General features: G+C 27.4%; 3 protein-coding genes across 3 annotated transcripts; 1 reads left to right on the top strand and 2 right to left on the bottom strand.

Annotated features, from left to right (window-relative positions):
* Window positions 1-536: 536 nt before the first annotated feature.
* sbr (small bristles) lies at window positions 537-38753 on the bottom strand. Its single transcript, XM_065510278.1, has 11 exons — window positions 38501-38753; window positions 38199-38377; window positions 38029-38136; window positions 5995-6516; window positions 5817-5926; window positions 2671-2707; window positions 2349-2578; window positions 2109-2283; window positions 1751-2041; window positions 1569-1696; window positions 537-1290 (listed from the first exon to the last, which is right to left on the bottom strand). Exons 1-11 carry the CDS (start codon window positions 38595-38597, stop codon window positions 1191-1193), a joined length of 1977 nt encoding a protein of 658 aa, XP_065366350.1. The 5' UTR covers window positions 38598-38753; the 3' UTR covers window positions 537-1190.
* On the top strand, window positions 9521-11217 carry LOC135959194 (uncharacterized). Its single transcript, XM_065510280.1, has 2 exons — window positions 9521-9683; window positions 10908-11217. The coding sequence occupies exons 1-2, from the start codon at window positions 9615-9617 to the stop codon at window positions 11046-11048; spliced, it is 210 nt and encodes a 69-aa protein (XP_065366352.1). The 5' UTR covers window positions 9521-9614; the 3' UTR covers window positions 11049-11217.
* Window positions 22128-33893, bottom strand: LOC135959193 (putative sodium-dependent multivitamin transporter). Its single transcript, XM_065510279.1, has 2 exons — window positions 33770-33893; window positions 22128-24395 (listed from the first exon to the last, which is right to left on the bottom strand). The coding sequence occupies exon 2, from the start codon at window positions 24225-24227 to the stop codon at window positions 22251-22253; it is 1977 nt and encodes a 658-aa protein (XP_065366351.1). The 5' UTR covers window positions 24228-24395; window positions 33770-33893; the 3' UTR covers window positions 22128-22250.
* Window positions 38754-60948: the final 22195 nt, after the last annotated feature.

Genomic DNA, 60948 nt, shown 5'->3' with positions numbered 1-60948 from the left:
ATGACATCCCTGTTCCTACAGGCATGTCAGGATGTTGTGTTCCTTTACAGGAAGAATCTTATTTTCCTCTTGTAGATGGTGTTCTGAGGTAATTTGCATGCAGTCTGTGATATTCCATAAGGCAGCTTTGAATATTTCTCCACTGGATATTACTCAGGGAAGGTGACAATCGTCTTGTAGGTAGCCGCTGCCGACTAGCGCTTTGAGAATCTTATTTCTATTTTGCAATTTGTGCGTGATTGCAGTGGCAAGAGCTAAGGAGGTAAATAGGTTGTCAAAGGTGACCCCTCAAACAGTAGTTTTTAAGGCTAAACTGTTAAACTAATTTTTGTATGAAAACTGTCAGTATAACTTTAAGTTAAAAAATAATTACACATTGTGAAAACGGGGGTTAGCTAGGAAAGTAGATTTTTCGATGTCAGTCAAACGGTAATTTTTTCGAATCCCCGTTTAAATTACAGATCTACATTTCAAAAATCTCTAAATTTAGGTTTTTTCTTTCAATTTCTATACAATTTAAATAAAACACAATTACGTTTCTTCTTGTTACAGTTACATATAGATATTAATTAAATTTATTTATTATTTAGGCTTAAAATTATTTATTCTTTCTTTTGTTTCAATATCATTCTCTATTTTCTTTTTTAATTTAGATAGCTGCTTATTTGTTTATTAGAAAAACAAAGTGAAAATATATAAAAAAAAACTATTTACAAAATGTATTTAATAATATTTAATAACTAAATTTAAAAAAACGCACATTCAAAATTTTACAAAATAGCAGTGTAATTTATATTATTTTTTTCAATTTATATAACAAATAATAATAAAAAAAGTGTTAGTAGGATAAGGGAAAGTTACAATAAAGTGAAAGCCATATGGCGGGGGGTGTTCAATTTATAAACTAAATAAGATTTAAATGAAAGTTTTGAGGTTAAAGAAATTTGTAAAAAAAATATATTTATAATAATAATAAAATAATTGCTATTTCTTCAAGCGATATGTTATTAAAATATTTCATAACAGAATTTTTCTTGTTTAGCTATTATTAATTTTAATTTTTTCCATTAAACAAAATATGTATGTAATATTATTTCATATGCAATAAATTCTTAGGTTATAGAATATAAATAATGTTAAGAGAGATAGATAGAGAAAGAAATCAATGAAAAACAGTAAAAATAAAGGATTTATTTAATAAAAGCCTCTGGGGGTATTTTACACTCCTTGTGTAATTTTTCAAACACAAAGGCAGCATGATTGTAATCCCAGTTTGTTTCCTCCAAACATCTAAAAAAAAAACAAAAGGAAACATGTTAAAAGGGAACAAGTAAGAGTTTATATTTGGCGGTGCCGAATCTTATATACCCTTCACCAAATATTGATATTAAAAAAAATCTAAAATTGAGTTACTCAAGATTGTTGGCTTATATCTCGGCCATTTGTGATCAGATTTATATTGATATATCAATCATGTTTCTAAGTTATTTAAGGGCCATGGATAGATAATTTCAACAGACAGACGGACATGGTGAAGATTATAATAAAGATAAAAAAGTGAAACCTACTTTCTGCTCCATTCAGCATTCATATTACTTTGAACGCACATGGCCTGTACCATTTGTATTTTCATAGATTCATCCGGTTGAGGTTGTGCAACGGCAGCTGGTGGTGGCATTAAAGCGGCAGCAGAGGTCTAAATTAAGCAATTTAATTTAAGAAAAGAACTAAATAAAATTTAAACACTTACCGTTGGTTGATTCATTTGTAAACTATTTTGTAAGCCAGCGGCAGCACTTGTTGTGGGGGCAGTACCGGCTGCTTGTGGATTTGTAATGGTGGCTGGTGGTTTAAGGAATGTGCGGGCCTGCGCTCCAGTAGCACTTGTCACTAAAATCATTTCATTGCGTATACAAAAGCCACCGCCCGCGGGTACTATAACAAATTGTCGTTGGAAATAGCGTATATCACCGTTGGTTGAATTGGATGAAGAGTCCAATTCTTTGAAGAGACCGGCCACGGTAAACGATATTAATTTGGGCTGCAAAAGAAATCAGTTAAAATTGTAATTTTAATCAAATTTTTAAACTTTTTCTATTTGTATTTACCGTAAATAAAGTCAAATCCACTGAAAACGATTGGGGATCATGTTGTGTCTTGGGCCACTCAGCCAATGTAGAAACCACCGCCAAACGTCCCACTTTCAGTTGGCGTATTCTGGATACGTCTTCATTGTTGACAATGCGACGGAAATTACGATTGAATTTCCAAAATGAATGTAACCTAAACACAATACAAATTTAAATAAAAAAAAGTTTTTTTTTTAAAATTTACAATTAAAAACTAACCTGCCCGCTTGGCTGGCCGGTGGCACCGACATAGACATCATGGCCTGTTCATGATAAGCATCCAATAAGGGCTGGCGATTTTCACTATCAAATATCATAAAATATTGCTCTAGAAATTGTCTAATTATATCAGCACCCGAGGCATCACACAAGAAGGAAGCCTGAGACTTGGGCAAGGCTGAAGATTCATGGACATCGAACAAAATTTGAGGCTCCAATTCAGCACCATCCTTTACAAAACAAATTTTATATTAAAGGGGTTTTTTAAAAAAAACAATGAAGAGTTTTGTTTATATAATTTATTATTAATTTATCTACTTACCAATTTCACAAGTTTGGGAAATTTACGTCGTACTTCACTGTGAATTAAATATGGTATAAAATATTTTCGATATCATATTAGGGTTAAGTGAAAGTGAAATGGGTTATAAAACATTTAACATGAAATTATATAAAAAGGAAATATATTAGCATAAATATTAAAGAAGTTCCCAAACTAATTTTATAGAGTTTTAATGAAAATGAAGGAAATTTTAAAATAATAACTTAATATTAACAAGTTTATTGAAAATTTAAAGAAATTTTGAAATCTAACGCTTTAAATTTGAAATAAAATTATTCAAATGTCTAAACTATTCTTTATAAAAACTAAATTTCTTCGCATCTATTTATTTTATGAAAATCAGCCATCGATTCGCGCAACTTATAGACGACTGTTTCAGCACAACATTGTGTTCAGCGATGAGGTTTATTTTTGACTTAAAAGGTTTGTTAATAAAGATCGTTACCTCTCCATGATCAATGATTTTAAACATTTTTTAATTGCTTCGATGTTATTTTCATTTATTATAAAAATATTAAAATTTCATAACCTCACTTAAGGCCTGTTATTGGAATTATAGTTTCAATAATTTATTTTTGATTCTGCCTTTAATTTTAATTATTAATCTTGAATAACTGCTCTCTTTCTATTCTTTTAATGTTTCAAACATTAGTTTTAGTGTTTTTTTTCTAATTTTTAGATCTCTTCTTAAAATGGTTTTATGAAACTTTTCATATTTTAAGTATTCTTTAAAATCGGTTACCAAAATGACCGGTTAATTAATTACTTTATATTTGATAAATTCGTTTCCAATTCTGTTTAAAACCATTTTTTTTTTGTTTCAAAATCCTTTGTTAAAAATTTACTATTGAAAAAGCAAATAAATTTTGTTTATAGCTTAGTTTTTTCATAAGCTTTTAAATGTTATAAAATTTTAGCAAATAAAGCTAAAAAGGTTTATATTTTTCATAAAAAAAACAAACAACAAAAAGTGACAATTTATAAAAAAAAAATATAAATTTGTCAATTTTATTATCTAAAATATCTTTATATTTATAAACATTTTTATGTTTATAAACATTTTATAAACAAAAAATAAGGTTATGTTTCTTTTATTTAGCTATTTTTTTTTTAAGACACAGCTTCTGGCAACATTAACTATGTAGAGTTGTTTATTGGGCAACTCCTTGTGTATGACACTTTTTGTGGTTGTTTCTTTTAAGGTTAGTTTGAATGTTTTGATTTATTTTTTCTTCTTCTTCTTTTTTGTTTTGTTTTATATTTGTTTTATTTTTTGTTTTTCCTTGTTCTAAGAAAACAGCATTAAACTTTTTTTCATAGTTTTCAATTAAAAAACTTTATTTAGTTTTTATTATTAAGCCTGATTGTTATAAATCCCTTTTGTGGAAATTATTTATATTTTCTAGTAATTTATTAAGCAATTATTTTGTTTAAAGTTATTTTATTTATTTTTTTTATATTTTATTATTAAGTTATATAGTTTGCTTTTTCTATTTACCTTAAGATTTTGGTGTTTTATTTCAAATGCTAGAACTACAACCAGCTATCGAGTTTAACACCAAATTATGTCTTTAAAGGAAAAAAAAGCTAAACTTTTTAGTTGTTTATTTATAAATTTTAAACTATTTATTTATATAGGATTCCTTTTTTCAAGCCTTAAAACGCTTTTATATTAAGCTTTTGTTCTAAAATAAAATTGACAAATATTTTAAGTTCACAATTACAGCATATACACAACAAAAATGTGTTAAGGATCCCCTTAAAAAAAGAGGAAATTCTTACACAAGATATGCTTCCTTAATCATGATGATGATGATATTGTCTTATAGTAGTTGAAAGCTTTAAGCGTTTAACGTAAATAAGGCTTAAGTTGGGGTTTAAATTTGTGGGGCATAAAATATTGAGTTATATAAGGATTTATTTTTTCAATAAAACCTTTAATTTTAGTTTATAGTAATTTAAATAATAAACACAAAAGGTTTTTATGGTTCCTGTAAAAGCAGAATATTTAAAAATTTCAAAAAATTCAAATTTTAAAGTTTAGTGCTATTTTTGTGTAATTTTTTATATATTTTTTTATTTTTTCTTCATATTTTTGTTCTTTTATTTATTTTTATCTGTTTTTTATTATTTTTTTCTTTTTTTAACATTTTTATTAAACCCCTTTAACTTTTGTTAATTTAAAGCAGCTTTTAAATAAGCTCCATTTTTATTTAGAAATTTCTCTCAAAATGTATTTGCTTTCTAAATAGCTTATGTTTATGTAAAATAAAACCATTTTATAGAAATCTATCTAAACTTAATGAACATTTTTCAAAATCTATTTAGAGTTTTAAGTTAGTAAACCAAAATTTAGTGTATGATGGATGTAATTTCAAGATTTGTGAGGAATTTCATCAAAATTCCTTTCTTTATTTTGTAAAAAAACTCGAATAAAATTTTAAGCACGGAAAAATCTAAATTTTGGTTTATTAACTTTACTCTGTCATCTTTATTATTTAAATATTCTATACATTTAATGAAAATATAAAATATTTTAGTTCTCAACTGTTTTGTTAATGTTTTCTTATTCAAAATTAGAATTATCTAGCTAAACTAAATCAAATTCCTTTAAAAAACCTGGTATTTTGCTAAAGTTATTACCCTGTGTCTATACATGATACATTTCTGTCATGATAAACTTCAAAATGGTTTATTTGTGTTGTTATGACAAAATTGTTAGTCAACAAACGTCATTAATTTTGCCAGACAACAGTGATGACAATTTAGAGCTTTTCAATGTTACAAAAAAACCGCTGACAAAAGTCGAGGAACAGTGGAACCAACATAGCGAGGAAAAAACCTATTAAATCTTGTTTTTTTTTCTATAAAATTCCTTTTACCAGCTTATTTAGCAAGTAATCTCACCAAATAAACCTTCATTATTTCACCAGTTCTTTTTATAATTTTTTCCTCATATCCACAGTTTTGGTGTCAAAATCCAAACTGCAAACAGAAGAAAACTGATGATGTCTTGCAGGGAAATTATTATTGTAATTTTCCTTAAACCAGAGATTTATGGAAAAGAAGTATTATTCAAATAGGATAAAGAATTAAGTAATTAAGTTTTAAACACATTTTGATACCTGACATAGAGATCATGTTCTTTATAGCGACGGCGCAAGGGATTGTTTTTCAGCATCAAATCCACAATGGGAACATTGCGCAAAACTAGTAAATGGGCCAATGAAAGTATCTAAAAAGAAAAAAATATTTTTGTTTAAAAATATATTTTTTTTATATTATTTATTGTATAAAACTTACACTATTTCTATCCAAATACAATATCTTCAAATGCGGCAAACGCTGCTCCAAATTTTTGAAACTTTCCATGGAGCTCAGATTATTATCATTTAAATTCAAAGCCTCCAAATCGGGTATATTTTTCTGTATGATCTCCAAAACAGCCGTCATAACAGCTGAGCGGGACAGACCCACAAATATATGACGAAAGTCGGGATCAGCATGGAATTTTGTTAAATCCAAGGCCTTAGTATGGGGATTATAACGTTTGGCCATGACCAATTTAATTTTCTCCTTTAACTCCTCATCCACCGTAACTGTGGGACAACTGGCGCGTACTCTTATAAATAAACGATAGCCATCGGACATTTGTACATTACGTTCATTCTGTTGCAGACGTTGGGCAATAGCATAATCGTCCACATAAAAGACAACGCAATTTTTTTCAGTGCGCCAGTATTGTGGTATAAAAATATCGGGTGATATGGCGCTGAGTATAGCGCGTATAACATCATCTTTGGAGTAACGTTGGCCAGATTGTATCTAGAAATAACATGAAAAGAAAACATACACACAAAATTAACCACAATTGTTTTATAATATGCTGGCTGGAGAGATGTTCTGTTTAGGTTTGTAATACAATTCTAATAACAGAAACCAGCTTTATTTAGATTTTTTGATGAATAATAAGTTTCTATATATTTTTTTTTTATCTTGGCAAATAATAAAATTCTTGAATGCAAGGGGTTTGTTTCAATTTGTTTGTTAATTGATAATGTGTTAACAAATCAATATCAAACACTCGCCATTTAGTGATTAAATAGTAAAGACACAAGTAAAGCAAAAAGTTTGTAAAATAAATTAATAAAAGATAAAATATTTAAAAAAAAAATAAAACAAAATAATGTTTTTTAAAAAGGATTGTTGTTGTTGTTTAAAATCTGCAGATAATACCGAAACTACATCTACCTCTAACGATATGCCTAGTGCCGGTATTCATAATAAAAGTTTTGAAACGTGGGAGCCTTTTGAACAAGTAATTTACAGTGATAGGTTGATTGCAGCAATTAATTTATTTAATGTAATATTTTTTTTATAGAGAAAAAGTTCTGCCGTTGCTGTAGAACATCAACCCAAATTATCTAAAGCTTCACGCACCTCATTCGAAAGTATAAAATTATCAAAAATTGATTTTAAATTAGATATTTTTGAAAATAATCGTTTTAACGATATGTCGGAAACGATACATAAAAGTATTGCAGGGGATTTGGATAAAATTTAAGGTAATTATTTACAAAAGAACAATTTTTAAGTTAATAAATTGTTTACATAAAATATTTACCAATAAAGTAGTCATTTTATTTGATCCACTATATTTTTAGACATCAAAAATAATTTAACGGTAAATCTGTCTCAATACTCTCTGAGAGTGTTTGTGTTTTTCTAATTTTTAAGTGGTACCAAATTTGCTTAATATAAAATAATAGGCAACACTGTAGAGTACACAAAATTTAACTGTAAATTTAATTTGTAAACATTGACTCCATGTTTGTTTATTTCTGTTTCTCCAATAATGTATCAAAATTGTTAGTGTGTAGGTGTCGTCTGTTTTTATTTTGGTGGTTTTACATGAGTTGCCACTATGTTCGATGCACGAAACCAACAATTCCTGTATAAAAACTAGACAAACACAAAGTTTATAATTTTAAATAATACATTTTAACCTTATTTTTAAATAAATTATAAGAAAGATAAAATTACATCTTTCTTTATAATTTATTTAAGAAAAAAAATAAGAATTTTTATTTGTTTAAATTTTTCTATAGTCATAAAGTTTAGAATATTAATTTCTTTCTTTTGCTATTTTTATTTTCTCGCCTGTTATGAGTGCGAAAACCTCCAATCTCTTGCATTGTTAAATTTTGCAATTGTTTTTACGTATAGTACATACACTCGTAATGTATTGATAACAATTCATTTATATAGAAAAAACAAATAAAACTGACCATGAAATTACTTGTAAAGGGTATATGTGTGTATACAATAATATATTGTTAATAAATAAGATATTTAAAAAGAAAATCGCCAAAATATACAATTAACAAATATCAATGTGATTTAGTACAAAAAACAAAAATTAAGTGAAGCATAAAAAATTGTTTTTCTATTAACGATGATTAATATAAACAAATATTTCAATAACAACTTTTATTTAATAAGACTTTATTCTATATAAACTTGAGCTGATAATAAAGAAAATTAAATGATATATTAACAGGGTAACAAAAATAATGGCATACTTAATGTTTAACAATAAAAAAAAACAAAATTCATTTATATTCCACTAAAATTTATTGTTTTCAACAAAATAAAACAAATGATTTTATTATAAATAAAATTTATTAGTTTGTATATTATTTTGTTTTTAAATCAAGTTAAAATATGTTTAATTTTCACACTTAATGTTTAACAAAGCATGAAAATATCATCTTTTTGTTGTAATAGAAGGATTTACTTAAACACATGATCTGGCAATACTCTACTAATATAAACAAATATAACGGTACAACAACATAAACACACAAACACCAATCTAAACATACTAAACAAGAAAAGGGAATATGCAAACAATAACATAAACAAACCTCCTACTATGAAAAATAACGGTATAACACCAATCAAAACATTATGAAAAACAAAGGAGAGACAAAATACAATAACAAAAAACCTTTGTTCATTAAGTAAACAAAATGGCGGCTTAAAATAAACAACAAAATAAGGATATTCCTAACAATTAAGAAAAACACTTAAAAAAAAATGGATTTATAAGTAAAAATTAATGTAAATTGTTAAAAAAAAAATCAAAATCTGCCAAATCAAAAAGTTTTCAGAAAAATATTTCAGAGAAATATAAATAAGATTTATAAATGTTAAGGGAACATTATTTTTTTTGTAATAAAATATAATTATCCCCCTGTATTTTAACAACACGGGTCTCAAAACATACATAACTCTAATATTGAAACAATTTGTGTATTTATTTTGCCAAATAATAAAACAAATAAAATATTTGTTCTCAACAGTTATCCAAAAATGTAGACTTTGACAACATAGGAAATTAGCAGAGTTCTGTGTTGAGCGATTACAAATTGTTAAAACTAAAGCCAATAGTACAAAAATTTAAACAATTGTATGAGCTGTTAATTTCTTAAAAGTTTTTTATATAAAAATAAATACATGACTTATATTTATTGTTATTCTTACTCATATTTTGCTGTTTTTTAAAATGTCTGTATAGGAAAAAAATGGTGTTTTACTCTGATAAAAATATGACTACATTCTATATACAGATATTTTTTTAATTTTTTTTGCCAATTGTATGTACTATACATATGTACATACAAATATATAAATATTTTACTGTTTAACACATGAAAAAGTCATACAACTCTGGTTTTCAAGCAGAAATTTTTATATATTGTATGAAAGAATATTTATTTATATGAATAGAGTTTTCTTTAAAACAAAAAATAACTTATATCAGTTGTTTCAAAGAGCTTTAAAAAGTGAAAAGTGTTTAAGGGAGCACACAACTAGAAGTTAATTAAAAATTTGAAATATTTATAAAAAATAAAAATAAAATGGGTTGCTGTGGCTCTAAGGATTTGGATAAGAAAAAATCATGGAGTCCTTCGGAAACAAATAATGGAGTAGGTGTTTGAAAGATTAAACAATATGATTTAAAACGAATTTAAAACAAATTGTAATTAATGATTAAATAAATTAACAATAAAGCGTAAAAATAAATTAACAAATAACTGAAAACGAAAGTGATAAGAATTCATATGATTAAATTATCAAATAATTATTAGTGTAACTAATCCACTTGGAATTATTAACATGATTAAATTCTATTATAAAAAATTAAAAAATATTTTTTTGGAAAATTAAAAAATTTTACTTTAAAAACGCTAAAAATTATTGAAATATTAAAAAATTAAGTAATAAAGTCATGTTAATATTACAAAAAAGATGAAAATCACTAAATTGGCAAAATTGTGCTGAAATCTTTTTGAAATCAACTGTTTTTCATGCTAAAATTTTGTAAAAATTTAAAAAAAAGTGAAAATCGCTAAATTGACAACATTGTTTCATAAAAAAATCGTCAAAATAATAATAATATATAACATTTGAAGAATGATCTATATTCAAAGTAATTATTATTTCGCAGTTAAAAATATACTGAAACTCAATTCCTCCCTTAATCTTTGAAATCCTTAATATCTTAATATCCTTTGTTGCTTAATTTGTCGCTTATTATAACATATTTGCTGTGTTAAAAGTTGAAATCCCATTAAAAGTTGAAATAATTTATTAAAAACTTAAAATTTCAATAGTTTTTTGTTCAGTGTACAAATTGCTTGATATGGCAACTCTTTCTACACAAGGAAACAAAATAGTAGGGGTAACGGAAGAGAGAGAAATATCAATAAAGAAAATCAACCAAAAATACTCTCTTTCACGCATACGTGTGATACAATAACAAAATATAAACATGGCAATACATTCTGATGAATTAGGTTGTTGACAGACATAGATTTTTGGCTCCAGTTGTCCTTTATGGCAGGGGTATTCACAGATTTCGGCAATTTGTCTCAATTAAAGAATTTAATTTTAAAATAAACAAAATAAAGCAAACTACATAATTAATTAAAAATTAAATAAATTTTTTTAAATAGAAAATTTTTGAAGATTTAAATTAAAAAAAAAAAATAATTAAAATATTTGAAATTTACTGGAATATTTCAAATTTTTAAAATTTATATTTTTAAAAAATAATAACTTTTAATCATCAACTTTACCCTTAAATATTACATTCTTAGAACTATTTACTAATCTAATTGTTATCTCTCTTCTCTTAAATTCCTTTCTAGAGTACCTCATCCACGATTATAGCACAACCCAGTGATGATTCGGGTACTGGTACTTTTCGCAAGAAAAACTACACAACAACGCTGAATCATACCATAATGACAACAACCACAAACTCTACAGAAAATACCACAGAGAATTAGATTTTAGTATAGTTTAACGAAAAACCTTTTTTAGTATTAAGTTTAAAATCTTTTTTTTTTATATAATTCTAATTAGCAATTAATAACGAAATAATGTTTGCTTTTTTTAAGCCAAAGCGAAATTTTATAAAATTTTTTGTAAAAATAAATGAATAATTAAAAAAAAAAATTGAGTTCAAAATCATTAATTTTGAAATTAGTATATTCAGAATCTGTTCATATCCATTCAAAACTTTTTGAGATGTTATTAAATTCGACATGTGGTTATTTTAGATGAATTGTTAAAATTAGTAGAGAAGTTTTAAAAAAAAAAACTGAATTTTTATTTAGAAAATTTTATGTAAAATCAATTTATTATGAAAACAGCGAATAACTTTAGCATATTTCAAATCATTAAAATAGTGCAACATTTTTTTTTTGCAAATTTTCTTGAATTTTTTAAATAAATTACTTTTAGTTTACATTTTTCATTTATTTTGTTCTTTAAAATTATCTTTTAAACATTGTTTATATGGTTGTCATATTTTCTTTATAAACTGTCTATTAAAAACAATTTATCAATTGAACTTACTCTCTGCTTTTCTTGAAACCAGAGACAGAAAATAAGGGGTCCACTTTAATTTTAAACATTTATTTTGTTTCTATTAAGTCACTGAGAGAAAGAAAATCGCTAATATTAACAAAAAAAATACGAATTTTACAAAAAAAAAAAATAAAAAATAGATTTAGAAAAAGCATAAAAGCTTTTTTTTTATTCATTAGAAAGTAAAAAGAGATTAAAATTTCTGAAAACTTTTTTTAACAGACGGAAATTGTTTTTTTTTTCAAAATAGGGAAATTTTTAAAATCTATCAAAATATTTTATTTTTATTCCTTGTAAATCACAAAAATCTTAAAATTGAGAAAAAAATCATATTTAATTAAAATTTCCCTTAAAGGGAAATTTTTTCAAAAAAGGGAAATTTTCAAAATGTATCCAAATTTTCCATTTTTATTCGTTATAAACCACAAAAATCATAACATTGGGGAAAAATTCCTTTTCATTAAAATTTCCCTTAAAGGGAAATTTTTTCAAAAAAGGGAAATTTTCAAAATTTATCCAAAATTTTAATTTTTATTCCTTGTAAACCACAAAAATATTAAAATTAGTTACAAATAACTTTTCACTAAAATTTCCCTTAAAGGGAAATTTTTTCAAAAAAGGGAAATTTTAAAAATCTATCATAATGTTTCATTTTTATTCGTTATAAAACACAAAAATCATAAAATTGGGGAAAAATAACTTTTAATTAAAATTTCCCTTAAAGGGAAATTTTTTCAAAATAGGGAAATTTAAAATTTTTATCAAAATTATTTATTTTTATTCCTTGTAGACCACAAATATCTTAAAATTGGGTACAAATAACATTTCACTAAAATTTCCCTTAAAGGGAAATTTTTTGAAAAAAGGGAAATTTTAAAAATCTATCAAAATGTTTCATTTTTATTCGTTATAAAACACAAAAATCATAAAATTGGGGAAAAATAACTTTTAATTAAAATTTCCCTTGAAGGGATTTTTTTTTCAAAAAAGGGAAATTTTCAAAATTTATCCGAAATTTTAATTTTTATTCCTTGTAAACCACAAATATCTTAAAATTATGAAAAAATCTCTTTTAACAAAAATTTCCCTTGAAGGAAAATTTTTTCAAAAAAGGGAAATTTTCAAAATGTATCCAAATTTTCCATTTTTATTCGTTATAACCACAAAAATCATAAAATTGGGGAAAAACTAGTTTTAATTAAAATTTCCCTTATTGGGAAATTTTTTCAAAAAAGGGAAATTTTCAAAATGTATCCAAATTTTTCATTTTTATTCGTTATAAACCACAAAAAATCATAAAATTGGGGGAAAATAACTTTTAATTAAAATTTCCCTTGAAGGGAAATTTTTTCAAAAAAGGGAAATTTTCAAAATTTATCCGAAATTGTAATTTTTATTATTTGTAAACCATAAAAATCTTAAAATTAGGAAAACATCTCTTTTAACAAAAATTTCCCTTGAAGGGAAATTTTTTCAAAATAGGGAAATTTTCATTATTTTTCCAAAAAAATAATTTTTATTTATTATAAACTATAAAAATCCCAAAATTACAAAAAAAATCACTTTAAATTAAAATTTCCCTTTAAGGGAAATTTTCAATATTTTTCCAAATTTGTAATTTCGAGTTGTTTAAAGTTCAAAAATTAAACAAATTAATTTAAAATTATCTAAAATCCTCATTTTCCATTAAAATGATCCAAAATGATAAACCATTTTTGATTGTTTAAATTTTTAAAAATATTTAATCAACAAAAAATATGAAAAACTGTAAAACTAAAAACAAAAATATGAAACGATTACTCATTTTAAGAGACTTATTTTTTAAAACCAAAAAATAAGAGGTAATTTGAATAAGTGCACGAGTTATTTTCCGTTGTCTGCTTTAAACCACCCCACAACAAAACAAGATAATTTTCCCTTAAGCTCTTCTTTATAAATAAAAACAATCAAATATACTATAATTTAATTTAGTTTTTATACAGAAAAACCACTTTCAACTAGACAGCAAAAACAATATAAATAAATTAAATTGAAATTCAAAACAAAACAAATAATACTGGGGATCATCTCATGATCTTTCAATTATTTTTTTTTTAGTTGACACAAAGCCGTTGTATACTAAAGACCCATTTAAATTGTAATCAATTTAAAAAGAAAACAAAAAAATTAAGTGAATTAAAAAAAGTAAAAACCAAAACGAAATAAAACAGAAAATGTATTTCATATTAAAATTGATAATTTTACTCGAAATCTACGCCAGCATTCATAAATGTAAGGCGTATGTCTTACAAACTACCCAGCAGCATAACAACAATAATGAATTAACCGAGTTGGGTGCTACAGATCCCTCAATTTATATTGATAACAGGGTTAAACCGGCAGAGATACGTGAACCGGCCACACTGCATGAAATTGTGAATTATATTGGAGCGGATAAATTGAGCAATACGGCTGTAAGGCCAGAGTTAGGTGGAAATCAACAGACTTTGACCTACACGGAGCTGACAAAACTGCTGGCCTTTTGGCAGTGGGCTAAAGAGCAAAATTTCTATGAAATGCAAACCGATCTACCCAATACAAATGATAATTTTGTAACATTAGATTAAGAGAGTAAACATTTTAAATAAAATAATGTAATAAAAACGTTTTAGTAATTAATAAAAATAAATTTTATTTCATTTTTATAAAAAAAAAATTGAAAATAGATTTAGGCATTCTTGAAACAAATCATAAAAAATCCTAACTCTCAATGTATTTTGTTGCTGTATCAGACATATGAATTGTGTTATTTTTCTTAGACAAAACGGAGTCTCGTCTCTATCTACAATTCTCTATGTAAAAAAAAATCTTTACCATTTGTTGCTTTTCTTTAATGAGTTCATTATTATTTGTATTGTTTAACTATAAAAAATGTCGGCGAATATTTAGAGATAATGCAATAAAATTATTAACAAAAAATAATAATAATAAAAAAATACATTTTTAACTGATAACAGCAGAAAGAAAAAAAGAAACACATGCGTTTCAAAAAAAGCTGCACACAACAAAAAATTATTTGTATACAAACAATTTATTTGAATTTGACACACATTTATATTTAAGTGTTTTTATTTGTTTGGCGGTACTTGAAATTATTAAATATAAATGATTATTTTAAAATTGAAATACTAAAACAGTTTTAGTCATACGATGGTGAGGTGTTTTTTATATAGAAATTAAGAAATTAAGATGGATTTTAATTTAGCATGGAAATTAACAAAATGGAGACAGTTAATCAAAGGTTAATGAAATAGGGAAATTTCCAAAATTTTTAATTTTTATTCCTTAGAAACCACAAAAATCCAAAAATTTTGGAAAAATTCTTTTTTACAAAAATTTCCCATTTAGGGAAATTTTTTCAAAAAAGGGAAATTTTCAAAATTTTAGTAAATTTTTAATCTGTATTCATCATAATGTACAAAAATAATAAAATTTCATAAAAATCCATTTTAACTAAAATTTCCCTTAAGGGGAAATTTTTTCAAAATAGGGAAATTTTCAAAATTTATGCAAATTCTTAATTTTGATTATAAACTACAAAAATCTTAAAATTACAAGAAAAAAATTTTTCACAAAAATTTCCCATTTAGGGAAATTTTTTAAAAAAAGGGAAATTTTGAAAATTTCGATAAATTCGTAATATTTATTCCTTATAAACCACAAAAATCATAAAATTTCAGAAAACTAACATTTTACTAAAATTTCCCAATTAGGGAAATTTTTTTCAAAAAGGGAAATTTTCAAAATTTTGGTAAATTTGTTATCAGTATTTATCATAATGTACAAAAAAGCTAAAAGTTCAGATAAATCCATTTTAACTAAAATTTCCTTTAAGGGGAAATTTTCAAAATTTATGCAAATTCTTAATTTTGATTCGTTATAAACTAAAAAAATCTTAAAATTACAAGAAAAAAACTTTTCACAAAAATTTCCCAATTAGGGAAATTTTTTCAAAATAGGGAAATTCTAATAATTTCTATAAAATCATAATATTTATTCCTTATAAACCACAAAAATCATAAAATTTCAAAAAAAATAACTTCCAACTAAAATTTCCCAATTAGGGAAATTTTCAAAATTTTGGTAAATTTGTAATCAGTATTTATCATAATGTACAAAAAAGCTAAAAGTTCAGATAAATCCATTTTAACTAAAATTTCCCTTAAGGGGAAATTTTTTCAAAATAGGGAAATTTTCAAAATTTATGCAAATTCTTAATTTTGATTCGTTATAAACTACAAAAATCTTAAAATTACAAGAAAAAAACTTTTCAAAAAAATTTCCCAATTAGGGAAATTTTTTTAAAAAAGGGAAATTTTCAAAATTTTGGTAAAATTGTAATCAGTATTTATCATAATGTACAAAAAAGCTAAAAGTTCAGATAAATCCATTTTAACTAAAATTTACCTTAAGGGGAACTTTTTTAAAAAAAGGGAAATTTTCAAAATTTTGATGAATTTGTAATATTTATTAACACAAACTACAAAAATCCTAAAAATACAATAAAAATCTCTTTTATATAAAATTTCCCTTAAAGGGAAATTTTCAAAATTAATGCAAATTTTTAATTTTTATTCGTTATAAATCAAAAACTTTTTAAAATTTTCCTTAACGGGAACTTTATTTTTGAACTAGGAATTTTTAAAAATTTTACATTCACAGTAGTTTTTATACAAATTACATTTTCGTTAAAATTTTTGAATTCCCATTTTATTTTCCAAAAATCTCCTTAAGGGGAACATATATTTTTGATTTAGGATTATTTTTAAATGTCATCTTTAAAGAATTTTTGTTAACAAATAAATTTTTCTAAACATTTTTAAATTCCCATTTTAATTTGAAAAAATCCCCTTAAGGGGAACTTTTTTTTTTGAGTTAGGAATTTTTAAAAATTGTATATTTAAAGTATTCTTTATAAAAATTAGATTTTCGTTAAACTTTTTGAATTCCCATTTTACTTTCCAAAAATCTCCTTAAGGGGAACTTTTATTTTTGAGTTAGGAATTTTTTTAAATGTCATCTTTAAAGAATTTTTGTTAACAAATACATTTTTCTGAACATTTTTGAATTCCCATTTTAATTTTAAAAAATCCCCTTAAGGGGAACTATTTTTTTTGAGTTAGGAATTTTTTAAAATTGTATATTTAAATTATTCTTTATAAAAATTAGATTTTCGTTAAAATTTTTGAATTCCCATTTTATTTTCCAAAAATCTCCTTAAGGGGAACTTTTATTTTTGAGTTAGGAATTTTTTTAAATGTCATCTTTAAAGAACTTTTGTTAACAAATAAATTTTTCTGAAAATTTTTGAATTCCCATTTTTATTTTAAAAAATCCCCTGAAGGGGAACTTTTTTTTTGAGTTAGGAATTTTTTAAAATTGTATATTTAAAGTATTCTTTATAAAAATTAGATTTTAGTTAAAATTTTTTAAATTCCCATTTTAATTTAAAAAAAATCCCTTACTGGGGAACTTTTATTTTGAATTTAGGAATTCAAAATTTCTTAATTTTAAAAGAATTTTTTTTTTATTGACAATAAATTTAAATTGAAAATATTTTAGGTAAATTATATTTAATAATTGTAAATTAATAAAAATAAAACTATAATCTCCCACTATAATATTTAAATTAGGCTAATTTTAATAAAATTTTATCAAACAAAACCGCCAAAATAAATAAAATACATGAATTATAAACAAAAAAGTTCTATTTAAATATTATTAGCAGTAATACAATTTAAAGATTATGAAAAAAAAAATAATTAATTCCATTAATTTCAATATAATTGTTTAACTATTTTGCGTATTTTTCTAATTGTCAGTTTGCAAAAGTCTTTTGTAATATATCATAATTGTAGAAAATGATAAATTGCAAACAAAATGTTCATTTCTTTTTATCTCATTTTGCAAAAAGTGATAGTAAAATGCTTTATAAAAAAAAGAAATGACTCTGAATAGGAATAAAATCTGTCAAACAAACTTTAATTAAATAATAAAAAGCAATCACAAATAGTGGGGCTATTCACAGGGTCATATAAAGAGTATAGTTTTATTTACTTAAGAGCAGTAGAATCAAGCTGAGGCAGAAACATCTCTACAAGAGAATAATTAATAAAAAACATTTTCTCTTTTTTTGAAAACTCTCTCAATCATTTGTAAAGGATTCCTTAAGGCAAATACAATTGAGAAAGGGAAGTCCAGGTGCATAGTGCAGAAATTCGCCCTCAAAGTTCATTAAGATCAGTTGTCATTATTCTTTGGAAGATCCCTTTTACTGGGCCTAGAAGAGTAACCTGACAAAAGTTGCCTGATTTTCCCTCAATCTGGGAGCAGCCTAAATATTGCCTTTCAACAATGTTTATTAAAAGTTAAATAAAGTATATGATATGGTTAACACTGATCATAAAAGGCCTTAAAATAAAGCTTATGACAACAAAAAATAAATAATAATTAAGGCGGAAGAAGATAAAATAGTTTTAAAGCTGAAACGTCTCTATAAAAAGACAACAAAAAAGAAACTACAACAATATTTCTCATTCTTTACGTTCCATAAAACGAATAAAAGTAATGATGGTGAAAAATCCTTAGCAGCAAATCGTTACAAATCCATGCTTTAACTTAAAATAACCAAAACTAAGCATCATTTTAGATGAAAAAAAAATCTCTTAGGAAGAGCAAAACTAATGATGAGTGACAGAGAGAGAGAGATTAATAATGAGATTTATCTCCCCTCTCTTTAACCCCAACTAATGATGAGTGACAAATTTGTGAATTCCATAAATTACTGCGACAGTATTAATTTAAACGAATTTGTTAAAGGAAGTAAAATCAAAATTAAACGGCAATAAAAATGCTTTCAAATAAATTTCAACTTTTAGTTTTAATCTTAATAACCTGGCAAAGTTTTGCCTTAACGCGTGTCATTAACAGTTCGGTTATCATGGATTTGTGGTCACGCAACATTGACTGGGAAGAGTTGGTGGATAATGGACCCAAAGAGTTTACCATACAAAATGAAAAGATTACGGTTAAATTGGAACATCAGTTAAACAAGGATAATCAGCGTCAAAACAATAAGGAAATCAGTGATGTTGAGGTGTTTCGTGAGAGTAAGGAGAGCAGCAGAGAGCATAGTATATCGGAAGTTATATATATGGGCAATGGTTGGGAGATAATTATCAAGAATCCAAAATTGAATTCATGTTATTGAAATTGAATTTTAATAAAAATAATAAAATTTAAAAAAAAACTAAAAAATTAATTTTTCTAAAAATTGTTGAATTCCCATTTCAATTTAAAAAAATCCCTTTCTGGGGAACTTTTATTTTTGAGTAAGGAATTCAATTTTAAGTTAATAGCTTAATAAAGTAACAGAGATTATTTTTTTCTTGGTAACTAAGAATTCCCATTTAAATTTTAAAAATTCCCTTTATGGGGAAGTTTTATTTTTGATTTAGGAATTCTTTTAATCTTTATCTTTAAAGTATTTTTGATAACAATTAAATATTTATTAAAATTTTTGAATTCCCATTTAATTTAAAAAAAATTCCTTTGTGGAGAACTTTTATTTTTGAATTATGAATTTTTCAAAATTGTTTGTTTAAATCTTTTTTGATAACAATTAAGTTTTACTTAAAATTTTTGAATTCCCATTTAAATTTAAAAAAATCCCTTTCTGGGGAACTTTTATTTTGAATTTAGGAATTAAATTTTAAGTTAATGGCTTAATAAAGTAACAGAGAATATTTTTTCTTTGGTAACTAAGAATTCCCATTTAAATTTAAAAAAATCCCTTTATGGGGAACTTTTATTTTTGAGTTAGGAATTCTTTTAATTGTTATCTTTAAAGTATTTTTGATAACAAAAAATTTTTTTATAAAATTTTTGAATTCCCATTTAAATTTAAAAAATTCCATTTCTGGGGAACTTTTATTTTTCAGTTAGAAATTTTTCAAATTTGTATGTTTAAATAGGTTTTGATAATAATTAATTTTTTCTTAAAATTTTTGAATTCCCATTTTAATTTTAAAAAATCCCCTTAGTGGGGAACTTTTATTTTGAATTTAGGAATTAAATTTTAAGTTAATGGCATAATAAAGTAACAGAAATTATTTTTTTCTTTGAATTTAAAAATTCCCAGTTAAATTTTAAAAATTCCCTTTATGGGGAAGTTTTATTTTTGAGTTAGGAATTATTTTAATTGTTATCTTTAAAGTATTTTTAATCACAATTAAATTTTCGTTAAAATTTTTGAATTCCCATTTTAATTTTAAAAAATTCCCTTTCTGGGGAAGTTTTATTTTTCAGTTAGGAATTTTTTAAAATTGTATTTTTAAAATCGATTTTATAAAAATTCAAAGTTTCTTATAATTTTTGAATTCCCATTTAAAATTTAAAAAATCTCCTTAAGGGGAACTTTTATTTTGAATTTAGGAATTAAATTTTAAGTTAATGGCTTAATAAAGTAACAGAGATTATTTTTTTCTTTGAATTTAAGAATTCCCATTTAAATTTTAAAAATTCCCTTTATGGGGAACTTTTATTTTTGAGTTGGTAATTCTTTTAATTGTTATCATTGAAGTATTTTTAATCACAATTAAATTTTTCTTAAAATTTTTGAATTCCCATTTAAATTTAAAAAAATGCCATTCTGGGGAAGTTTTATTTTTCAGTTAGGAATTTTTTAAAATTGTATGTTTAAATAGATTTTGATAATAATTAATTTTTTCTTAAAATTTTTTAATTCCCATTTTAATTTTAAAAAATCCCTTTAATGGGGAACTTTTATTTTGAATTAAGGAATTAAATTTTAAGTGAATGGCTTAATAAAGTAAAAGAGATTATTTTTTTCTTGGTAACTAAGAATTCCCATTTAAATTTAAAAAATTCCCTTTCTGGGGAAGTTTTATTTTTGAGTGAGGAATTCTTTTAATTGTTATCTTTAAAGTATTTTTAATCGCAATTACATTTTTCTTAAAATTTTTGAATTCCCATTTAAATTAAAAAAAATCCCTTTCTGGGGAAGTTTTATTTTTCAGTTAGGAATTTTTCAAAATTGTATGTTTAAATTGATTTTGATAACATTTAATTTTTTCTTAAAATTTTTTAATTCCCATTTTAATTTTAAAAAATCCCCTTAGTGTGGAACTTTTATTTTGAATTTAGGAATTAAATTTTAAGTTAATGGCATAATAAAGTAACAGAGATTATTTTTTTCTTGTTAACTAAGAATTCCCATTTAAATTTTAAAAATTCCCTTTATGGGGAACTTTTATTTTTGAGTAAGGAATTCTTTTAATTGTTTTCTTTAAAGTATTATTAATCACAATTAAATTTTTCTTAAAATTTTTTAATTCCCATTTAAATTTTAAAAAATTCCCTTTCTGGGGAAGTTTTATTTTTGAGTAAGGAATTCAATTTCAAATTAATAGCTTAATAAAGTAACAGAGATTATTTTTTTTTGGTAACTAAAAATTCCCATTTAAATTTTAAAAATTCCCTTTATGGGGAAGTTTTATTTTTGAGTTAGGAATTATTTTAATTGTTATCTTTAAATTATTATTAATCACAATTAAATTTTTCTTAAAATTTTTGAATTCCCATTTAAATTTAAAAAAATCCCTTTCTGGGGAAGTTTTATTTTTCAGTTAGGAATTTTTTTTTAAATTGTATTTTTAAATTAGATTTTATAAAAATTCAAAGTTTCTAAAAATTTTTGAATTCCCATTTAAATTTAAAAAAAATCTCCTTAAGGGGAACTTTTATTTTGATTTTAGGAATTTAAATTTTGTTATCTTTGAAGTATTTTTGTTAGCAATTAAATTTTTCTTAAAATTTTTAAATTCCCATTTTAATTTTAAAAAATTCCCTTTCTGGGGAACTTTTATTTTGAAATTAGGAATTTAATTTTTTTGTATCTCTTTAAAGTATTTATTATAAAAATTAAATTTTCGTTAAAATTTTTGAAATCCCATTTAAATTTTAAAAAAATCCCTTTCTGGGGAACTTTTATTTTGAATTTAGGAATTTGAAATTTGTTAATTTTAAAAGCATTTTGAATTGCAATAAATTTAAATTGAAAATTTGACAGCAAATTCCTAAATTTTTTTTGCTAAACCCAAACTGGGGAAGTTTTAATAAGGAGATTTTAGAGAAATAATTTAGTTAATAGATTAATAAAGTAACAGAGATTAGGTTTTTATTTATATTTGAGAATTCCTATTAAAATTTCAAAATCCCTTTTGAGGGGATTTTTTTTTTGGAATTTAGGAATTCAAAAAACCTTGTATTTGAAAGAAAAAATGGTTAATTTAACTAAAGAAATTAAAATACAACCTCTACAAACCCTTTTATAAATAGTTTATTCCATTTAAATTTAATTAAAGGCCTTTAAGTGCTTATAATCCATATTAATTATTTTTATTTAAAGAATTATTATTAAATAAAAATAAATCATTTTTTTTTGTGCAATTTAAAACTAAAAGTAAAGAGTGCATATTTGTTCTTTTTATAAATTCTATTAAATCTTTAAAAACAAGACAATGAAATAAGTAGGTATACATAATTTATTAGCTATAAATTCATTCTAGTTTGGTATTGGTTTGTAATTTTTTGGCTTTATGATCTTGTTCCTCGGGTATCATATCCATGCTGCCTCTACTGCCATTCGATTTTTCAAAATCTTCCAGATTCTCCAGTTTCTCTTCCTTAGACGAGACCTCACTTAATTCCGTGGAATTGGTATAGGATTTAGTTAGGCCAGGACCGGCAGTTTCCTCTTCCACAAAGCTGGGAGTTCTAGAGTTATTATTGCCAATTTCGGAACTTGTAGCAGTGACCACTACCAAAGGCATTTGCCTTTTGCGTATACGTTTGGCAATGGGTGGCACAAACAGATCACATTTGATAATAGTACGCGATTCATCGGTGTACAGGGCATCATTTAGGTCCCAACCCAACTTCTCATAGATCCAAGAGAAAATTATGCCCAAAACGAAGGTAACGATAAAACCAATGGCAGCATACCACATGTAGGAGATGCGATACAAATAGAAATAATGAGGTTCTTCTTCAGACTTGACGTCATGCAGTGTGGAGGTGAAAATGTCGGTTACTAAACTAGTGGCAGTGGCTGGGCAACTGTCGATGTCCAAGGGCAGCAATGGTATGGGAGGTTTGGGTTGGCCAAAGCCCATCCAAAAGGAAAATGCTAAGCCTATGGTTAAACTGGTTATGACACCTTTTTGATTGGCTCTCTGGATGTACATGCCCAAGGTAAACAGACCCAATAAAGGTCCACCCACTATGCCAAATATGGAAAGTGCAGCTTGCAATAGACCACCAATAGAGCCCGCCATAAAGGCAATGCCCAAGCAGACAACTCCATAAATCAGATTCAATACTTTGGTATAAAAGGTGGTCTTGGCATCAGTTAGTTCTTTCTTTTGTCTATAAGCCACAAAGGGTTTAATGTAATCCTCCATTGTAACCGCCGACAATGAAGATATAGCTGAGGATATGGATGACAAACTGCCGGAGAATATGCCCGATACAAACAAACCCGATAAGCCGGGTATATGGCCCATGGTGTCCACCACAAACAAAGGCATAAGCTGATCTCTAGAACTAATGCGGCCCTCCAGCAAAGGATCACAGCCCTTGTAGTAATAGTACATACACAAGCCGGAGAAACAGGTGGTGAAACTTAAAACCATTAAGACCGGCAAACTCCACCACAAGGAATTGGCAGAGGCCTTCAAAGACTTCACGGACAGCAATCGTTGCACCTGAACCTGATTAACACCATACAAAGATAAGTACACACCCAAACCACCAATAATTTGGGTAAAGAAGGTATGTCTATGGGTAGGATCCGTGCTGAAATTGAAAAACTCCAAACGTCCTCCCTCTCGGGCCGTCTCCCAAATATCACTTAAGCCTCCAGCCTTAATAGCAGCACAGATAATAATAGCAAACACCGAGGCAAACATCAGCACCGACTGGAATATATCAGTTATCAAAACAGCCTTCATGCCACCCAATGTCGAATAGAAAGTACACACCAGGCCCACAATCAAAATGGAGAATACAATATTCAAACCAGTAACAGCTTCCAAAGCCAAGGCTGGAGCATACAACACAATACCCATGTATAAGGCAGTCTGCACGGAGAAAGCCAAGGAGGCATATAAACGTGTAGCATAACCAAATCTTTGTTCCAAATACTCATAAACACTGGCCGTCTTCAAGCGATAGAACACCGGTAAGATCAAGTAGGCGGCAAAGGGCGTGGCAATGATATAGGCAATATTGATGATTACAAATTGTGTGCCATATTGATAATTTTCCGCGGATACTCCCAGAATGGTAACAGCAGACATTAAACTGGCGGTTAAACTAAAAGCCACCGGGGTTATGCCCATGCCACGATCTGCCAATAAATATTCCTTGGCCGTCCTTTGTTTACCACCGGTTAAACGATAGTATACACCAATGCCAGCCGATATTAGTAATACAATGGCCAGAATAGTATAATCCCAGGGGCCAAATTGAGCCATGTTGTGGTAGTAGTTGCTTGTTACTTTTTTAAACAATTTTATGAAGATTTAAAATTTGGAAAAGTTTGTGCTTTTGTAGGGAGTTAATTCCAGGACCAACAATGTTTAAATTAATTCCACAATTAGTTTGACATGATGACACCACGTTCAACACTCCAAGAGAGAAAACTATAGTTTCAAGGAATTTTAGTTTAAATTTGAAATGAATATTAATGCAGGCAAGAAATTCTGCTAGGAATCTTATCCCTGCCGCCGTAAGAAAGTCAAGTGTTTTGTAATGAAGTAAAAATCTGTTAAATATGATTTCAAGTGTTTAAAAATTCTCAAAATAATGGAAATTTGTTTGGAATTGTTCAAAATTTTTGGTAGATCTCCTAACACACAAACTATTACTTGAAGGAAGAGTCTTTTTTAACTGCAATAAGAGTATTTCAAAATAGACTAGGGAGGACCGGAGGCAAGAATCTTTAAGTTCAAAATATCTTCTCCAAAATGAGAGCCAAATACCAGAAAAGTCATTAGATATCTGAGCTCTCAAGATAACAGTTCTAATCGGATGTTTCCTTTCCAATTTTTTTTGGAAAGTTGTACGCTTTCCTCAATCTAATCTATAGGCTTAACTAAAGGTAGAAGAAACTTAGAAAAACATGAACTCTTTCGAGAGAAAGGATAACAGAGAAAACAGATTCGTGATAGCAACCGAATTTGTTGCCAATTAGTGACCGAATTTTACAGTTGTGGGTACAAAATTTTGGAAGGGGGAACTAAAGTTTGGTTGCTTCAACTGAAATTCTTCTTTATCAACTGACTTTCTGTTGATAGGACCGAAAATTTCTATGTGTGCAAGCAAATCATTCGATTGGCAACAAATTTGGTTGCTATCACGAATCTGTTTTCTCTGTGAAGTAATTAGGATTTGAAGGTTTCTTTTCATTCCTTGAGGAATATGAAATAACTTCCTGGAACTAAAGAGCAAAGGGAATAGATCTAATTCGAAGGATTCCTTTCATTCCTTGAGGAATATGATTACTCTCTCTTCAACCTGGTGTGAGTTTCAGCCAGTGAATAAAGAAGAGGAATGTTTGACATCTATAATGAAACTTAAAAAGGAGAATCTTTCCGGGTTTGTTTGGTATTCAAGTGGTGCTCTAAGGAAAGAACTAAAGAGGGAAAGCAAGTAGTTTTGATTTCAAGGAATCTTTAAATTTCCTGAGGAAATTAATACTCTGAACTTCAACCAGCTCTATAGAGCTATGTCAGCTTAGAGGATAAAGCAAGGAAATAGCAATTATGAGTTATTGTGGAGAAGAAAGTGGAAGCTCTCTTTTTCATGAGCCAATTCAAGAAGGAAACAGGTTATTAGATCTTGGATCGGGATTGGTTTCCATATAGAACACAGCAGGAAGCCAGATTCTAAAGAATCAAGGAAGAGTCATCCTTAGCTGTAATAATATTATTTCAAGATAGACTAGGGAGGACTGGAGGCAAGGAAATTTACATTTAGATCTTTAAGTTTAGAAAAGCTTCTCAAAAATGTCCTTCGACTTCTTGGAACTCAAGAAAACAATTCTAATCGGCTGTTTCTTTTCCATTTTTTTTGGAAAGTTGTACAATTTCCTCAATCTAATCTATAGAGAGATTCGATTTTAGAGGAGAAAAGGCTTAACTAAAGGTAGAAGAAACTTAGAAAATCATGAACTCTTTGCAACTAAAGAGAGAAAGGTAGTAGTTCCAATTTGAAGGTTTCTTTTCATTCCTTGAGGAATATGAAATATCTCTCAGGAACTAAAGAGCGAAGGGAATAGTTCCTTGAGGAAATGAATACTCCCTCTTCAACCTGGTGTGAGTTTCAGCCAGTGAATAAAGAAGAGGAAGGTTTGACATCTACTATGAAAATTGAAAAGGTGGAAATCTCAGTGTTTGTTTGGAATTCTAGTGGTGCTCTAAGGAAGGGTGGATTTGAAGGAATCTTAAAATTTCCTGAATAAATTAACACTCTGACTTCAACCACTTCTATAGAGCTACATATGTCAGCTTAGAGGATAAAGGAAGTACCAATTATGAGTCATTGTGGAGAATAAATTGGAAGCCTTGCAAATTCAATTAGGAAGCAGTATTTTAGATCTTGGATCGGTATTGGTTTCATTATAAAACACAGAAGGAAGCCAGATTCTAAGTGTGAAGGGATTGTTCCGATTCTTCCACCTCCTCATCTAAACAACTTCTACAATAGCTTTAACGAGGGTAACCCATACGTTCCGACATGTCTCTAATCATACAGTGCCCAGTAATTATAGTCGTAAAAAGCTTAATCGAATTCCTATCAAGAGGCAAAGGAGTCAAGGTCCTATCCTTTGTCAGATTGGTCCCGAGCATTCTGGATATTCTACAAATGATGATATTTGACCAACTGAGTTCCGTCTCTCTTAACGCCCATTCATCTATCAAATTCAATACGGTCTCCAAGGTTTACGTCCAGGGATGACCCGTTGTTGCTTCATTTCCTCGGATACCCTCATGGAACCCATATTAACTAGACGTGATGTTGTGTTATTTGTGAAAGTGAATGAATACAATTGAGAAGACATTAAGAGCCTTGATTGATGCAAGGCTGTCCAAGTAGATACGTATAGTAGAATTTTAGAAATTCAGTTTCCGGATTCTTCTCGAGGCTGTATCGATCCCAAAAATCTGTTTAAAAATTCCACGAAAAACTTTTTTTTTTTCTTAATGAGAGAAGGGAAGAGGAATATGGATCATTAACCAGGACTTAGGAATGCAAATAAGTTGTATGTAAGCAGATCGGGAATACAGAAAACTGCTGAAGATGATTTGGATCGCAATGGAAAGGTAATATTTCCTTGGATCGGTATGGATTAATAATGATTTGTTTAAAAATTCCACGAGACATATTCGTTTATTTCTTCATAAGAAAAGTAAAGAGGAATATGGATCTTTGATAGGGATTAAAAAATGAAAAAAAGTTGTTCATAAGATCGGTTGCTCAGGAATATAGTGAAAAGGAATTGGATTAGAAATGCATTGTAATCATTTCCCTAAAAATTCCACGAAATCAGATGCTTTATTACTTGAACAGGAACTAGGAAGTTCAATAGCGAAGGGAGAATGAAAAGAACAAGTTCTTCATTAGATTGGGCATCCAGGAATATAGAATAGATGAAGCAAAATCCTTCAATCAAGATCTTTCAATATTAATTCTGTTCTTGGATGTATTGTTTATATTAAGCTAAAACACCATGAAGCTTAAAAAGTCACACCACTATATGATGTTGAAATCTTACGATGTTATTTTTTATTTTATTTTGCAAGACCCCAAATCTCAAGTATTCGCACAGAAAAGGTAAACATCTTATCTATTGCAAATTAAAAAACTGCCGATTGCTGATATTTAATATTTATTAATTTAAACTCTTCAAACTTTCCCCGCATCAAAACAAAAAATACCAATTAACAATAAAAATTGGCTCAGAGACAAGTGTTTTACAATTTAGTTTTATTTTGGGGCATCATAAACAATTTTGTTTGATTTAAGAGAATATTCAAGTCAATATAACAAATATACCATAATTTTTGGCATGTTTTGCCCAAATTTCTGATAAGAATCAAAACTTTCCCCTTATTTAAGGTCAAATATAATAAAGAATTCTAAGAAAAATTATCAAGTTTTGTAGCTAAATTTAGATTTCTTTAAAATGGTGGCAGATAAAAATAGCATTGAAATCCAAATAGGAGTGATTAGATGTTTAATCAATAAGAATGCTATATTCACACGACAATTAGATCTTTGAACTGAACAATTTGGAGGGGTTAATCTTTGAAATTTCTTGAGATTTTTGCACTTAAACTTTGTGTTATCGCAAAAGTACAGTTTCTTTGCACTTTCTCCACACTTTGCCAAAACATGCGTATAGTTTTTGTTTAAAAATATTTCGTTTAGTGCGAATTTAATCTATTTAATAAAATTCTTGTTTTGCTAAAACCAAGTGGCTTTGGAATTTTATGTTTTCCTACATTTCTTTTATCAGTTTAGGGAATTCCTATGCTGATTAATAAAAATTTAACAACTTGAAAGCACTTAGACTTAATTGTTTTTTGACTAGACTGCAGCAATTTTGGCAGTTGATAGGAGCGGATTTCAAATTAAAATAAAAAAATTCTAAAAATTCTAACTTTTGAGGATCATTGCAGTCTGGTTTTTTGCTTTAAAGGGAAAATGTCCAAAACATTTTAAAAAGTGTACCTTTTTAGTACAAATTTGTGCCACTTTTAACATTTGAATCGAAATAAAAGTGTCTCGAGAAGAATTATTACGTTATTGAAAGATGTGGTACTAAAAATGTCCCTGTTTGGGTACTTTTGTCGATTTTGTTCCAGGAATAAGTTACAAATAGCCCTTTAGTACCAAATTTTCAATATTTTATCTTGAATTTCGAATATCACAATAAAAGTATTGTGAATGTTAAATAAAGAAAAAATATCAATTTTTAAAAATATTTGAAATCAAAGACAAATGAATTTGGTACTAAAAATCTCCCTTTTAGTTCCATTTGACTCATATTTCCTCTATAAAAACCGAATTTCCAAAAAAAAATGTAATAAATCTTGAACTTTTTGTATTTCATTCAAAGTTAAAACATTTGGAGCTAATTTACATATTATTTTGGTACTAAAAATATCCCCTTTAGTACCAGTTTGCTTATTTTCTTCCATTTAAAACCTAATTTCGCAATAAATGTAATAAAACAACAACATTGTGCTTTCTATTTGATAATCATAGTGTCTGAAGCTGTTTAAATATAACAACGGAAGATATGGTACTAAAAATGTCCCCTTTTGGTACCAAAAATCTTCTGGATGAAACCAAATTGTCAATATTCCATCTTTAAAGGTCTAATTTCCGAACACTTATAATAAAACGTCAGCTTTTTGCTTTCTTTCCAAAGAAAAAGAGTTTGGAACAAATATACAAATAATTTTGGTACTAAAAATATCCCCCTTAGTACCAGTTTGCTTATATTTCATTTATAACAGATATAATTTCTTAATAAATGTTATAAAACAACAACATTGTGCCTTCTATTCTAAATCAAAGTGTCAAAAGCTGATTTAACATAATAACGGAAGATATGGTACTAAAAATTTTCCCTTTTGGTACCAAAAATCTTGTCTTTAAAACAAAATTGCCAATATTCCATCTTAAAAGTCTAAATTTCACAACAAATGTAATAAAACTTAAACTTTTTGCTTTATTTCCAAAGTAAAAGAGTTTGTAGCTGATATACAAATGATTTTGGTACTAAAAATATCCCCTTAGTACCAGTTTGCTTATATTTCTTATATTTAAACCATAATTTCACAATAAATATAATAAAACAACAACATTGTGAGTTCTATTTGAAATCAAAGTGTCTGAAGCTGTTTAAATATAACAACAGAAGATTTGGTACTAAAAATGTCCCCTTTTTGTACCAAAAATCTTCCCTTTAAAATCAAATTGCCAAAATTCCATATTTAAAGGTCTAATTTCCAAACAATTATAATAAAACGTCAGCTTTTTGCTTTCTTTCCAAAGTAAAAGTGTTTGGAGCAGATATGCAAATCATTATGGTACTAAAAATATCCCCTTTAGTACCAGTTTTATTTTATTTCTTCAATTTAAAACATAATTTCGCAATGAATGTAATGAAACAACAACATTGTGCCTTCTATTCTAAATCAAAGTGTCCGAAACTGATTTAATATAACAACGGAAGATATGGTACTAAAAATGTCCCCTTTTGGTACCAAAAATCTTGTCTTTAAAACCAAATTGCCAATATTCCATCTTGAAAGGTCTAATTTCCGAACAATTATAATAAAAATCCAGCGTTTTACTTTCTTTCCAAAGTAAAAGTGTTTGGATCTAATTTACAAATAATTTTGGTACTAAAAATATCCCCTTTAGTACCAGTTTGCTTATATTTCTTCTATTTAAAACATAATTTCGTAAAAAAAATGTAATAAAACAACAACATTCTGTGTTCTATTTGAAATCAAAGCGTCTAAAGCTGATTTAATATGTTAACGGAAGATATGGTACTAAAAATATCCCCTTTTGGTACCAAAAATCTTCTGGTTGAAACTAAATTGTCAATATTCCATCTTTAAAGGTCTGACTTTCACAACAAATATAATAAAACTTCAGCTTTTTGCTTTCTTTCCAAAGTAAAAGTGTTTGGAGCAGATATACAAATAATTTTGGCACTAAAAATATCCCCTTTAGTACCAGTTTGCTTATATTTCTTCTATCTAAAACATAATTTCGCAATAAATGTAATAAAACAACAACATTGTGCCTTCTATTGGACAATCATAGTGTCTGAAGCTGTTTATATATAACAACTGAAGATATGGTACTAAAAATTTCCCCCTTTGGTACCAAAAATCTTGCCTTAAAAATCAAATTGCCAAAATTCCATATTAAAAGTCTAAATTTCACAACAAATGTAATAAAACTTCAGCTTTTTGCTTTATTTCCAAAGTAAAAGTGTTTGGATCTAATTTACAAATAATTTTGGTACTAAAAATATCCTCTTTAGTACCAGTTTGCCTATATTTCTTATATTTAAAACATAATTTCGCAATAAATATAATAAAACAACAACATTGTGCCTTCTATTTGACAATCATAGTGTCTGAAGCTGTTTAAATATAACAACGGAAGATATGGTACTAAAAATTACCCCTTTTGGTACCAAAAAATCCCTTTAAATACCACTTTTCGTAAGTATAATAAAAAAAAGGACAGAATATTTGTGTAACTAAATTACTAAGCTGTACAAACCAGCATTATTTTGCTGTATATTTACAGTCTAGTGTTTGAATAAGATTTAATTGAAATGGTACCAAAAATTTCCCCTTTTTTATGTTTGCATTGTACTATTATTCTTATACATGGTAATTTTATATGCAAATTTTGCAGCATGAATAAAATTATTGACTATTTAAATGTTATTAGTGAAAGGACAATAACTTTTAATACAATTACAAATGATTTGGAACCAAAAATTTCCCTTTTTCCCCCATAAAACTGAGAAAATTGTGGGCAGCTAAATCCGAAACCATAAAACTTTATCTTTCTATTAAAAATCGTGATTTAAACCATGTTTCGAACTAATTTATTTTTATCTGCTTTTAAGCAATTACATTTTATAGGCTTACACATGATTTGGTACCAAAATTTACCCCTTTTATGCTAAAACTATGAAATTTTTTACTACAACAAAAGAATCTAATTTTTAAATTATATAATTGTAGCAATCTATTTAAATTCATGTGTCCTGTCAGGATTTAAAATGGTTAAACAAGATTTGGTACTAAAAAAGTCCCCTTTTTGGTACTAGTGAGGAACTCTAAACAAATTTACATCATAATTTAACATTTCTTATTATTAAATTATATAATTGTAGCATTCTATTTAAATTCCAGTGTCCGGTTTGGATTTTAAATGGTTAAACAAGATTTGGTACTAAAAATGTCCCCTTTTTGGTACTAGTTCTGATCTCTGCACAATTTCACAACATAATTTAACATTTCTTATTATTAAATTATGTAATTGTGGAATCTATTTAAATTCCAGCGTCCCGTTTGGATTTTAAATGGTTAAACAAGATTTGGTACTAAAAAAATCCCCTTTTTGGTCTAGTAAGGAACTCTAAACAAATTTACATCATAATTTAATATTTCTTATTATTAAATTATGTAATTGTGGCAATCTATTTGAATTCCAGTGTCCCATCAGGATTTAAAATGGTTAAACAAGATTTGGTACTAAAAAAGTCCCCTTTTTGGTACTAGTTCTGATCTCTGCACAATTTTACATCATAATTTAAAATTTTTAATTATTAAATTATATAATCGTGGCAATCTATTTAAATTCCAGTGTCCCGTTTGGATTTTAAATGGTTAAACAGGATTTGGTACTAAAAATTACCCCCTTTTGGTACTAGTTAGGAACTCTGCACAATTTTACATCATAATTTAACATTTAAAATTATTATATTATATATAATGCAGCAATCTATTTAAATTCCAGTGTCCCGTTTGGATTTTAAATGGTTAAACAGGATTTGGTACTAAAAATTACCCCCTTTTGGTACTAGTAAGGAACTCTAAACAATTTTACATCATAATTTAGAATTCCTTATTATAATAATAATAAGAAAACATTAATTATTTAAATGTTATTAGTTTCACTACAATTTTGTATGGATTTAAAAATGAATTGGTACTAAAAAAAGTCCCTTTTTCATAAAAACTGGTTAAATTGTTCCCAGTAGTACTATTAAAGTAAATCTGAAATCAGCAAACTTGCGTTGTATTCAAAATCGGGTATCCTGTAATGATTTGCAAGGATGATAAACAATTTGGTACTAAATATTTCCCCTTTTTTGGTACTATTACTCTCTAATCTTAATAATGCAATGACGCAAATAAACAGGCAATTATTATAAACATAAGAAATTCTTGAATATTTAAAATTTATTATTTGAAGGAGAACTTTTGTTGAGGTTAGAATTCATGTGGTACTAAAAATGTCCCTTTTTGTATGGGATTAGTACTTTTAATTTTTATGTTACAAAAATTATTTTATTTTCAAGATTTTGTTTATTAGCTGGCGATACTAAGGTGTGAATTTCAGTCAGATCGAAATAAGAATGACAAATTTGTATGATTTTGATGTAAGAGGGGGCTGAATTTCGCACCTCCAAACTCTCCTCAGTAAACTCAAGTGAAAATGTTTAAATGAGGGACTATTGAATCCCATCTAAACAATTATTGAGTTAATTACTAAAAGAAATACTTTTTTTACTATTTAACTTTTTTATAAAGGTTCACTGATGGTGGCTCGTGAATCCCCAAGAGGCTGAAGGTCCTTTAGGTCTCACAACTTATTACTCTTTCCTCTTGAATCCCACCGAAGCAATTATTGAGTTAGTTACTAAAAGAAATACTTTTATTTACTATTTAACTCTTTTATAAAGGTTCACTGATGGTGATTCGTGACCCCCAAGGGGATGAAGGTCCTTTAGGACTAATAACTTATTACTCTTTCCTTTAAATGAACTATCATCCTCTATTCTAAATTCTTTACCAGCAACACAAGTGGAAATTAAGAAAAATTTTAAAATTTATTAAAAATTTAATTTTTTTTTTAAGATTTTCTTGAAATCCTCTTTTTAAATTTCCAAATATTTTGAAATTTATTAAAAATTTCAAAATTTTTAAAGAATTTCTTTTATTATTCCCTTAGAAATTTAATTCATTCCTTAAACAAATTCCATGCTTTAATAAAATTTACTTTTAATTGTTATTATTTTGTATTAAGTTTCTTTTACTAATTAAATTAATGACTTTCTTGTTTAATATTACAAATTCCTTTTTTCACATTACACAGATTTTTATTATATTACAAAACACTTGTTATTAAATTTATTTATTTATATTTTTGTTCCAATAAACTGTTCAGAACGTTAATTCACCTTGTTAGTTGCGTTGTTAATGTACTAATGGGTTTTTAGATTTTTCAAAAGAACAGGTTTTTTTTCACAAAACCAATTGAAATTTTATCTATAAAATCAACTAACTCACTATTGAAAAGCAAAAAACAACAACAAAAAAATACTTTAAAGAAATATATAAATATAGCACAGTTATAAGTTGATTATCAGATTATTTTAGACGTTTTGTAGTTCAGAAAAAAAGCCTTAATCTTTATGACATTTTTATATTTTCAACAAATAAAATCGCTAGATTTTAATTAAAATTTGTTATAAATGATAGTTATGGTTATAAAAATAGGCCGTAAACTTTTTAAAACTTTTATAAGCAATTGCCAAATTATAATTAATAAAAATTCTTGCGTTTTAGATGCTGGGATGGTTTTACAATAAGAATTTCTGGAATTTTTTTATTTTTGTTTAATGATAAAGGCCTTTAACCACCCATACAAATGTAATGCAAGATAATAAACTGTTGTTGCTGGTTTGTTAAGGCAAAATTAATATTATTAACGTTAATAAACAAACGAAATTGTATTAACAAATTGTAAAAATAAACGCTTTATAAACAAAATGAAAATAAATAAATGAATAAGGTGTTTTGATAACAAGTGTCATATTAAGGGAATTAAGAATTAACTAAATGACAACATAGCCTGGTTTATTTTGGTAGCAAGAAGTGTATTAACAAAAAAGTTTAGAATATTTTAGAGTGTAAAAAGGAAAAATTATCTTATTTCCAATAAAAACTTCTACTTAATTTTAATTTTTTGCAAGTTCGAAAATTTTCGAAATTAAAGGATTTATTATTATCTTAATTTTTGGTATTATAAATTGGTTTTCATTTAAAATATTTTATAAATTTCAAATTTTTTAATGTTCGAAAATTTTCGAAAATTAAAAAAAATAATAATTTTCTTCGTTCTGAAATTAAAATTTTTTTTTTTATGATTGAAATTGTTTAATGTTTCGAAATTAATATTTTTAAAGAGTTAATTCGCAAGAAATATTTATAAAATTCAAATTTTTCTATGTTCGAAAATTTTCGAAATTTCCAAATAAATATTTTTTTTTTATCTAATTAAAAATATTTATAAATTACAAATTTTTCTATGTTCGTAGTTTGAAAATCTAAGAAAATCAAGATTTTTCCAAGTTTGAAAATTTTCGAAATTAAAAAATTAATACTTTTCTCAGAAAATAATACTGAAAGCTAGTTTCAATCCCTAAATAAAAACAATAATTTTTTTAAGTTCGAAAATTTTCGAAATTTATAAATCCTAATTTTCTTCATTTTAAATGTTTTTTTTATGTTCGATGTTTTTCAAACTGAAAGCTAGTTTCAAGCCCTAAATAAAAACAAGATTTTTTTTAAGTTCGAAAATTTTCGAAATTAAAATATACTAATTTTCTTTATTTTGAATGTTAGAAATAGGTTTTTTAATGCTTTTTTAGAGTTAATTCTCAAAAAATAATTATAAATTTAAAATTTTTCTATGTTCGAAAATTTTCGAAATTTCAAAATTAATACTTTTTTAGGATTTATACAAAGATTTTTTTCTAATTAAATATAAATATATTTAAAAAATTTAAAAATTTTTCTATGTTCGAAAATTTTCGAAATTATTCAAATTTGTTTTGAATTAAAATTTCTTGAAGCCCTTAATTTATTATGTTCGAAATTTCAAAATTAATACTTTTTCGTGTTTAACACAGGAAATTTGAGAAAAAATTTGTTTCTAACGAAAAATATTTATAAATTTGAAATTTTATATGTTCGAAAATTAACTTTATACGCAGAAAATTTGTTTTCTATCAAAAACTGTTATAAATTTTAAATATTTCTAAGTTCGAAATTTTTCGAAGTTTAAAAAATATTATTTTTTTTTTTCATTTATAGGCAGGAATTTTTTTTGTAATGAAATTTTTCTGTTCGAAAATTTTCGAATTTTGAAAATCTTTATTTTCGAAATTAAAAAATTTATAATTTTTCATAAATGATTTCTATTCAAAAATAGAAAATTTGTTTTCTATCAAAAACTGTTATAAATTTTAAATATTTCTAAGTTCGAAATTTTTCGAAGTTTAAAAAATATTATTTTTTTTTTCATTTATACGCAGGAAATTTTTTTGTAATGAAAAATATTTAAAAATTTAAAATTTTTCTATGTTCGAAAATTTTCGAAGTTTGAAAATCTTTATTTTTGAAATTAAAAAATTTATAATTTTTCATAAATGATTTCTATTCAAAAATAGTTATAAATTTTAATCTTTTTCCAAGTTCGAACATGTTCGAAGTTTCAAATTTAAGACTTTTCTTTATTTTTATCTGCAAACAATTTGTTTCTAAGTATAAATATTTTTAAATTTCTAAGTTTTCTATGTTCGAAATATTTCGAAGTTCCAAAATCAATAATTTTCTTAAGTTTTACAAACTGAAAATTGTTATAAAATTTCATGTTTTATGTGCTCGAAATTATTCGAACATTAAAAATTCATATTTTTCTCTTTTAAAAATTTTCGAAGTTTAAAAATCTGTATTTTTCTTCATTTCAATATTTTAGAAATTTCTTTCTAAACAGAAATAAATTGTAAATTTAAAATTTTTCTATATTCGAATTTTAAAAATTTATACCTTGCTTAATTTTTTTAAGTAAAAATGTTTATTCAAATCAAAAATTATTATTATTTAGGTGCTTTCTCGTTTGAAATTTTTCGAACATTCAAAATCAATATTTTTCTTTTCGAAATTTAAAAATATTTTAGTTTCTTTTTAATTTTTATGAGTTTTATAAATAAACAAATTATTTCAAATCGAAAATTGTTATTAAATTTCAAGTTTTCTCTTTTCGAAATTTTTCGAATATTCAAAATCAATATTTATTTTTTTCGAAAATTTTTGATGTTTAAAATTTTATAGTTTTATTTGTTCCGAATCAAAGATACTTATAAAATTAAAATTTTTCTATGTTCGAAATTTTTCGAACATTTCAAAATCAATACTTTTCTTAAGTTTTATATGTAACAAATTAGTTTCTCATCAAAAGTAGTTATAATTTTCAATTTTTTTAGTTATAAATTTAAGCATTTTAAAAAAGAAATCTCCTCTTTTTAAAACCCCCTCTACTTCAATAAAATATATAAACAATGGCCATACAATTATGCATATCAAACAATAATAATCCCCTCTAAAGAAAAAACAGACAAACACCGCCAACAAATTAATAATATTAACATTTACCCCTCCTCTTTTAATCTCTGTAACACCCAAATGAAACCAAAACAAACAACTGGCAAAGAGAATATTATACATTTTATGATCTTCACCTATAAAATAAAAATAAGCAACAACTGTAGACCATACAAAACAGACAGAAATATTTGTATATAGAGGGAAATGGTGGGGATCGAAACCAGCAAACATGTGTTGTGTGTTATCTATAGATTGCAGTAAAAATTGTATTTGCATCTGTTTAAAATTGTGGTAAATATTGTACATATTTTAAAGAGGGAGTAAAATTTTTGTTTTTAGCGACTTGGATATTTGGCTTAGCTGTCGATTCGGGCTTCACATACGATCTGTTACGCTTCGAGTTATTTTAATGCATTCATCAGTGTGAAAATGATTTTCTTTTATAGCGTTCAAGCTTCATTTCTTTCAAGATTTCAGGGCTTCAATTCGTATAATACACAATTTACCTGCTTTTGGATGAATCCTGCTGCCTGCAATCGTTTTGAAATTGCTGATTGTGTAGCTCCCATTGATATAGCAAGAACTTTTTGATTTTGACAACCATCTTCAATGAGTTCTGAACCGCACAAACCGTCTCTCCCACTTTGAAACCGATGGAACACATTCACCATAAGCTTCAGCGGCACTTTTTTTTCAAATTGAAGAAGTAAAGCAAAACTTCCCGCGTATGACGCTTTGCTGGTACAAAATTCGACATGTATGTACCCTTCAAAATGACATACAAGTTATTAAAACCAAAAACCGCGTTCAAAAGATACCCATTTATTTTAAATCTGGCATTTTTAAATCATACACCCAATTTAAATTCAAGAAATTTCAACAAAATGCCAAAATTTTTCTTAAAAATCAATAACATTTTCTAATATTCTCATTATTTGCCAAAGATATTAAGCCAAATTTCACAAATCTATCCCAAAATCTTAAAATATTAGCTGCCTTTTATTATTCTCCTTAATTTTTTAAAAGAAATTCAAACTTTTCCACTTACCGCCACATGATACCAGCCAAATTGACTAGGTGCTAATTTACGGGACTGGCCAAATTTGCCTTTGGGTATGGGCGAACCCTTTCTGCGGGAACCACCACGGTCTTCATACTAAAAACACAAACAATTGCATAAAAACCCAAACTTTTACATATTTACTTTAGCAAACTTACCCCAGTATGTGAAACCAAACCATCCATATCTTCATCATCCTCCAACCTGGTGCGTACAGCCATTTCAGCCAAACGGGATTTGATGCCGCCCTTGTTTTGCAAGGCCGAAGGCTTAAAACTAACTCTTCTGGTGGTATTGCGTTCTTTTTTACGGCCACCATTGTCTCTATCATCATGGTCTGTAATGCAACAATAGTAAACAATTTCATTTAATATTGGTATATTGTTAAGCAATGCAACCAAAAAATATTTCGCAATGCAACTAAATAGTAAAAAACTGAAAGAAAAAACTTAATTCCCACCATTTTGATAGTCATTCAAGGCTTGAAAACGTGAACCACTGCTGCCACCGCCACCACTATTATATTGTTGACGTTGTCCTCCTCTGGGTTTAGGCATGGTTTATTGTTTTTTCTTTAATTTATATTTAAATATAAACAAATTAGCTTGAATTTTATATAAACACGCGCAAAATGTTAAATTTTTTCTTAATAAATGATGCAAAAAAATTTCTTAGTCTCTTCTTCGTGGTCTCTTTGACAAAGCGCGTGTATGTGTGTGTTGTTGTTGCTATTGTGTAAGTAAACTGTCAAACAATTACAGGGTTGCATTAATGAGTACTTAATAGACAAAGTTGTATTTTTTAATAACCCAACAAGCAATTTGTAAGAGAAACTGGGTGATGTATTTAAAAATTTGAGTAATTATATGAAATTTTGTTATGATATTTATAAAAATGTATTTAAATATTTAAAACTATATAGAAATTATTGTTTTTAATATTTTATTTGGAATTTATTTATAATTTTACTATAGTTTTTACGAATAAAGTAAATTAAATTTTTTTAAAGTATAATTTTTACACAAATTACACACCATATATCTCCCATATAAGGCCCACTTAAGAAAATCATTGTAAAGACCATAAATCTCTTAAAAATATTGGTATTCAGCTAAAATTAGTTTCATATAGAAGGATGTCACGGGACTTAGTTTCATTATGATCGGTCCCTAATTGTTCATAGCTCCCATATAAGCCCCACTTCCGAGAATAACTTTAACGAGCATTAATCTCTTAAAAATATCCACATAAAATTCAACACTAATATGTTTCATATAGAAATAATTCACTTTTCTTAATTTCATGATCATCGTTTCGAAAAACAATTATGTGCTATTGAAATTTTAAACGACAACTGTTTTGCAAAAATACTTAGTGTAGGGTATTTATGGTCGGGCTTGATCCACTATACTTCCCAACTTGTTTTATTTTATGTTTGTGCTAACAATATATTAAAGTCTCTTAAATTGTCTTTATGTCTTTTACTTAAAATTAATATTGTAGCTCTAACTTTACCTGTTCCTTTAATTAAATACCTTTTTTGATATAAATCTGCTGACAATTAATATTTTAGTTTAAATTTTTATTTAAAATCTTAAATTCTAACGTATTACTTTTCAAACAAAGTGGCATCACTGCTAACAACAACAACAATAACATGTTTATTAAATTAAAAATAAACATTAACTAACTATTCATGTTGTTGTTGTTAAATGCATTCATTCCGTTATTTAAATTTAACTTCATTAACTCTCTTGCTCTACAACTCTGCCATCTCTCTTTACTCTTATGTGGCTCTTCCTCTTCTTCTTATTATTATGTTTCCCTTTATGTTTTTTGTCAGTTGCTTTTTTCAATGGTACGCGGCGGGTTTTTCTAAGCACAAGAATTAAAGTAAAAGTGGTTATTTCAGCAAATTACTAACTATTAATAATGTATTGTATTAAAACTAGTAAATTAATTGTAATATTTATTATTAAACAATGAAAAAAACTTGGATAATTACTTAAATTCTAAAATTTGCTGGCCTGAACAAAAAAAAAGTTGTTACAAGTTCTTGTTGTGTCATCCGGTTTGCATTCGTTTAGTGTGTGGTGTTGTTGTTCTTGTTGTTATTGGCAAATACATAAAGAGTTGTTTTCAAACAACAACAACAACTACAAAAGTGCAAGTGCTACAGCAAAGCTAATAAAAAGAAGCAACAAATATTGCAAAATTAATCATGTTCCAATTAATGTAAAGTAAAAGGTAAATAAAAGAGCTGTTTTAAAAGCCAAATAAATAATGTTTGCTCAAATAAAAGTGTTAATTTATGTTAGTAAAGATGGGCAAAAGTAGCCTGTTAAAAATTAGCTTTTTTGTTGCTGTTGTTTTTCATGATCTAAAAAGTGTTGCCATATGATGGTATTTGTGTGTTTAAGAAGGGATTATAGTATTTTTCTTTGGAGAAGGGAGATTTCTAAAGGATAATTTCAAGAATTTGTTTAATTTGGTAAGTATTAATGGTTTTAATTAATATATTTTCTTTTTATTCATAAACATAATCCATATTTTATGAAATAAAGTATTTTGTGTACTTTTTAACAAATTTATAATAGATTTGTGGGTTTTGCTGCTTAATTATATAGTTTTGTTATGAAATATGGGAGTAATTTGTTTAGTTAGAAAATTTTTGTAGCAATTTTAAATACAGTGGGTGACAATACAATGGAAACTTTTTTGAAAACTATATTCCTTAATTTTAGTTTTCAAAAACATGACTTTAACAAAATATTTTTATAGAATTTTAAGAGGAATGTAAATTTACTAGGTTTTCTATTAAAATAAATGAAATATCGCCATGTTTAAGCAATAACATTTAAAAGAAATAAATTTTTTAAAAGAAATACAACTTTTAAACATCGACAAGAAAGAAGACTAATACAAAAGGAATGTATAGTTGTATTGAAATAAAGTAAACTTGTAAATAAATGTATTTTTGGTAAACTTTAGGCATTAAATAAGAAGTTTCCATTGTTTAGCATTGGAAATACAATGGAAACTTTTAGGAAACATGCAAGAAAGTAGAATAACAAAAAATAATATGTAAGAAAACGATGTAAACAGAGGAAATACATTTATAGAATAGGGTTATATTTATTAGCTTTGGCAAAACAATGGAAACTTTTAAAATTCTGCAAGAAGGAAGACTAAAATAAAAAGTATCTTCATGAAAACTATGTAAAAACCATCATATTTCGTGAGGCAGTTATTTAACATTTGGGAGGAAGACCTTGTAAAACTACTCCCAGACAAGATACATTAATAGTTTAAGATAATTTAATAAATAATCTAAAATTAGAAATTGGTTATCTAGACCAATGGGGTTGAATCTTGAAGGGTGAATGGTATACTACTTTAAAATAAATATATTTTTTGGTATAAATTTTTTTTTTAATTTTTTTAAATTTTGTTTTATTATTTTTTTTAATTATTTATTAGTAAAAAAATAGTTTGGGAAAAAAAACTCGGGTTTAAAAATATTTTTCTCGATTTTACCCATTGTAAGTCCGACTTACTATGGCGTTATATGTATACGTCTTAAAGATCTTTGAAATATCTATCATTATATATCCATATTGTCTGTACTAATGACTTTGTAATCCAGTTATTCATCAAAAATAGGTCAAAAGTTGAGATTGTCGTGGTTTTCTCTTATTCTCAGACTCCGGGTAATGTATATTTTGATGTATGAATCATATATGCAAGTTATCTGGCGACCTTCGCAAGTTGATTTCAACATACGCCATTATTATGTAAGTAGTACCTTCAATGGGTCAAAATCGGGAAAAATATTTTTTTAAACCGAATTTTTTTTACCCAAAAATTTTTTTAGTCATAAAAATTTTAGAATTCTTTTTTTTAAATTTAAAAAAAAAAAATTGAAATTTAATTTTTTCACTAAAAAAACAAAATTTGAAATTAAAAACAGTTTTGATTTTGTACGAAGCTCAAAAAATCTGCAAATGCTTGAATGTGTCCTGCTTTGAGACCCCACAACTCCACTCCAGAGCGGTATGTGGCTTCAGTCGTTAAAACTTAAACTCAAATACTCCTCTTCTACGACAACTTTTGCCCCACTATGCCATGTATAAAGTTTTCTTTAATGAACTTTTTCTTTTCTTTCCATAAATAAGGTATTTTTTATACTTCTGGCAATACTGTTGGTTCCTGAGGGGCTCTTGCCATCAAAAATTAAACTCGAAGAGTCCTCTGATTTCATTTTAATACACTTATCCCTTACATCCCCTATGTACGATAATTGTTATACTTCTGGCAACATTGTTTGTGTGATAAACAAAAATCCTTCAAAAAAGAGAACATACACAAATTTCTCTTAAAACTCTTTAATTTATTTTTAAGTTAATAAGGCAACTCTTAATGTTGACTGTTATTTAGAGAGCTACCAGATTGATATTTTGAAGTAGATCGTGATTTTGTCATTTGTAATGCAAATAAGCACTGAACTAGAACTGAACTAGAACTGAACTAGAACTGAACTAGAACTGAACTAGAACTGAACTAGAACTGAACTAGAACTGAACTAGAACTGAACTAGAACTGAACTAGAACTGAACTAGAACTGAACTAGAACTGAACTAGAACTGAACTAGAACTGAACTAGAACTGAACTAGAACTGAACTAGAACTGAACTAGAACTGAACTAGAACTGAACTAGAACTGAACTAGAACTGAACTAGAACTGAACTAGAACTGAACTAGAACTGAACTAGAACTGAACTAGAACTGAACTAGAACTGAACTAGAACTGAACTAGAACTGAACTAGAACTGAACTAGAACTGAACTAGAACTGAACTAGAACTGAACTAGAACTAGAACTGAACTAGAACTGAACTAGAACTGAACTAGAACTGAACTAGAACTGAACTAGAACTGAACTAGAACTGAACTAGAACTGAACTAGAACTGAACTAGAACTGAACTAGAACTGAACTAGAACTGAACTAGAACTGAACTAGAACTGAACTAGAACTGAACTAGAACTGAACTAGAACTGAACTAGAACTGAACTAGAACTGAACTAGAACTGAACTAGAACTGAACTAGAACTGAACTAGAACTGAACTAGAACTGAACTAGAACTGAACTAGAACTGAACTAGAACTGAACTAGAACTGAACTAGAACTGAACTAGAACTGAACTAGAACTGAACTAGAACTGAACTAGAACTGAACTAGAACTGAACTAGAACTGAACTAGAACTGAACTAGAACTGAACTAGAACTGAACTAGAACTGAACTAGAACTGAACTAGAACTGAACTAGAACTGAACTAGAACTGAACTAGAACTGAACTAGAACTGAACTAGAACTGAACTAGAACTGAACTAGAACTGAACTAGAACTGAACTAGAACTGAACTAGAACTGAACTAGAACTGAACTAGAACTGAACTAGAACTGAACTAGAACTGAACTAGAACTGAACTAGAACTGAACTAGAACTGAACTAGAACTGAACTAGAACTGAACTAGAACTGAACTAGAACTGAACTAGAACTGAACTAGAACTGAACTAGAACTGAACTAGAACTGAACTAGAACTGAACTAGAACTGAACTAGAACTGAACTAGAACTGAACTAGAACTGAACTAGAACTGAACTAGAACTGAACTAGAACTGAACTAGAACTGAACTAGAACTGAACTAGAACTGAACTAGAACTGAACTAGAACTGAACTAGAACTGAACTAGAACTGAACTAGAACTGAACTAGAACTGAACTAGAACTGAACTGAACTAGAACTAGAACTAGAACTGAACTAGAACTGAACTAGAACTGAACTAGAACTGAACTAGAACTGAACTAGAACTGAACTAGAACTGAACTAGAACTGAACTAGAACTGAACTAGAACTGAACTAGAACTGAACTAGAACTGAACTAGAACTGAACTAGAACTGAACTAGAACTGAACTAGAACTGAACTAGAACTGAACTAGAACTGAACTAGAACTGAACTGGAACTGAACTAGAACTGAACTAGAACTGAACTAGAACTGAACTAGAACTGAACTAGAACTGAACTAGAACTGAACTAGAACTGAACTAGAACTGAACTAGAACTGAACTAGAACTGAACTAGAACTGAACTAGAACTGAACTAGAACTGAACTAGAACTGAACTAGAACTGAACTAGAACTAGAACTGAACTAGAACTGAACTAGAACTGAACTAGAACTGAACTAGAACTGAACTAGAACTGAACTAGAACTCAACTAGAACTGAACTAGAACTGAACTAGAATTCAACTAGAACTGAACTAGAACTGAACTAGAACTGAAATTATTTATTGAAGTGCCACGTTAATTGTTTTAATTTTAATGTAAAGTATTTTTGTTTTGTAAATGTATTTAAGGTAATTTTGTAATTGCTTTATATTGTTTGTTTTAATGATAATTGTTTTATATTTATTATTATTAATTGACTAATTGACTAATAACTCAATTACTGACCTTGACAATTAACCATTTTTTTACATCTTCTATTAAATTATACAATTATCTTTCTTTTGTCTTTAGTTTTAATGCCAATGTTTCATAAATAGATTAATTACTTTTTAATTAAAATGATTTTTGCTTTCACACATCATTTATAACACTTAAATTAATTAGCACAGCCAATAGAAAATTGAATATAGTTGATATTGATAAATTAGCGCCATTGCCAGCCAATAAAATAAATTTAGATTAATTTTCAATTGAAAACAAAATTGTTTTTCTCGTTAAGCTCTCTACTACAAATTACACTTTAATATGCAATCTAAGCGTTAGCAAACAACAACGAAAAAAAAGGTGTTTCCGTAATGAAATTAAAATGCATTGAGTAAATTAAATTGAAATAAAGAACAGTTGTGGTGAATATAAAAAATAAATTGTTTATTGTTTTTGATTTCTCCAGAAATTCAGTGATGGGGTTTGGGTGAAAGCGAATATTAGAGGAGCTACATTGAGGATATTTTTAATTAACTTTGAAATAGTGGGAGAATTAGGATTCACCAGAATTCAGCAAAGACTAACTGATCTGTCAATTCAGAGAAGTTGTGGAGACGATCACTAAACATGATCATTTCCAAATTAAATTGCTTATTATGTGCTTTAATCGCAGTGGATTTCTTATGAAATCACATAAATGTTGTTCCAATTTTCATTCAGTTATCTCTCATCTTGTCTTCGTTTCATAAACAAATTCTTTCCAAAAATTTCCAACTGTTTTGGATTTACTGTCAGACAAAATCATACACACTTTCTTTTGTAAATCCCCACATGGAAATTTCAAGATGTTGCATACATCATCTATCTACCCTCATCATCAACAACATCAGCCAGCGAGCTCGTGGACAGTCTCTGGAAATCAACAAACAAATGATGGATGGCTGCATGGTGTTCGTCATCACAGTGCTCTGTTGTTTGGCTAAAAGTCGTGTGAAAATTTTTATTTAAAACAGACACTTGCTTACATGTCATGTACAAATGTATGTAAATATGTATATAATAGAATCATACATAAATTAAATTTACATACAACTTTATATGTAAATACTCGTATGTATAGACAGACTTGTATGTCTACTTGTATTCGTTTTAAATATTTTTAAGTTTGTAAGACTTCAATAAGAAGAAACTTGAGCAGAATTGGAAAAATGTATTGGGCATAACAAGTCAATGGACGGTAAAGTATTATAGCTATGCTTCTTTCCATACTACTTATGGTTGGACTAAAAAAAAATATAAGTATAAAAAGTAATGTTTTTTTCGTACGCTGAGAGAAATTTTAGGGGGCAACTCATAATGTTCCAGTTTACTATCAGTTGTGAGGAAACTATGCCTTTTGGCTTGGATTTGTCAGCCATTTACAGCAGCCATTCCTTTGTATTCCATAAGCTCAAGTGAAATCTACATTTCTGAATGTCTAATCAATGTCAATTAAGCTAGAGATTCTCCTAGGAGAATCACTGATCACCGACTATAATCAGTGATCTGCTTGCATTGGGATCACAGTTGGATTACGTACTTATACTTGAGAGCTACATACTTCCACCACAAGTGGCTAGATTATGCTAAAGTTCAAGGACATATGGACACGATCATAAGCTTGCTGTCCTAGTCCATGAAACAACAGTTTGACTATCCAACGCCTGTTACGAACTTTTCTTAGCTGGACGTCAAATTAATGGCAATTCTGCTCTACCTCAGACCTACTTCCACGAGCAGCTCGACTAGACTACGCTGAAGATCATGATCGTATCGATACGCAATGATCATAAGCCTGCATCCCTTCTCCTTGAAACAACTTTCTGACTACGCAACGCCTCCAACGGTCTTTATAAGGCCGTTCATTGTGCAAATTTATTTTAGACGAGAAAGCTGGATGAACTTGTGGAGTGGCTCTTCGGGAATTTATGACAAGGTGCTAGAATGGCGACTAGGAATGCATCTACAATTTATACGAGAGAAATTTATGCAGAAGTACTTATGTCACTGCAATCTCGCACTTATTCTCCTGCACAACTCTTCTCCTGTCAGAAGATTTGTTCAGGTTAGATAGTGTGTCCTGGAAGCTACCTTGCCCTGGAAGCTACCTTCTGACTAAGCAACGCCTCCAACGGTCTTTATAAGGCCGTGCATTGTGTAAATTTCTTTCAGAAGTGAATGGTATGAGAGTAAAGCTAGATGAACTGTGGAGTGGCTCTTCGGGAATTCGTGACAAAGTGCTAGAATGGCGACAAGAAATGCATATATAATATTATACAAGATACATTTACATAGAATTAATTATGTTAGTTATTCTCTTGGACAACTCTTCTCCTGTCGGAAGAGTTGTCAAGATTAGCTAGTGTAAGCCCCAGAAGGAGTATCAGTTTTAAATATTTTAGATGCTATATCTGATAAATAAAGACAGTGACAATGAGACATTGGATTATTGGTAAGTATCATGCAGACTTGAGTTTCCTTTCAACATTTAGTGTAGCAGTGGCTGATAGAAATTTAGTACGCCTTCTATCCAATTCAGACAGTGTAAAGAAAGATTGTCCAATTTAGATTGTTTGGGCCTCTATCCATGCCCAAAATGCGGTATCTGAAGCAATACCTCATGAAATGTTTAGAGATATGAGAAACGTGCTTTACAACTCTTGACTAGAAATCGAAAGGACATTCGAAAGCTGTAAGCAGACTTGAACTTCTTTTCAATACGAACGTACCGCCCAGGAATATCAGTTTTACATATTTAAGATGCTGTATCTGAAGCTGGTGACAGTGTCAATTAGACATGGGATTTGTGGCAGACTTGAGCTTCCTTTTAACAGTAATTGTAGCAGTGGAAGGCAGAAATATAGTTCTCTTTCTATCCAAGTCAGATAGAGCAAAGAAGAACTCTTCAAATTAAACGGTTTAGGCTCATAAACGATTCTATGCTAAAGATCAGGGGGTAGAACCAGAATGGAATAAGTTTCAAAAATGTTAGATGCGGTATAGATGCGAAACAAACTATACAACTCTTGACTAGAAACCGGAAGGACATTTGAAGGCTGCAATTAGACTTACTGCGTGATATATTTGAGTTGTCGAAAACTAGACTGTGTGCCCTTATTAGATACCTAAATGCAACAGGTGGGATCTAAATCTCCTGTATCTAATCGTGATCTTTAAGAGTTATCTTAAACGGAGTTCTAACGAATATAATTTATTGCTGTCGTACAGAGAGCTACCGCGTGAACCAACCAACCATAATTGGGCATAAATGACAAAAGAAATTCTCGAAATTATAGTTTCTGGAAAGACTTGAAAGTGAAGGAGATTATAGAAGTCGTAGTTCAGAAATTCGAAGAAGGGTTTCCAACGAATTCTTGTGTGGCAACTTCAAAATAGTAGGGTATTCTTCGATAAAAAGTGCAGATGTTAATTGAAGCCGTATGAATGTTAACAAAATTCTAGAAATAATGATTTCCGTTAAGAGTTGAAAGAGAACGAAAATATAAAAACTGAGAGTTTGGAAATTCAGTTATGCGATATCCACAAAGTAATGTTATAGTTATTCAAAAAAAAGTTATGTATAATAGTAAAATGAAATAAAAAGAAAAAAAACATTGGGCTTGAATTGGACATTAACCGTAACGGTAAATAGTTATTCAAACAAAGTTATGTATAAAAGTTAAATGAAATAAAAAGAAAAAAATATTGAGCCTGAATTGGACATTAACCGTAACGGTAAATAGCATTTCTACTATACTTGATGTGCCAATCTCTACGAAAAGCTGAACGTCCATGTGGGGCTATATAACACCTAAGATTGAAGCTTATGTGGGACTATAAAAAGACCTGCAATTGAAGCTTATTTGTGACTATATGAAGACCTAAGATTGAAGCTTATTTTAAACTGTATAAAGACCTGCGATTGAAGCTTATGGGGCCTATAAAAAGACCTGCGATTGAGGCTTATTTGGGACTATAGCAAGACCTACGATTGAGGCTTATGTGGGACTATGTTAAGACCTACGAGCGATCCTTATGTGGGACAATAAAGGATCTACGATTGAAGCTAATGATTGACTATATGAAGACCCACGATTGAAGCTAATTTAGAAGCTAATGATTGACTATATGAAGACCCACGATTGAAGCTAATTTAGAAGCTAATGTTTTACTATATAAAGACCTACGATTGAAGCTAATGTTTGACTATATAAAGACCTACGATTGAAGCTAATGATTGACTATATGAAGACCCACGATTGAAGCTAATTTAGAAGCTAATGTTTTACTATATAAAGACCTACGATTGAAGCTAATTTGGAAGCTAATGCTAGACTATATAAAGACCTACGATTAAAGCTAATGATTGACTATATGAAGACCCACGATTGAAGCTAATTTGGAAGCTAATGTTTTACTATATAAAGACCTACGATTGAAGCAAAGTTGGAAGCTAATGTTTGACTATATGAAGACCTACGACTGAAGCTAATTTGGAAGCTAATGTTTGACTATATAAAGACCTACGATTGAAGCTAATGTGGGACTATAGAGAGACCTACGTTTGAAGCTTAATTGGGACTATATAAAGACCTATATAGAGACCCACAAAAGACCAATGATTAAAGCTTAATATGGACTATATAAAGACCCACGATTGAAGCTTATGTGGGACTATATAAAGACCCACGATTGAAGCTTATGTGGGACTACATAAAGTACTATGACTGAAGCTTATTTGGGACTATAGCAGGACCTACGATTGAGGCTTATGTGGGACTATATTAAGACCTACGAGCGATGCTTATGTGGGAAAATAAAGGACCTACGATTGAAGCTTAGGTCCTTAGGGACTATATAAAGACCTACGATTGAAGCTTATGTGGGACTATATAGACCTATATAGAGACCAACAAAGGAAGCTTATGTGGGAGTATATATTGACCTACGATTGAAGCTTATATGGGATTAATGTCCAACTACAATCCGGCAACACCTTGTATTGTTTACTACCAACAACTCTGTTTGATAATAAACCGTTAACTTTACTCTCTTTCAAATTCCCTCTCTCTCACTCTATTCCATTTAACAATCTGGCAACTATTTTGGTTTGTTTACTAACAAACTTAAACCTAGGGTTTCCTAACCATTAACAAAAGTCAAGGGTCACTTAATCGCCACAAATACCCACATGTAAACATTTATTGTTAACAACAAACTACAATGTTAAGTTATTTGGTTGTGTTTTAACGTACGATTTCTGCACACTTTTTCACTGTGTAGTAAATGAGATCGGATTAGTACAGCTTAAAACACTCTTAAATATTTTACTTTACGAACAGTAGTGATCGTGTGCTGAGCGGTGAAACATTAACACAACACACAAAAAATTAAGAAAGCAAAAGCAAAAACAAAAAAAGTGTGTATGTTGTTTTTTAAAAGAAAGAAATATAAAATAAAAGCAAAACAAAAACAAACGCAAACCGTGTTAATTGTATTTGTTCAACCGAAAATAAATAAAAAAAGAAATGAATAAAACCATGCGTAATTTTTATTTGTTTAATTAAAAGACGCGAAATTTATTTAACGATTTTAGTATTGAATGACCATTAAATGTGAAGTTCAGCAAAGAAATCAATACTATTCGTATTTAAAAGAGCAGCGGAAAAAAGAAAGTATTAAAAAAGGTGTTAAAAGAAAAAAAAATGTGAAAACACATGCATACATGAAAGTTTAACTAAAATATTTGTTGGGCTATAATTAAAGGTTTATTTTAGTTGGTTAAAGAAAGATTTTTTAGTCTTTTTATTTTGTTTTTAATGATTTTGTCCAAATCTTAAAATATTTTTGTTTTGCGTCAATGCTTTTAAAGTATTATTTTTGTGTTTTTTTTTTTGCAATAAAAACTAGTTTTCTGTGTTGTTTAATTCTTGGCCTAGAGAATTAGATTTTATATTTTAGACAAAAAAAAAAAAATATTCAATAAAACTGGTTTCCAACAAAAAAAAAAATACAGCCATAAAAACTGTAAAGATTTTTCCAATGTTTAAAAATAAACCAGCATGTAAAAGTTTACATTAAGTTTAGAATGCTGCCAGTACGCTTTACAAGTCATTTGAGAAAATAAAAGAGGAGATTTTGGAGCTCTTTTAAAGTTCAAAGAACTTTCAATTGCTTAAAGGTGATGAAGTTTGTTTAAAATGGGAATAAATACTGTAAGGTATTAGCTTTTTGTCTGACTATGTTACTCTTATTTCTCTCTATATAATAACTTTACAAGATTCTTCGTGTTATTCCTGGATTACAACTTTATTTAGACAGATAGAAAATGTTTATAGATTTTCAAATGTTTGAAGGTAACCTTAATAAGGTGTCTATGTAGTCTTCAAAGTCTTCTTATTACCTCAGCCTTCCACTTAAAAGCTTCCCAACATCGGCATTCCTTTTGATTACTCATGGAATACAACTTTATTAAATTATCTTCTAGAGTAACTCGATCAATTGTGTTGAAGATCTTGTATGGTTATGCATCATTGCAGCTTTAATTGGACGTATATGTTGTCTCAATGGTTCCACTTGGTAGCTTCCCAATATCGGCTTTCCCTTTGATTACTCATGGAATACAACTTTATTAAATTGTCTTCTAGAGTAACTTGAGCAATTGTGTTAAAGATCTTGAAGATCGTTTGTGCATTATTGCAGCCTTAGTATTATTACAGTCTAAGTAGTTTTCAAGGTTTTCCTATCATCACAGAGTTTCCCTTAGTATCTTTAAAATATCGGCAATCCTTTTGATTAGTCATGAATTACAGCTTTATTAAATGATCTTCTAGAGTAACTTGATCAAATGTGTTGAAGATCTTGAAGATCGTTTGTGTATCACTGCAGCATTAATTCAATGTCTCTGTAGTCTTCAAGGTTTTCCTATCATCACAGATTTTTCCAATATCGGCAATCCTTTTGATTACTCATGAATTACAGCTTTATTAAATGATCTTCTAGACTAACTTGATCAATTGTGTTGAAGATCTTGAAGATCGTTTGTGTATCACTGCAGCATTCAATTCAATGTCTCTGTAGTCTTCAAGGTTTTCCTATCATCACAGTGCTCTCCTTAGTATCTTTTCAATATCGGAAATCCTTTTGATTAATCTTAGAATACAACTTTATTAAATGATCTTCCAGAGTAACTTGTTCAATTGTGTTTAAGATCTTGTATCGTTTGGGCATCATTGCAGCCTTAATTCAATGTCTATGTAGCCTTCAAGGTCTTCTCAGCGTTCGACTTAGTAACTTGCCAACATCGGCAATCACTCATGAAAAACAACATTCTGAAAGTACCTTTGAGAGTAACACATTTAATTTTAAACTTCGATTGCAGCCTTAATTAGATGTCTATGTTGTCATTACGGTCTTCCTATCATCTCCGCGTTCCACTTACTTACTTTCCAATATCTGCCCCGATAGACTAAACAATATGGGTTGCGGGTTCGATTCCTGCCAGAGACTCTGGGAGTATCGGCAGACAAGCATAACGCTTCGCAGTTTGTGTTTGTTTTAAACCAAAAAAATATATGTCCTGTGGTTCCTATTAGGAACAAAGGTCCACAACGAATCTACTCCATTCGATTCGGTTTGAAGATAGTTATTTTACTTCTCTTCAGCTTAGATCACTACGACTGACTTCGATGTCTATGTTGTCTTTACGGTCTTCCTATCATCTCAGCGTTCCACTTACTTACTTTCCAATATCTTCCGACGACAGCTTTGTAACGGTCGGCCTACTCTTCGTGTCCTACCCTGTGGGTATCAGTCAATGGCAATTGTAGAAAGCTGTGTCATCTGAAGGCCTGCGCAGCATGTGACCAATCGAGCGCCATTTGCGGATTGGCCGCTGATTTTTTTTCTCCAGATTTCCGTATTACCTGTTGGGTTAGGCCAGGACACTTTTAATATTCTTCGGAGACATCTATAAACAAACACTTGTAGAGTGTTTACGTCGTGTTCTGTTGTATTCCACATCTCGCATGCATTGAGGATGAAGTCTGCGCATTTAACAAGAGTTAAAGATACCGATCTTGGTGTTCTTGGATATGGCAGAAGATTTTCAATACTAACCGAAGGGTACCGAATGCTTTGTTGGCTCTTTTGAGATTCGGTACACTACATCTTTGCTGGAGCCACCTGTGTTTGTTAAGATGCTGCCTAGGTAGAAAAATTACGAGACTTCTTCCAGTTCAATGTTCTCTATGCGAAATTTGTTGATGTTTACTGTATAGCTGCGCATTAGCTTAATCTTGTTTACGTTTCTTTTTAGACCAGGTAACTCAATTGAACGCCTTCTCAACTTAGCTGCCCAGACCGGAGCCTGGGCGACATTTCCGGGGACTTTATGAAGTCAAAAGGCATGAAACTGACATCATCAGAATGCTCGATGATACAATTTCCCAATAAAGTGTTCAAAGATTCATCACAGCTGGATGGAGGGGAATTTAGGTTCCAAAAACGATTATCCAATTTATTGCATAAAAGCTTAAAAAACACTGTCATCGCTTTACCTATCACTCGAAACTATTGCTAGGTAAGGTTGCATTGGCTTTCCTAAGATTACTTGCGGTTATCCTAAAACCAAAACTTGGAAATTTTTCGTCCACCATTAAAATGTTAGCGTTTTTAACTCTCACTAAGGGATGGTGAAGCTTCCTTCAGTATAGTTCCACGGCAGGAGCCATTTGACAATTCCTACATGTCCATCAGTATCAGCAATTGTTTTCGCAACTCTACCTAAGACCTACTTATGTGGTGGAGTTCATGGATGATGCTTGATGAATATCGTCCAATATTGATGTTTGGTAGCCAGACAGTAACCATTAGATGAATCCTATCCGACCACTCGTACAGATCTATCCACACACAGCTATTAATTTCGTGACTCTAGCAAGTAACCAGTTCTGTGGTGGAGTATTTTATTTGTATTTTACAGTGTCCAATGACGATGTTTGGAGAAAATTCATTTTCATTTTAAAGAAATGCACTCCTACACATATTCTGGCCTAGAACAATCTCAAATTATCGTCTGTGGTCAGAAACTGTTTTACAACCTATCCAAATCCGCAAACGCAAATGAAATTAGATTGGAAATACACTGCGTGAACAGCCCACCAATATTGCTAAACATCGCACTGGAAGCCACAGGGCAGTCGACTTATTGGAAGACCATCACACACCTGGAGATAGAAAATTGAAATTGGAATATCCCATTTCCTACAAGGAGCGTAGGGCTATAACAAATTTATTTCATTCTGATTTGTCCAATGCAAGTTTTTTGGTTGGCCGCTTCCTTCTTTTCTACGGCATCCTTGTGGGTTCCATTCCACAGTTTGACTTGTGACATCGTCAACGGGCTTTCGTAGAATATGGTCTAGCCAGTACCATTTACTTTTTCGCATCCCGAACTGTACGGGATTTGGGAGGTTTGGACCCATAACCTTCCATTGGATATCGCAACTGATCAGAATATTTTTAAAATTCTCCGCAGGCTGAGTTTTGTGAAGACCTGTAGCGGGATAACATTCTTCTGCACTTCACGATTCACATCCATAAAGAAGAGATGATTTTGTGCTGGAATTAAATATGTTTGGCTTGGTTCTTTTCGAAATTATTTGGTTTCTTACGTCGTCTGCAGAGCCAACTGTTATAGTCGGAAGACTACCCAGACAGCAGAGCGTTGATTTGGCCATATTTATTTTTAAATCAGCTTTTGCTTCTTCAGTTTGAACTGAATTGATCTTAGCCTGCATAGTCGAGATCTTCTAGTTTTCTGTTAAATAACCCCTCTGTTAACACGAGGCTCTTCTCATGATGTTGTCCAGGACGATACATGTACTATTTATGTAAAATTCTTGAGATTCATAACAAGTTTATGTTCCTGGATTGAATCACATACTTTCGAAAACAGCAACAACATTCATAAAATTCTCGCTACAAGATTTGCGTAAAATACAAGCGCCCGAAAAGTTTTATTCGGATCGACAATGGGTGAAAATCGGGGAAAATATTTTTTAACCCGATTTTTTTTCACTAATAAATGAATTTTAAAAACAAATTTCAAGAAAATTTAAAATAAAAATTTAAATTATTAGTAAAAATATTTTTTTAAATTTTTAAAAATTTTCTTGAATTTTTTTTTAATTTAATTATTAAGAAAATTGTATGTCATAAAAAATTCGAGTTAAAAATTTTTAACCTGAAAATAAATTTAAAAAAAAGGTTCAAATGAAATTTTGAAAAAAAATCTTGAAAACAAATTTCAAGAAAATTTTAAAAAGAAATTTTTAAATTATTAGTGAATATATTTTTTAAATTTTTTTTTTTCAATTTTTAAAAATTTTCTTGAATTTTTGTTTTAATTTATTAGTGAAGAAAATTGTATGACATAAAAAATTCGGGTTAATTTTTTTTTTTTAATTATTATGTCTTTTTATATAATGCTCCTAGTCTTTATTAGTTACTTTGAAATACTTAGATACATATTCATTCATTTAATCTTAAGTTACATTTACTTTTTGATGTCTACTAGCAATTGAAAGCGAATGCTCAATATTTTTTTTAAACTCAAAACTACATAAAATATTCGGTTATAACAAAAAAATTCCTCACTCGTATTACAACAATCAAAAAAAAATACTTCAAAACCAGAATAAGAATTTTTATATATTTTTTTTTTATTCAGAAAAGAAAACTTGTTTTATATTGCTAATAAACAACAACAAATATTCATGCAAAACATTAAAATACAACAACAACTACAAAAACACATGTTAAATTGTGTCACTAGGTCGTTAATAATACGTTGTACACTTCATACATACAAAAAACACTTAATTTGTTTGAACAAAAAATAAAATAAAAATGAATGGGTGCGCGCAAACTCATTACAATGGCTAATACTTGTAATCGAATACACTTTAAATAGACGCAATGGCGCTTTTTTTTGTTGTTGTTATAGATAGGAGTATATAAAAACTACAACAACAATAACAACTTATATACATACTAATTTGTTAAGCTCTAGTTAACAAACATAAAAATTAAATTAAAACCAAAAAAAAAAAAAAAACTCACACAAAAATGCGTGATTTGCCGTATTAAGTGTTAGTCAAGCTAAGCAACAAGTTGCTTAAAAGCGGTTAATTTGTTTGAGTGTATAAATAGTGTGGCCATCTTAAGGATTTTAATGTTTACATTCAAAGAACAACAAGAAAAACTAGTTTTTTTTGTTAATAAATAACATTAACTTAACTGTAAAAGTAGTGGTGTAAAGGATTTTTTGTTTTGTTTTGATTTGTGTGCCTAGCACTCTCTCTCCCTCCCTCTCTCTCTATGTAGGAGTGAGTAGTGGGTGTGAATAAAAACAACAGTAAAAGTGGTTTGTTTACATTAGGATATGTTGCGGTGTGTGTATGTGTAATGTAGAATGTTTATAAATAACGGTTTATTGGTTTATATGCCTAGGGTTGCATTTTTATGTAGTTTTAAAGTAAACATGGTAGGTTTTTTTGGGTTTTATCAGTAAATTAAAATAAAATGTTGGGAATAATGGAATTTTACTAGAAATTTTAATAGATATTTGTAAATAAATAATTAATATAAATAGAAATACGTTATTAAACTTAATAAATAACAATAAATAAAAATTTTAATTAAATTTGATAACAAAAATTTATAAAAAAAGAGCAAAATTTTTAAACAAATTAATTACGCAAATGTTAGTAATCTTAAAAATTAAATATAAATCAATAAATAAATAACAAAATAATTAGAAAATTATATAAAAAATTCCGCTTATTAATAAATGAAAGTGCGTAGTTTTAAAAATTTAAATAAATAACGAAATATCTAATTTAAAAATAAATTCTAAAACTCTAAAAATTTTATAAACAAAAACACAATTTCCATACAATTAATTAAAAAAATAATTCATGCTATGAAAAATAATAAAAAAAAGTACTAAAATTTTTAAAAAAATTAAATAAAATAATAATTATTTTAAATACGTAGTCAGAATTGTAATTTATACCCAAAAAATTTATAATTTTAAATTTTTTTAATAAAATCAATAAATAACAAAATAAATTGAAATCAATTTCGTTTCTAACTAAAAATCGTATAAGAAAAGAGGATAATTTTAATATAACTAATGGAGAAAAGTTTATATTTTGAAAAATTAAAGTGATAATAATAAATAACAAAAGAATTTGAAAACAAAAATGCAAAAAATTAAAGAAATTGTAAAACAAATATAATAAAATAAAAGAAATTGTAAAACAAATATCCAAAACGAGATGATAATTTATTAAAATTAAAATGAAATCAATAAATAATAAAATAATTTAAAGCTTAACTCTAATAATTTGTTAAAAATAGAGAACAATTTTAAAAACTTAAAAAATTGTAAAAGAATTTGTTAAAAATTAAGATTTAATTGTGTCAATTAACCAAAAAAAATCGATTGCCACATTTTAATACAATTAAACAAAAATTGTCACAATATTTAAAAAATTGAATTGAAATCAATAAATAACAAAATAATTTAAACAAAATTTTTTAATAAAACAATTCTTTAAAAAATACAGCCAATTTAAATAGAATTAACTAAGATAGCTCATTATAATGAAACTTAAGCTCAATCAATAAACATTAAAATAATTTGAAAAAAATTTCAGTTTTTTCAAATTCTAAAAATTTTAAAAAAAGTGTGAAAAATTTTTAAATTAATTTAAAACATCGTTTAAATCATAAAATATTACAAAAAAAAAATGTAAAATTAAAATCGAAATAAAATCAAAAATTTTTAAAAAAATATTTTCAACAAAAAAATTAAAAAAATTTTAAAAAAATATTGAATGATAATAGTTAAACAAAAGTAATTTTAAAAAAAATCCTAAAAAAAATCTATAAAATTTAAAAAAATATTAAAAAAAAAATCTAACAAATTAATTAATGTTAAAAATTTTTAAATTAATTTAAAACATCGTTTAAATCATAAAATATTATAAAAAAAAATGTAAAATTAAAATCGAAATAAAATCAAAAATTTAAAAAAAAATATTTTCAACAAAAACTTTTTGAAAATGTTAAAAAAATATTGCATGATAATATTTAAACAAAACTAATTTAAAAAAAAATCCTAAAAAAATTCTATAAAATTTAAAAAAATATTTAAAAAAAAAATCTAACAAATTAATTAATGTTAAAAATTTTTAAATTAATTTAAAACATCGTTTAAATCATAAAATATTACCAAAAAAAAAAGAGAAATTAAAATCGAAATAAAATTAAAAATTTTTAAAAAAATATTTTCAACAAAAACTTTTTGAAAATGTTAAAAAAATATTGAATGATAATATTTAAACAAAAGTAATTTTAAAAAAAATCCTAAGAAAATTCTATAAAATTTAAAAAAATATTAAAAAAAAATCTAACAAATTAATTAATGTTAAAAATTTTTAAATTAATTTAAAACATCGTTTAAATCATAAAATATTACAAAATAAAAATGTGAAATTAAAATCGAAATAAAATCAAAAATTTTTAAAAAAATATTTTCAACAAAAACTTTTTGAAAATTTTAAAAAAATATTGAATAATAATATTTAAACAAAAGTAGTTTAAAAAAAAATCCTAAAAAAATTCTAAAAAATTTAAAAAAAAAATAAAAAATCTAACAAATTATTAATATTACTACAAAAATAATAAAAACAAATTTGTAAAATTCAATTTATTACGATTATTATTTAAAAAATTAACATTTATTTGTTGATTTTATGGCCCGAACAGCAAAATATAAATAAACTAATTTAACACAAAAAGGTAATTTTAATAATATTAAAAACAAACCTTGTTATTAATATAATTTTCTCTATTAATTATTCCATTGACGTCATGAATACTTATTATTATTATATTAGTTTTATAGTTTCATTTTATAGTCTTTCTTGACAGCACTTTAAACACGAGATTTTATTTTGTCTATAAATTACACAATTTTGATTTATGTTGTATTATTGTTATTATTTATCTTTATTTTTTTTTTGTTTGGCTGATGCTGAATATATTTTAATTAATTATTTATTCAAATTATTTAAATAAATTAGCTAAACAAAAAGAAAACGTTTATTTAGCAATTAAGATCTGCGGTTAAATGAAATATATACAAATTAAACAGCTGGTACTATTTGCTGCTGAAATTAGGGGAGTTCGGAAATTATATCATACAGCTGACACTAAAATTTGTTTTAATTTGGGAAAATATCCTTTAAAAAAAAGTATTTTTTTATGTATCTATTGGAATAAAATTAAACTTAAAAAAATTAGTGATTTATTACAGAAATCCATGTTTGTTTGTTTTCTTTGAGTGTACAGCACACACATGAGGATAATTTGTTTACATTTACTGTACAACAGTATTGGTAAACAAAACACAAGTTGCCATTTTGAGAATTAGAAAGGTTTTCTTAGAGGGAGAGTGAGAGAGAGTACATAGGAGTTGCCATATAAAGGATGTTATCGTTTTTGATAATGAGAGCATGGTTTGTTTACATTTTGTTTGAGAGAGTTTGTGTAAGAAGAACAAGCAAAAGCAAAGGGTTTTAAAATTTGTTGTTTTTTTAATGAGAGACTTTGTTTACATTTCACTAAGGGAGTGGATGGGTAATAAGAAAACTGCAAATACAAAATGGAGAATGTAAATATGAAGAACAAGCAAAATGAAAGGGTTTTAAAGTTTTTTGTTTTTTTAATGAGAGTCTTTTGTTTACATTTCACTAAGGAAGAGGATGGGTAATAAAAAACCGAGGAATACAAAATGGAGAATGTAAAACTAGTAAATTTTAATAAATTAAATTGTATCTAAATTAAAATTATTTAAAGTTCATTGTAAGAAAATCCTAAAATAAAATTTTATTATTTGCCAACAATTATTAAATTATCATTTTAAAAGTCACTTACCTTGAGTTCTGTTACTAATTATTGTTGCTGACCCATAATTTATTTAACGATTGTTTTCTTCTTTTCAATATTTTGTCAAAATAAATACCTACTCTCGTATTCATGCAAAATTATAGGCCTGCATCAAACAGCAATAATAATATGTACAATATTTTGAACAATGAAATATTTTTATTACTTTATTATTTAAGCAAAATAATAATGACCGTGGGCTATATTGTTTCTTATTTAATTTCTTTCTTCACCAAAAATTGTGTACAGATAAGAGTTTTTTTTTTATTTTGTTCACAGCTTAATTTGAACTGGTTTTTCAGTGAATTTTTTGTTTTCATTTATTTATAAATTTTATTTAATTGAAATTAAGCTTAATAACAATAAAGAATATGTGATAAATATTTGTTTAAATTAATAAACAATAAACCCAATTTCCTTAATAAAAGTAAAGTTAAAAATAGATGGAGGGGAATTAAATTTTCCATTTAAAAGGAGTTTGTAACAATTTGTAATTTTAACAATTTTAAAACTTCCCTTTAAGGGAAATTTTTTTAGAAGAGATTTTTCTTAGTGTTCTTTTTTCTATTTTTGAATATGATTTCCTGCAGTACATTAAAATTTAACAAAATTTCCCTTGTTTACAAAAATTTACATAAAAGGGAAATTTTTTTTGAAAATAAATTTTTAAAGATTTTTTAATTTTTTTCAATAATTTCTTCTAATAAATTAAAATTTGCAATAATTTTAAAAATTTCCCTGTTGTTAAAAAATTTTCCTTTAAGGGAAATTTTATTTATTAAAGATTTTTCGAAATTTTTATCATTTTCAAAGATGTTTTTGTTCAATTATGAAAAATTTGCCATAATTTTGAAAATTTCCCTTGGTTACAAAAATTTCCCTTTAAGGGAAAATTTTTTCTAAAAAGGATTTTTCTTAGTTTTTTCTGTTTTTGAATATAATTGCTTACAATAAATTAAAATTTAACAAAAATTTTAAAATTTCCCTTGTTTACAAAAATTTCCCTAAAAGGGAAATTTTTTTTGAAAATAATTTTTTAAAGATTTTTTAATTTTTTTCAATAATTTATTCTAATAAATTAAATTTTGCAATGATTTTTAAAATTTCCATTTTTTAAAAAATTTCCCTTTAAGGGAAATTTTATTTATTAAAGATTTTTCGAAATTTTTATCATTTTCAAAGATGTTTTTGTTTAGTTATGAAAAATTTGCCATAATTTTGAAAATTTCCCTTGGTTACAAAAATTTCCCTTTAAGGGAAATTTTTTCTAAAAAGGATTTTTATTAGTTTTTTCTGTTTTGGAATATAATTTCTTACAATAAATTAAAATTTAACAAAAATTTTAAAAT

This window comes from Calliphora vicina, chromosome 4, assembly GCF_958450345.1.
Source record: "Calliphora vicina chromosome 4, idCalVici1.1, whole genome shotgun sequence".
NCBI lineage: Eukaryota > Metazoa > Arthropoda > Insecta > Diptera > Calliphoridae > Calliphora > Calliphora vicina.
Note: the sequence above shows the minus strand (reverse complement) of the source record. Positions and strands in the feature narration are given on the sequence as shown.

Bases quoted from the DNA above. Each gene is read 5' to 3' on its own strand.
- LOC135959194 (XM_065510280.1), top strand. From the start codon at position 9,615: ATGGGTTGCTGTGGCTCTAAGGATTTGGATAAGAAAAAATCATGGAGT. The intron at 9,684-10,907 runs GTAGGTGTTTGA...ATTCCTTTCTAG, and splicing joins CTTCGGAAACAAATAATGGA to AGTACCTCATCCACGATTAT.
- LOC135959193 (XM_065510279.1), bottom strand. From the start codon at position 24,227: ATGGCTCAATTTGGCCCCTGGGATTATACTATTCTGGCCATTGTATTA.
- sbr (XM_065510278.1), bottom strand. From the start codon at position 38,597: ATGCCTAAACCCAGAGGAGGACAACGTCAACAATATAATAGTGGTGGC. The intron at 6,517-38,028 runs GTAAGTGGAAAA...TGTTATTTCTAG, and splicing joins TTGGCTGGTATCATGTGGCG to ATACAATCTGGCCAACGTTA. The intron at 5,927-5,994 runs GTAAGTTTTATA...TTTTCTTTTTAG, and splicing joins TGTATTTGGATAGAAATAGT to ATACTTTCATTGGCCCATTT.